General features: G+C 34.0%; 4 protein-coding genes and 1 non-coding gene across 28 annotated transcripts in view; 1 reads left to right on the top strand and 4 right to left on the bottom strand.

Annotated features, from left to right (window-relative positions):
* BETA-VPE (beta vacuolar processing enzyme) overlaps positions 1 to 5,501 on the top strand; it is a 7,474-nt gene extending 1,973 nt beyond the window's left edge. The window contains exons 2-9 of the mRNA XM_086418860.1: positions 244 to 408; positions 1,155 to 1,311; positions 1,935 to 2,020; positions 2,259 to 2,458; positions 4,054 to 4,102; positions 4,231 to 4,440; positions 4,769 to 4,975; positions 5,098 to 5,501. Of these exons, the coding sequence (XP_086274986.1) occupies positions 244 to 408; positions 1,155 to 1,311; positions 1,935 to 2,020; positions 2,259 to 2,458; positions 4,054 to 4,102; positions 4,231 to 4,440; positions 4,769 to 4,975; positions 5,098 to 5,280 (1,257 nt within the window). The 3' untranslated portion in view covers positions 5,281 to 5,501. The remainder of the gene's footprint in view (positions 1 to 243; positions 409 to 1,154; positions 1,312 to 1,934; positions 2,021 to 2,258; positions 2,459 to 4,053; positions 4,103 to 4,230; positions 4,441 to 4,768; positions 4,976 to 5,097) is intronic.
* Positions 5,502 to 8,807: 3,306 nt separating this feature from the next.
* Positions 8,808 to 8,881, bottom strand: TRNAI-AAU (transfer RNA isoleucine (anticodon AAU)). Its single transcript has one exon. It is a non-coding gene; the product is annotated as a tRNA-Ile (tRNA).
* Positions 8,882 to 11,452: 2,571 nt separating this feature from the next.
* Positions 11,453 to 12,471, bottom strand: LOC147389456 (SAUR-like auxin-responsive protein family). Its single transcript, XM_086419313.1, has one exon. The coding sequence runs from the start codon at positions 12,123 to 12,125 to the stop codon at positions 11,634 to 11,636; it is 492 nt and encodes a 163-aa protein (XP_086275439.1). The 5' UTR covers positions 12,126 to 12,471; the 3' UTR covers positions 11,453 to 11,633.
* A 12,178-nt stretch (positions 12,472 to 24,649) lies between these two features.
* On the bottom strand, positions 24,650 to 30,607 carry LOC147389455 (uncharacterized). Of its 11 annotated transcripts, none has more exons than XM_086418538.1 (8): positions 28,334 to 30,607; positions 28,110 to 28,195; positions 26,973 to 27,053; positions 26,807 to 26,873; positions 26,631 to 26,706; positions 26,018 to 26,136; positions 24,839 to 25,937; positions 24,650 to 24,744 (listed from the first exon to the last, which is right to left on the bottom strand). In XM_086418538.1, exon 1 carries the CDS (start codon positions 30,503 to 30,505, stop codon positions 28,394 to 28,396), a length of 2,112 nt encoding a protein of 703 aa, XP_086274664.1. In that variant the 5' UTR covers positions 30,506 to 30,607; the 3' UTR covers positions 24,650 to 24,744; positions 24,839 to 25,937; positions 26,018 to 26,136; positions 26,631 to 26,706; positions 26,807 to 26,873; positions 26,973 to 27,053; positions 28,110 to 28,195; positions 28,334 to 28,393. The 11 variants fall into 11 exon arrangements, with proteins under 11 accessions (XP_086274664.1, XP_086274666.1, XP_086274661.1 ...); XM_086418540.1 differs by having other exon boundaries at positions 26,807 to 26,901; positions 28,110 to 28,184; XM_086418535.1 differs by having other exon boundaries at positions 28,110 to 28,184.
* Positions 30,608 to 32,312: 1,705 nt separating this feature from the next.
* On the bottom strand, positions 32,313 to 50,025 carry LOC147389454 (Tetratricopeptide repeat (TPR)-like superfamily protein). 14 transcript variants are annotated; one of them, XM_086419884.1, is made up of 14 exons: positions 46,709 to 50,024; positions 46,480 to 46,591; positions 45,444 to 45,466; positions 45,085 to 45,224; positions 44,852 to 44,966; positions 44,662 to 44,734; positions 44,357 to 44,569; positions 43,355 to 43,400; positions 40,754 to 41,019; positions 39,463 to 40,681; positions 38,922 to 39,016; positions 36,509 to 36,583; positions 36,355 to 36,418; positions 32,313 to 32,751 (listed from the first exon to the last, which is right to left on the bottom strand). In XM_086419884.1, exon 1 carries the CDS (start codon positions 49,885 to 49,887, stop codon positions 46,771 to 46,773), a length of 3,117 nt encoding a protein of 1,038 aa, XP_086276010.1. In that variant the 5' UTR covers positions 49,888 to 50,024; the 3' UTR covers positions 32,313 to 32,751; positions 36,355 to 36,418; positions 36,509 to 36,583; positions 38,922 to 39,016; positions 39,463 to 40,681; positions 40,754 to 41,019; positions 43,355 to 43,400; positions 44,357 to 44,569; positions 44,662 to 44,734; positions 44,852 to 44,966; positions 45,085 to 45,224; positions 45,444 to 45,466; positions 46,480 to 46,591; positions 46,709 to 46,770. The 14 variants fall into 14 exon arrangements, 12 of the variants coding, with proteins under 12 accessions (XP_086276010.1, XP_086276012.1, XP_086276011.1 ...); XM_086419886.1 differs by having other exon boundaries at positions 44,357 to 44,506; XM_086419885.1 differs by lacking the exon at positions 44,357 to 44,569 and adding an exon at positions 43,554 to 43,593.
* Positions 50,026 to 72,089: the final 22,064 nt, after the last annotated feature.

Below are 72,089 nucleotides of genomic sequence, written 5' to 3'. Positions count from 1 at the left end.
CATATGGTCCCAAAAGTGAGAAAAAACTTCCATAATCAACTTTATCAATTCCGGAACCTCACCTGAACTTGGTCCAAACTCGGTTAGATATTGGCCTGTTTAGGTCTGGCAGGGGTTTAAGCCCAGACTAATGTGCTACCTAACTCTTTAGTGCTGGGGCAGGGTTTACGTCGGCCCTGCCCATTAATATCTCTAGCTAGGTAGTGTAGAAGTATTGAAGAGTTATGGTTGGGTACAATGCAGGCGGATGTTTGTCATGCTTATCAATTGCTGATAAAAGGGGGGTTGAAGGAGGAGAACATCGTGGTATTCATGTACGATGATATTGCGTACAATGAGTTTAATCCAAGGCCCGGAGTTGTAATCAATCATCCACAAGGTGAAGATGTCTACGCTGGAGTTCCTAAGGTATGAGATTAGTTTATAAATCATATGCATAAAACAATAGAGTTTCTATTGCCACACCAATTTTTACTACGCCACACCAACTGTGTGCGATTTTTTGGCAACTTATATAGGCATTGGTGTCACATTAGTAAAAGTTGGTGTGGCAATTTATATATCTATCTTCTTTGCATAGGGCCAAACCATCTGAAATGTATTCCTTTAGTTTCATTCCTATTGGGGCTCCTAAATTTCATTGAAAGATTGCATTTCTTTGACAATGAAAAATTCGATGGCCTTGGGCTGTCAAATATAGGCTTTTTTTCCTAATCTTTATCTCTCATTCACTTCGATATCTTCATTTTCGTTACATGAGTTTTCTTGACTTCCTAACAATCAGTTAAAGTATGTCTGATCTGATTGTTGACTTGTAAATTTTCTGTTCTATTTTAATTGGTACACATGATCACAAAAGCTTCATAAGGACATCTCCACTTTTTCCACCCAACATTAATTCTATGGGTCACACTTCCACCAATCTCACCATTAGTTTGATTAATTGAACATAAATAATGGAAGGGATCTCTTTGTGGTATTTTTAGACCAATCCCTCGATCTTAATAAGCCGGAACCATTTTCTAGCAATTTCATTACATGATTATAACTTAAAATGTCCTCGAGTTGTGTTTTTCATTTTTCAATGACTTGGATTGATTACTTGATGTAGTTCTTATAAAATTTTCATAGTGATTGATGTTCTATCATGATAGGATTACACTGGGGAGCATGTCAATGTTAAGAATTTGTATGCAGTTCTTCTTGGTAATAAGACTGCAGTTCAAGGTGGAAGTGGGAAAGTTGTCGATAGCAAACCCAACGACCGAATCTTTTTATACTATTCTGACCATGGAGGTGCAGGAGTGCTTGGTGAGTATATCCTTTTTCTTTTAATCTTTTGCCTTTTTCAGATTGGACTGAATTTTTGCGAGGATGACCTCCTCACCATAGAGATCATCCTCACAAAAAATCAGCCCATTCCGAAACTTCTAACCGATATAAGACAAACGTGTTGTTTCCCTAACGTTGTCTGTCGAACGGGACCATATATATATATATGATTTCCAAGACCTTATGTTGACATTAGCATTCTTTACCACATTCACTTTCCAATAATACCCCAGCTCATTTTGTCTTTTAGTGAAAAAGACAAGTGTGTATTGGTCTTATATAAAGAGTATTTTCCTTTGGTGATTGAGTTGGGGCTTGGGAGACCCCATTTGAACACTCAACAGGAGAGTCACAAACTTAAATATTTATACCCATTTGCTTTCTCTCTAACAATCTAGGAGAAGGGATCTCTTACAGGAATCATAATAATTACACCATGCAAATAACAAAATTTCGCAAATAAAATTATCAGTTCTTAACTCATATGGAAGTACATGGTGGTATGAGCTGAGCATGCTAATTCTAAAAGGATTATATTGCTAACATAGACGTGTTGTTGTTCCTTGATGTTTAGTGATTGCTTTTCCATTTGATTTTTTAAGGAATGCCCAATATGCCGTACCTCTACGCTGTTGATTTCATGGAGGTCTTGAAGAAGAAACATGCATCTGGTGGCTACAAAGAGATGGTTAGAACTCCCTTTCCCTCTCTGTGCGCCATTTTTCCTTGAAAAAGTTTATATTGAATATGTTTTCATGTGGATGCTAATAAAAAACCTTAAATGCGCTGAAGAAATTCAAGTCCATATAAAGATGATGCAAAAAAATTGTAGTTAAGCAACTACCTCAGAAACACACCCTTTATATATAGATACATTTCTTTTCCACGTCTTATGGCAGCCACACGGTCCCCTCTTGTATGTTTAGGTTCTCTACGTTGAAGCTTGTGAGAGCGGGAGTATGTTTGAAGGTTTGATGCCTGAAAACCTCAACATTTACGTCACAACAGCATCAAATGCCGAGGAGAGCAGTTGGGGGACTTATTGTCCAGGCATGGATCCCCCTCCCCCACCAGAGTACACAACTTGCTTGGGGGACCTGTATAGCATTGCATGGATGGAGGACAGGTTTGTTTTTTTGCCACTTTCGAAATCTATATGAATGGATATTAGCAATTCGTGAGTAACAACTAAATGAAAGGTGTGTTCCCTTAGATTAATTGGACAGCTACTCCCTTATAGACCAACACAAAACAAGAAAAAAAAAATTAAGGAAAAGAAAAGAAAACTAAATAAATATATATTTGTATTTATAAAAAACATAACTAAACTTTGTTATAAGAAAAAAAAAATGATGGGGATCATGGATGCTCAGTTGGCTGGTGCTTGAAGTTGCGTCATTGAGGTCATGACTATAATTGGTCTAGAAACATTGCATCATTGAGCTCATAAGTATAATTGGTCTAGAAACAGAACGCCAATGCTTTTTTTTTTTTTTTTGGGGGGGGGGGGGGGGGGGGGGGGGTGCTTCCATAGTTGCTTGGGGCGTGGTTTGGTGCCTAGGGTCCATGACTAATCGAGGACTGGGCTTCTTTGCATGATAGAGACCTTGCATGAGGTTTCAAATATTTATACAGATGTGCATTTAATGATTTCATGCATGTTATGTAAAGAGAAGCATTCTCTGTTAAAGAAAAGTTATAGAGATCAGATAAACCATCATTGAAATATGCTTCTTCCATTTAGGTTAGTCCAGATTCAACTTTGCCAACAACATTGGGTTGGGTTGAGTTGGGAAATAAAAATCTCACTCAAAGCGGGTTGGGCTTTTGTTGAGAGATCATGCTTGTATACAAAGCCCTACTATGCTATTATTGTGGGAGCACAATATGCACCCCATCAGCACTATGCACATGATGGACTATGTACACACCTCAAGGGATATTGATCAATGGGTCCCACAACAAGCTATCATTGTATTTGAATGCAACTATAGGATAGAGTCCTAATAACAGTTTCGAAATTTGATTAGGAGTGGTTAATGGATGTATATGGGTATGCTAATTGAATAATGATTAGAGAATTAGGGTGATTAATGGGAGGAAATTCTTTATAAAAGGAATTGTCTACTATCGACAGAAAAAAGGAAAAATCTGTACAAAATCAACAATAGCGGAGATTGGCTCTGATCCGAACCTGGGAGTTGATTCAAGGGATAATGATTTCCTCAAGAAAATGATCACAGGAAAATGACCTCCACCATTTTATTGCACCTAGGAAAAAGTAAAAAAAAAAAAAAGGAGTTGGTTTTTAGTTGGGGGTGATCATGAAAGAATTAACATTCGAAGGTGGGAAAAACATTTTCCTGCTGGTGAGGAGGGAAACCATTTTTTGGTGGAAAACTTTGGGCAGGCCGGGTTGGATGGGGAGGGGTCATTCGTTTTCCAGGGAAAATGTACGATCAAACACTTTAAAATTGCATTTATGGGAAACCATTTTCTTGTGTATTTACCATGCACAATCATACAGACAGACACTACATGTTATTTAGTGATTGCAGTACCTCTCTATGATTGAACTTATTGTCTATGTTACATCATGTGTGCATTGGGTGAGGGCTTGCATTGGCCTCAGCAATTTCTCCCTCCCCATTGATCCTTTCCCTAGTCTGAAGTTTCCTTGCTTCAATTTTTCTTACTAGCTATTTACCATCCTTTCTGCAGTGAGACCCACAATATGAAGGAAGAAACATTGAAAGAACAGTATGAGGCGGTAAGTTTTACAAATTCAACACACATTTATGTAGCTTTAGTTCCATATGGATAGGATCTCAATAGTCAAATGGTAATGTCGAAGTTCATCAAGTGTGCTAATGGTGATGGTTCCTTTTGTTTGTGTAGGTAAGATATCGGACATCTAACTACAACACCTACAATACTGGATCTCATGTGATGGAGTATGGAAGCAAAAGCATCAAAGCCGAGACACTGTATCTGTATCAAGGTTCTAATCCTGCTAATGAGAAAAGCACTCCAAACAACCTTCATCGCAATACCAATTTGGAAGTTGTTAACCAAAGAGATGCCGATGTTCTCTTCTTGTGGCAAAGGGTGAGCGCAAATGTCTTAAAATGTTATTTCTACTAAGCTTGCTAACTCCCAAAGTTATATTATTTCAAATTCTTGAAAGAACGGTGTGACCTTTATTGTCACTATTTTCATGGGCTATTATACAAAAGAATGGAATTTAAACTTCCAACATGAGTGACAAATATAAAATGCATTTGTTAGAAACTTGAAACGCAATCTAGAAATGGATCAATACCCATGATCGGTCTATTTTAAGTATTTATTTTTCTTGGTTCGTCTTCTGCCCTTGCATTTTCTTTTCTAAAGGGGTAAGTTGTTCTAACTTCATGTTTACTTTCCTCTCCTTTAGTATAATCAATCAAAGGATGGATCTGACAAGAAGACAGAAATTCTCAAGGAGATCATGGAGACGACAAGGCACAGAACTCATATCGATGGTAGTATCAAGTTGATTGGACAACTTCTTTTTGGTCCACAAAGAGGTCCTTCTACCCTCTCAGCCGTGAGATCTTCCGGTCAACCCTTGGTTGATGACTGGGGTTGCTTGAAAGCGATGGTAAGAAATCTTTCTTTCATAATTTAGTTGCTTAGGAAACAATAAGTATTGATTTTGGGGTCAGTTGGCATATATCCCTCCACTGTTAACTCTAATTAATGGAATTTGTGCTCACATCACAGGTTCGGTTATTTGAATCTGAATGCGGATCACTGACACAATATGGCATGAAACATATGCGAGCATTTGCAAACATTTGCAATAATGGAATATCCGAGGACACAATGAAAGCAGCTTCTGCTGCTATATGCAGCGGACATAACTCAGAGATATATAGCCCTTCAAGCCGAGGTTATAGCGCTTGACAATAGAGGAAAATGTGGAGGCTTTTCATTGTGTCTATTATGTAGTAGAACAGGTCAGACTTCTTATGAATGCTGACTTCTTTAGTAGTTAAACTTCCTCACATGTTTTGTAGTTCTATTTGATTTGATTTGGCCACTAAACTTGATCCCTATTAGGGGTGTAAATGGATCTGGCTTGGATCGGATCAAAGCAAATCCACATGATTCATTATCTATCTTAATTAATTTGCTTGAGAAGAAAGAGAGATCCACCAAAAGTGGGACTGGACCTATCTAAAGACTTTCTCCCTCGCCTTTTTGTCTCAGTTGTTTGGTCTGGAGCAAGACCAACAAGAATCGTACTTTGATGGTACAGTACAGTATGCATAGGGGCATTTGATGGCATGGAATGGAACCATAGAAAATTCCAGGGAAATCTTGATGAAAGATAGTCATTTTGCCACGTGTTAGCCTCTCCATCACCATTTACTTGATGGACCCCACCGAATTTCTTTTTTCAACCCCTTACATTGGCTTGGCTCTCTCAATCACTCCCACAACTCCCCACAATTTGGTTGCTCAGTCATCAAACGAAGGGTTGATACGAGAGGATAGTTCCTAGGGATTTCCAAATGTTTGGAAGCAAGCACCGACGCCTAGGAAATCTGTGTCACGGTAATAAAAGGGGACCATAAGTTTTGATTCGTGATGAAAGCACAGTCTTGGTAGGTGGTTGGTTACGTGGCAAGGGCATAAAATCATTAATCGTTTTCATTGGGATACATAGAAAAAAGACGTGCGGTTCTGTGCCCTTGACATGTCATCTGCAGACCCAACCGTGTACCAAGACCATGTGCATTCATCATTATTCTAATAAATCCTGTGGTTTTCATTCAAGTAAAAACATCAAAACAGGATCTAGAACTCGAAATAACAATCAAATAAAATATGGATCATTGTTAAAACCTTTAAATATAATCGTATATACACGAATATCAAGTGAATCATTCCCAAAGAGATCAATAATTCGTTACAACAATCTAGCGAAACAACCAGGGCTACACAGCCAAATGGTGGGAGACAGTGGAACTACGAGTTGTGCAAATACTAGCTAACGAATCGAAACCCCACCAGATTGTAACGTGTTTCCTCTATATAATAAATAACTTGAATGAAGTCCTTATTGACCGATCGACTAAAAGAAGAGGAATATGCAATTACGATTCAAAATAGTCAAACTTCAATCATTTCGATTTGTTTATTTTAAAAGGATAAAATATATGGGGAATGGTCTGGATTGGAGATGTTCAACATCTCCATCTGAACACAACTTTGAGCCTTTGATTCTAAAGAAGAATGCAAGAAAATGGAGGGATTCCTTCTGAATCATAAGAACAGATAATTCAATTACATCAATCCTTATTTACGGGCAACAGATACCACACACAGTTTCAAAGTGGGAGAGTCCATTGAGCAGTAAATACGATTAGTCATTCGGAATTATGTAAAATCTTGGATTGACTTTTACGACCTTTAGAACCTCACTATAGGTTCTTCATGAAATCTATATAAATTATAATACATCCATTTAAAAGTCATGATTAATGTGTATTTTGATTATAAGACGCATGAGATGGTGAGTCACAAATAGTGTGCCACTTTGTGCCTGTGTGACACCTGTACCTTGATTATAAGATCTGGGCTCACGTGTCACAGAAAAGATTAAGATCCCCTATTCAAAAGTAGACTCGACTGATAGGGGATGGCCAATGTACGATACGCCCATCAATTCTTTCTCATTCTTGTGATATGAAGGGCAGTTTGAAGACGTTTTCCCACCCTTTGCGTAATTATTTGTGGATAGCAAAAACAAGGCGAAATTGAGTTCTTTAGGAAAAATAAGGTTTGGAACTATGTTTCCTAGTTCATCGGTTCGCTTAGTTCGAATTAGGATTCGTGGTTTGCACTCTAGAATGAATCCAATTCATAGTGGTGCGGTGGGTGAGAATTTGTTTCTTGGTTCGCTTTGCATTCCTAGATCAGTTCGAATGCTTAGTTCGTTTGTGCATATATATAATTCAAGTATATAAGTTATACATATAATTATAATGTTAAAAAATATAAGTTAAATAAAAATAAAATATTAAAATAATCCATATTTTAAATGTAAACAATGAAAAAAGATATATAATAAATTGGTTAGATTTGCTAAACCTAATATTTTGGTTAGTTGAACCTGATCAATATTCGATGGATTTGTGGTTTGCTTGATTTTGCTAATCCAGTATGAAACTTATAACAAACTGGTTCGCCTTGTACTGATTTTTGGTTTGGACTAGTGGCAACAAATTAGATAACATAGGTTTGAAAATAGTATTTATTCCCTCTCAAGTCTTAATTCCAGATGCCCTTGGTTGGTCCCACGTTTACCCATAATTGAAGCTTAAAAATAATCTCTAATCCGATTGTTATTGGTTTCAGATCCGGAATGAGACTCTTGGAATCAAAATCGATCCTATAAATAACTTATCGATTAAAAAATAATTTTTTTTAATGCGAAAAAAATAATTATATATTAAAATATAAAATTATTTTTTCTATATTTAAAAAAAAATTCTAATTTGTAATTCCTCAACTAAGAGTTGTTAATAGTAACAATGATCAAGCAAAATTTTGATAAGAAAATCTTAGAAAATTATGGTATGGAGTATTTGTTTGCAAGTAAAATAAGAATGGACGTTTGGTAAAGAGAACAGTAATGGCAAAGACTCCACATTAATAGTTATGAATTTGACCCATTTAAAACATTTTGTAATGTAACAAAAATCAATTATGAATTAAAAAACAAATCTTTCATGTTCTTCTCTTCTCTTAAAATTTCTTAATGCACATTCAATTGAATCCATTATCTCTATGATATTTCAAACTACCTCTTGTTAGTCATAAACACTAAAGATGAAAAAAACAATTCATTGATTTCAAGGAGGAATTATTGAAGATAATAACTAAATATCATCACATAAAGTAGAATGTTTATATAAAGTTCCATCAAAACCTAGAGGGGTTGGCTCAAAGGCAATTTTGAACCAATAAACTGTGGAAGTTTATAGGTTGTGAGTTCGATACCCAATACGAGCACTAATTCCTCGAGGCCTCCAGCGAGGCCACACCCTCACTTACCCAATGCATGTGATGTGCGGGTGTTGCACGTGATTCTAGTCCTATTAGTCGGAAGCAAGTTCGGATATCCCCGTCATAAAAATTAAAAAAAAAGTTCCATCAAATAGTCATTATTTTCTTTTGTGAACTCAAAAGACTATTAGACATCAAACTTACTGTGTTCATGGATACAACAAAGTTGTGCTTCAATTACGCGTCAGCCTGACAAGATTGGGTACCAAATGAGAGGCAATGAAGACTTATCAAGAATGTGGAAGCCGTGCAATAACTCATAACATTCGTGGTCGTTGCGTTACGTAATTTTTGGAAGAGAACTTACGTTACTCGTTTGTAAGTTTGTTTAAAAAAACGTATATAAATATAAAATTTGGCCCATGCAGGTCTCGAACCTGCGACCTTCGCGTTATTAGCACGACGCTCTAACCAACTGAGCTAATAGGCCTGGATATTTGCCTCTCCTCATATTTCATAATACTTAAAAAAGATTATTGTATATAAAATTGTTGGCTATCCTGAGGCATACAGATTTACAGTTCTCAAACTTTTCATGTTAGGAGAATCGATTGAGTGTGCCACCTGGGGTAGTCAGATTATTACGATTCTTAATCATAATTATAGATCTTGTCACATTTCATTACCGAGATATTCTGGGGTTAGGGGAACCAATTTAGCGAGCAAAATGACATTTTCAAATTCCAAGAGGATAAGTAGGGGTATCAATGGGTGGCTTCATAAAGTAACCAGAGCAATCATATTTTTTTTTTTCACTTTGATTCTCATTGGTTCTAATTCCATGATAAGTGGAATCGAAATTGGAGTTGACACCGCTAAGAATTGGGGGTGCCCATTGATTTTTTTTTAATTATTATTTTTAATATAACCCCTATAGCCAGTGGACCAGACCCATATTAAGGCTTTGCCCAGTTCATAAACTATGATTTTATTCAATGACTAATTTCAGGGAACGTGCAATGCGTGCACATCACACGCGAGCACCAGGTAAGTGAGGGTATGCCCTTGCAGGTGGTTCCTAAGAAATTAATGCTCATACTGGGTATTGAACTCACAACCTACAAGCATTAACCGCTTTGAGTTGGCATCCATTGATTTTGATTCTCAAGAAATGAATAAAACAAAATAAAAACAAAAATCTTGAGTCGTGTAGCATTGTATCTTCTTTACATTCTAAGTCATTTGCCATCACAGGCTATGGGAAAATGTTTTCAACAAGTTAATCCAAGGAAAAATAAAAAGATATGCAAAATAAATTAATTCAAATTACGTGTGAGTACTTATAGGAAGGTAAATAGAATTTTATTGATAAATGAGAAACTAAAGATGCTTCGAAATAAAAAATGAAGAAATTTTTACAATACTTGGTTTAGCCAAATACGATTTGAGGGATTTTGTAGATTCATTGATTAGGGTTTTGATCAAATGATATTTATAATCTTTCACAAAAAGAAATAATAATTTAATTATTTATGAAAACATATCAATTGGTACAACCTAATACAGATAAAGAATGCAGCCTAAAGTAATTTGGATTGGTTCTGAATGTAAAGCTCAAGAAAAACATTATCTAGAGTGCTTTGGAGATTAGGTGTTGTTTGTTAAACTGAAAAAAATAAGTGCTGAATAGCATTAAGCGCTGAAACTTATAAGCGCTGAATTTAAGTGCTAAAAAAGTTGTTTGTTTAGATGTTGAATCATGTTTGTTACACATTGCTGAAACTGATAAATTGTCTTTGTTACCCTTACAATCATATTATACATTGTTACATGTTTTAAATGCTTATTTATTATCAAACACAATAAAATATATTATTTCTTATAAAATTAAAATACAATTTATTTTTAAATAATAAATAATACTCAAATCTTCAATTTAGAAATAATAATTTCTATTTATAAAAGCCCACAAATTTCAAATTAAAAATAATAATGTCATACAAGTCACCAAAATTTGAAATCAACTTTAAAAAGAACTTAATTTTTTATGAATAATTTTCGATGGAAATGAAGGATGTGTAATTATAAAAGCACCCTATGAATTAATAAGGGCAACCCACACTATAGCCATTTTTTGTTTTGTTTTATATAGATTAAAATTTTTGGAATGACCAAATTTTTAGTGAGGATAATTTATATGGTCTAGAGATCATTCTCACCAAAAATCAGTTTATTTTGAAACTTCTAACTCGTTAAAAATAGTTTTCAAAAAAAAAAAAATGGACAATTTACTATTCTTGAACTTGTTTTGATAGGGTTAAAAGTTTTAAGATGTGCTGATTTTTTGTGAGAATGATCTCCTCATTGTAGAGATCATCCTCACCAAAAATCAACTCATTCCAAAAATTTTAACTCATATAAGACAAAATAATTTAGCTATGGTGTGGGTTTATTAATTTGTGGGGTGTCTATATACTTATCCATGGGATATAAGAGGTAATATCCTTTTAAGAATAAGGGCATAGTTGTCCATGCTCAAAAAAACAAAGGGCATACTTGTCCGTGTTGAAAAAGCGAAGTGCTTACCGCTTCAGCACTTTTTTTCAGCATCAAAATAGTGCTGAATTTTTTTCACTTATTTTCAGCAATAAGCACGAGTAAACAAACGCGCTATTTTGACAAAAGTGCTGAATTTAATTTTTTTCAGCAATAAGCACTGAAAAATAGCGCAAACAAACACCACCTTAGATTTCTAAAGAAATAGAATGTAAATTTCTACTTTTAGAGAGAATATCGTGGAAGCCTTTTGGATCTGGTGGTCCTGCTTCAAAGAAGAAGCGTCGTTTAGATTCTCCACTCCACTGAGAAAGCGATCCACGATAACGACCCTTATTATGACGCACACAGTGACGTAATCTTTTAATTAATTTTGAGAGCTTCTATTGCCACACCAACTTTTACTAACGCCACTTAATTCTTTGATGATTTATAAATGAATTGGATTGGCGTTAGAAAAAGTTGTTGTGCTTGTAGGAATAGAATCTCTTAATGAAAATTATAGTAGTAAAAAAAATCATTTTCATTAGCTAAATTCTCTATTACACCCAATATATTAACAAAAACTAACATATATAAAAAAATAAAAATAAAAAAAAGGAGTAAAGAGAACCACTATCTAATCAAGTATCTTGATCATGATTATTTACGAAACAAAATCACCATAATCAACGTCATGATCATCATCATAACCTACGCTTGACCGTTGTTTTTCGTCCAGCATCAATCTTCGTCTTCACGCTTTCGAACTCCGAAATCGGGCATGGTATTGTAATTCCACCCGGATGATCAAACCCGTATTCCTTTTCAGCTTCCCTCAGTAACTTTCCAAATAAAGGGTGATTAAAGTAAATAACCGGTACCAAGAACCGGTGCGGGTCGTCATCTTTCTGACCCACGTACACAGCCAAATGTCCTTTTGGCACCTCTACTTGTTTCGGTTCGAACGAGTCCTGATCCACCCGATTGTAATCTGAAGCTGATCTCGTAAAACAGAGCTCTTTTGCTTCTCGCTTCAAACAACTACCCCAGTTGTAAATTTTCGTCATCATCGTCTTGTTTTTATGTTCCGTAGCTCCTAATCGTTGATACCTAGCGGGGTTTTTTTTGGGTCTGAAAACCCATTTGAAGACCCGAACGAGTTTTCGCCCCAATTTGAAACCTCTGGCTTTCCTCATAGCTTTTTTTTTTTTTTCTCAAGAGAGAAGAGAAGAGGAGAGAAGAAAAGATTGTATTTTTTTGGGGGTTTTCGCGATTGTTGTTGTTTAAGGGAAAGGCCAAGGGTCTGCCACCGACATCGTTAGACGAGAGAGACTGAGGCAGATTTCAGAGAGAGAGTTGGGGATATTTGACATAATGGGGATTTGGGAAATTTGAGTTTGAGAAGAAGAATTTCATCCGATTATTTGATGATTCGATTGAGTCGAGCCCAGCTTCGATTGAAACTGGAGAATAGGGTTCTTTGGATCAAGGCTTCCAAAGCGATTTATAAAGGCAGAGTGAGAGAGAGAGAGAGAGAAGGAAGAATGGCAAGGGAGAATAGTTAAATAGAGAGAGAAAGTTGGAGAGGTCAAGGTCGGCTAAGTGGACGGTTGAGATGTATTAGGTGAGATGAAAAAAGTTTCCAAAATAGATGAGAATCCCGATAGAACATTTTTTTTTTTTGAGAAATCAAAGATTAATCAAACATTTATGACCATTAAATGCGGCCTTGCCTAGAAGGTCTAGCCGCCAATTAAGGAAAGAGTATGCTTCAGTAGCCTTGTAGTTGTAAAACATTTGTGTATGATAACCGTTACAACTCGTTGATATAAAGTGGTGCTGCCTCTAGGTGGGTCCTTGTTATATCGATAGAGTTTGACGTGGCATGATTATGGACAGTTAGCATTATGATTATGGTAAGACGATAAACACTATATATTATCTGAATATAAAATATCATGCTTTTGTTCAACATGAGTTGACCGTGCTTGAACGAGTCAAAACCTGGTTTCCGTGCTGCACGGCTCCATTAGATCTCCAGCAATCGTGTAATAAAGGCATTATAGATATTGAATTTAACGCGACGTCTTTGTATAAAGACACGCCGTCTAGTTACAAATTGTATGTATTTTTAAATGGGAAAAGTTTGATGTTAAGTGATTGTTTTTCTGCAATACAGTATAAATTTTCATTATAATTGATTTAGTCTTGCACGTGTTTATTCAAATTGAATATTGATATAAATTATTTTTTATTTTATTTATTAAGAAGACTCGTCCACGGGTAGGTGAGATGGTCGAAACCACACATTAGGTCCCAAGAAGTATAGGTCTTGAGTTCGAATCCCCCTCTGGGGGGGGGGTCACCGAAGGATTTATCCCATAAATTATCTAATGCACGCAGGGGAAGGAGACTTGCCCCCAAGGATTAGTCGTTGGGTGCTTTAAGAAATATGCTTGTTCTTTAGTTGATAAAGCTCATTGTATCTTATCTTCTCGAATGAGATTTGCTTAAATTCTTGATTTTCTTTTAAAAGAAATGTGAAAACTCAAAACGTGATTTGGTTTAATTTATTTTTTCCATCTTTAAAATAATTAGTGATACGAAATTAAGAGATTTTCACAAATGTTTTATAAATCAGACCAATTTACATTTATAAAAATCAAAATACGACTTTATTTATTTAAATTACTGTCATTTACTTCTATAAGAATAAGATCAATAAAAATTGACTTTAAAAAAAAAAAATCTTAAAGTTTGAATATTTTAATAATCTGCTAAATTATGAAAAATACTCATGATAAATTGATTAAAAAAAGACACTCAAATACACTCAATTGATGTGCAATGTGAAGAAATCATAGATTTTTTTCTTGAAAAACACAAGGAAAAAAATTATGGTTCTATGCACATTTCACGCTAGTTGACAGTATTTGAGAATCTTTTTGTCTTTAAAATCAATTTAGTATTATTCGTTGAAAATTTTGATATCCATTATTCCACATTCAAGAAAGTGAAATCCCTAGATTGCCTTGATATTTTTGGGATTTAAAATTCAAAATGATGGATGCACTTACTCCATGTAATGAACGAATGATGATGTAATTAACCAATATACGACCAAACAATTTTGAAGTCACTACGATCAAATAGTGACACATATCAACCTTGGAAGGACAAGTATTGCAGATTTCAATATGATATGGAGGGATTAATGATACAACCAACGATTTTTTAAAATGATAAACATAGTGAAATGCAATTAACTTTAAAATTTTATTACTCTGTCAATATTTTTATTGACTTGAGCTTTAGAATGTAATTGAGAAATATAATCTATCATTAAACATAATACAAAGAGATAAAATTAAAAGAAATTTGACAATCAACCAATAAATTATAAATCGGTCAATTTTATTAAAAAATAGATTAGTGGTCAGGTTTTTAAAACTTGTAGCGTGTTTTCTTATACTCTCTATAACACTTTTTCTACAATCCATATAACATCACACTAAAAAAGGAAAATAACACTCGATCTTTTAGATTCATGGTTTAAATCATATTTTTAAAACGAATCAATTTTTTATATTTGATCAAACATATGAAAATAGACAGTCATTAAACTCCAAATTTAAATGAATGGATGTCGATGACTAGATGATAATGCTTTCTCATCCATTGATAAACCACTACATGGAAAGATAGATAAAAAATCAAGAATCCTCTTCTAATTTGGGTTTTTGAAAGATCTCTATGATAAGTTCTTTTTTTATTTCACGTTCCACAACTTAATTGTAGTTTATGTAAGATTATCGTTCGATACTAATTTAGTTCTGATCATCCCAATGATCATAATTCTGATCATTGGATCAAATCAAATCTAGAATTTACCATATTTTATTAAATTCTATTCAAAATTTAATTAATTAATTTTTTTTTATTTTTATACTATTTGAAAGAAGAGTCGTGTTGCGGGTGACACAAAGGTGACAATATGACGTGGTGTCGTGCATGTTACCGTAAATGCTTTTTTGCAAAATACAAGTAAAAAATATTTATGATTATCTGCGCTTCACCACGTCATTTTTGTCACCCTTGTGTCTCCGTTTGTGTCACTCTGGCATTTTACTTAAGAGATAGACGATATGCCTCTCATTTAGATGTCCCTCTTTAGTGTTAGAAAAGCTACCTACTATTTAAAAACAAAACAAGTGTCAAACAGTCCGTATTGTTCCGTACACGTACCTACTCCTACGACCAGATGAGCTCGTGATTCTAACGGTTTTTCTCTCAGGAATTTGGACAAAAAGGACAACAACCCTATCCCAACGCCTCAAGATTCCAAATTGGCAGCCACAAATAATTGAAGATCCTGTACTCTTGGAAGTTGAGTAACTAACCACTACGGCTTTCATTTGAGTGACATGTGGCACAATCTTCAGCACCACACATAGATCAAATTTGTTTTGAAAAATTCTTTACAAAAAAAAAAAAAAAAAAACTTTTCATGTATGCAGTTAATTGGGAAAATATGGGGAAAGTTTCGTAAAAAAGAAAACATAAATTTTGGGAAAATGTATAAATGATGTTTTTTTGGGTTCTTACTTGAAGCTCATTGTCTTAAATCTCCCCAAAAATGTTAATTATCTTATTTTTGAGATTTGAATGTTGAAGAAAATAAAATTTTGAAGGCAAAGGGCAAAAATATTACCATATTTCATAATTGAATTTTAAATTATTGATTAATCCATTATTTAATTGACGGCTTTCTTATTTTATGAATTTTTATAATATTTGAAAATTTTCTTGACTATGCTCACATCTCACCTATTTTTGAGGTAGACTAATCCATGCATCACTAGAAGACACAAATGGAATGGACATAAGACCATTATGACAAATCAAGAGCATCTTTAATAAGGAGATTGTGACGTGCACGAGACATACACGGGCATACAGAAAAATCTAATAAAGAGCGGACCCCTTCATGGATATTTTACGATAAGTAAGAAAATAAATATCATTCAAGATCAACATAATATTTGAGATATAAATAAAAGTGTACACAATATAACTAATCAAGGAAAAATTGACACTAATAATAAGTTTGAGAGAATTGACAAACACAAGTTCACTAGAAAAGATGTAACATAAAGGTATGCAATTTTTCTAAAATTTTCTTATTACTTTATAAAACTAACTTTATTATTGACGTTGATTGGTATCCAAGAAGAGATTGAATCTTGTTATTATTTTTTATGATGGGGGTGTCTGAATTTACGTTCGGCTAGGGAGATCAGAAGAGCCAGAGCTAGGACCAAGGCATGTGGGTCCCTCCCTTGGGCACATGCAACGTCGGCAAATCACATGCACCAGGTAAGTAAGGGTGTACCCTTGTGGGTGTCCCCAAGGAAATACTACCCATACTGGGTATCGAACTAACAACCTATGAACTCTCACCGCTTATTAGATTCAAAATTGCCATTGAGCCACCCCCTCGGGTTTGATTGGATCTTGTTATTGATAATCACTTCTCTTGAGTAAGCTTAAGAAATTTCCATATAAAAATTATTTTGCAAAAAAGACTTGAAGTTGGATTGCTATCCAACTTGCTTGACTACGGGATCACAAATACATTATGAAAATTCAATCCACATGGACTCTCTCTGTCTCTCTCTCTCTCGTCATGTTTTCCAACTTCTGTTCAAATTTGAGGTCTTATCAAGGAGTCCAAAAAATTTTAGTCACAATTGGAGCTTCTAGACACTTTGAACTGTATAACGGCGACTAAAACAGGGGTGATCCTCCATATTTTGGTTTCTTTACAACTGGTGATATATCCTTTGACCCCGGTCTTCTTTGAAAGACTAATTGAAAATGACCAAAATCTCTTCATTTTCTCAAAAAAACCCCTTGATTTTTCTTCCAAAAATCTTTCTTCTAAGAGCTCTTCCACTTCTGGGGTAAATTATTTCTACCTTATTAATCATCTTCTACAATCCATCACAACCTCATTCTCAACCACCTATTTGTCGAATACCCTTGATTTTTTTTACCCCAACATTCATCATCTTCTACTATTTTTTAAAAGTCCTATCTTGTACTTAAGATCATAATCACAAAATTCTCTGAATTAGGGATTAGTCGATTAATTTGACGAATTAATCGACAATCCCTCAATTATTCATGGAATATGATAGCATTTTTACCCTTCACCTTTAAAATTTTAGTTTTTTTCAACATCTAAACATCAAGAAGAAGATAGGATTTAGATTAAGACTGATGATGATAGGTTTTGGTAAGAAATTCAATAAAATATTTTGTATAATCTTCAAAAATTTTACGAAACTTTCATGAATTTATCCGAATTGAACCTTCATCGAAGAAATACCAAATCCGAAATTTGTTACTATGCTTAAGATTTGAAAACACAAAATGGGAATTCAAAGAAGACCGATAAAGAAATAAGTTCGGACTCTCAAATTGTTACTCTTGTTTTTCCTTTAAATTAGTCATGAATTAGCTTTCGATATACAAAACCAATTATACCTAAAAGACAACATAATTAAGAGAAATGTGTTGGACACATGTCAGTATTATTAGATGTGATTGCGCCCGTCCCATTGTAGACGTGGTTGGCACATATGAGATCTGCCATAGCCCTTGATGTACCACAACTTTATCCAATGTTAATGAAATTGACATATAAGAATCCTATGAAGTATGAACTCTTCTTACTCGAATAATGTGGGATTAGAAAATATGACCAAATAGATGATAAAAAATTAATTTCTTTAAACTATTTTCGAACACTATGTTTCCTTAACAATTTAAATTACATGATTGATTTCAAATTTGCAATCCTAAGATCACATGAGGGAGAAGAAGTATAAAAAAAGGCCCCACATTCTATCAAAAGTAGGCGCAAACATGCTCAAAAAGAACAATTTTTTTTTCGAAAAACGTTGATATATCTAATAAAATCAAGGGTTCTTGGCTAGAGGTTGAAGATGAGGGTATTTAGGTCATTTTCAAATCGATATATCATAGAAGCCAAGGTCAAGGGGGCATATCATCAATTTGAAAACACATGGGGTTTGTCAAATATTCACTAAAACGAATGGATATGTCTGAATAAATCAACCTTAAATTATTAACTTTATGATTAAAATTTTATTATAATGTTTTGTCTCACACAATCTACTTCCAAATAAGTAAAGTTATTGCCAGCCGACGACAAATTAGTATTCTTGATTTTTCATACTTTGTCGTTCTTCCACGGTGCATGAACCACAATATTTTTATAAAATTATAAAATTTCATATTTTGCACCCCACAAACATATAATTGGAGGAAAATAATTATATTTTATCATCGTATTTGCATGTCATGACATTAATTCAAAATTTTTTTTTTTTTTCTAGAATCATACTTACCTTTGAAAATAATATCAAAACCTTTTGAAAAAAGGTCATGGTTTTTCATAGAGTTTCCCTCAATTTTTAAATCTTGAGGTCTCTTTCTTCTCTCAATAAGTAAATTTTCTTATTATTTAATTTGTTTGGAGAGGAAGAATGATGAGGTTTTGTACAAATTAGCAGAAGATGACATGTATAATGGGAATTATGAGTTTTGTTGAATCTCAGTAAACTTTTATAGGATGACATCAATTGTATCTTAAAAAAGTGACATTTGTAACGTACAACTCAGCCTTGGACCATATTAAATTGAGAGATAACCCCTTACTTTATTAAATTCACATGTATTATCAAAGTATAATCCAATGAAACTTAATTGTATATTTCATGAAAAACTCAAATTAAAAAAAAAAAAAAAACTTTTTGAGCATGCTCGTATGTGTTGAAAATAGATGGCCTTCGAACTTCTAAATTTAAAATTAAAATTTAATGGTGAAAGTTAAAAAATAAATTTTAAATAAATCTTAGAATTTTATCTTTTTTAACCCTGTAGTATTAGATCATGTTTTCGGATGCCACAAACTGATGCGGTCATATAATCTCCACTCCATATGTTAAGTAACAAATTAACAGCATAAATTTGAATTTTATGACGTGGTTGCCCACGCTAGGTTTGTTCAGTGGGATTTATTGGGTAACAAACTTGATAAAGTAAGATTCCCTTGGAGTTGTCAGAGTTCTAAGGGAGTTTTTGTAATAAAAATACAACAATTGAATTTGTCAGATAAATCTCTCTATTAAATTGAGAAATTTACAAGGCAAACCTAATTGTTGCATTTTATCAAGTTTGTTCTCAACAAACCTAGTTTTATCGTTTGTTACCCACCAAACCTTAGAATGGATATTAACCACATCAATTTGTGGCATCCAAACACATGATCTAATGTCACATGGTTATAAAGGATAAAATTCTAAGAATTTTGAAAAAATAATTTAAAAATAAAAATTAATTTTCACAGTTGAATTTTAATTTTAAATTTGAGTCATTGATAGACATCTATTTTCAACACCTAGTACTTAGGATCTTAAAGATCAGCAGAGGTTAACAACCCCGATTCCCTTCTTACGACCCCAGAACTTGAACAAAGTGTCAAATCAAGCTCAAAAGGGAACTCTTATTATTATTATTATTTTGAATATGAATTTTTTTATCAAATCTAAAAAAATGTACTGTTGGATTATCAATTTGATTATCCATGTGGGCCCAATGACCGTTAGTAAAATTTGTCATGCTAGCCTGATTTTATATAGTAAGGTTTGTCCACCAACAAAATTGATAAAGTAAGGGAGTTTTGTAATAAAATTGTTCTAATTTTCATATTTTGACCACTAATTTTGTATCCTTCTAGATAGTTTTATGAAACAAATCATTAATAATTACTTAAAGATCAATGGTCAAGTCAACATCAGTATGAGACCCTTGTGAATTGTGTGTGGACTTGGACAATTTCTGTTCCACAGGGTATGTTGTGTACCATATTTATGGTCTCAAGATACATACAGTTCAGATGTACCTTCATCAAGAAAAATGGGAACAAAAATCTATATTCCTTTTGAGTTGGGAAATAAATAGTCAAGTTGGGTTTATGTGGTGAAGGTTTGTTCTAATTATAATTATTTCATTTTGATTAGTTCACATTCGCATGAAGACCAGAAGACACAAAAATGTTAAATCATATATAAGGTATTTCTACTGTATATTACGACCTGGCACCTCTATTTGACACGCATTTAAAAACAAAGACTTCATTTACAAAAACATGTACTCCATGGTAAGTCACACATCCCTAGGAGAAATAGTGATCGATGATTATTATTATTATTTTTTTTATCGAATTTTTTTTTTTTTCATGAGTCAATTTTCATAGAAAAACAAGAAATCACGATTGATAATCAGGATTCGTGTTTTTTTTTTTTCTTTTCCATGAGTCACCAAATCCCGATCCTTTCATCCCTATGATAATTCGATGGCTAGATTTCATGTTTTACCGATTAGGATTTCGTGTTTTTTTTTTTATAAATAAATCCTTTTCATGAATCTCAACTTTTATAAAGGATCGGTCTCGGTGACTCTCAGAAAAACATGAAATATGGAACTATCAAACGATTGGGATAATACGTGCATCTTGAGGATATATTATGACGTGTCATGCTGAGGATAATATCAAATAGAGTTGAATTGTAAAAAATAAGGATGATGATGATGATGATGATGATAGAGATCTAAAATTATGTATTTGATAACAAAAGTCAAGAATATCCACTAATAACTACATTTAGTTTCTAGTTTCCATCAATCAAAATCTTACGATTTATAATTTTGGTTTGACAAATTAAGCTTTATTTAGACAAGTTGTTCGGGAAATGATAGGGTTATCGTGACCAAACAACAAATCTAAAACCTTTCGATTTCGCCAATTTGTCATTCTTATCCTAAGCATGAATCTTAATTTGTGGTATACATTACATAGAGTTATAATAATTTTAGCGTGATTCTATTGCCGCACCAACTTTTGCTAACACCACCCCAAGTAATTAGCACACATCTTGGGGGCATTAATTAAAGTTGGTGTGATCGACAATAGAAGCTCTCTTATTTACTATAACGTGATTGGCGATTAAACAAAAAAAAGTCAGCTTAGGATTTTATTAATAAAAGAGGATCTTGAAATGGCAGTTAAAGACAAAGTACACAAAGACAATCTAGAAACTAAGAAAAGTATGTAAAACTATATATACGATTTGATATTTAGTGAGGATCTTTCTATTCTACCCATAAGTTTGAATATTTTTGTAGCTGTTGTGTTGCTTTCAATGGTACTTGCACTTGTGTACCCTCATGGAATGGAACGGCTCTTGCGTTAGGTGGGGAATTTTTTTTATAGTTTTATAGGTCAAAAAGCATTTCTGTGACTCTGGTAGCAATTTCTTTGTAGAATCCCTAGGATTTGTCAATGGGCTGGATCAGAGGGTCTAGATTGGAGATTTGGGATCCAATAAGGATCTGGTCCGATCAAATGTATGATGCATATCGATATTTTTATGTATAATTGTTCTCCGAATTTTAGCGGATATGATATGTACATGATCCAATGGCTATTGGATCATTTTTTTATATCCAAATATTGAGATCCGGATGAGAAACCTATCCAATAAATAATCAAATCAGACTTGGATCTAATTCGACCATCTTTTAGAATGATCGGTCACTGGGATTTGAGACATGGTATAGCTTGTACCGTGTGCAATTGGTGAACGACTTTGGTCCATGGGTCCCCTCTATATTGTCCTTGAATTTGTAGGAGAAATCCCCATACCCGTCTTGAACAATCGTTTCGATGGATCACAACATTCATATTGAAATAATAAAAAATATTCAAATAATTGATATCCAATTATTTCATATTTTTCAGAATCAATAATTAATTTAAATAGCTAAAGCGAAGAAATAGGATTCGAGTTCTATTTAACAGATCAGAATTAAGATTATCGTGCACAATGTTGCTAAACATATTTATAAAACATTGAATTGGTATCAACCAATTCAATTCCCTTAAAATGAGCTAAACATGATCTTAACCACTCCAAATATTTCTAACATAGAGCTCACTAATCCCTAATATGCATGGTCATTGTAAGATTTGAATTAAATATTTGGACATAAATTGTTGCCATAATTTTCAAAAGTAGTGAACTAAAAAAATTGTTCTTTTTATTTTATATGTGGGCAATTGAGACATCTTTGAAGAATGGATTTTTGAAACTACGAATGCTCCGCATTGTATTTCCTTCGGATCCATTCCGATAATCCAAACCTAATAACATTTCAATGGATGTGATCTAAACCCTAATTTCTATCATGTTGGAGATGTTAAGCATGCATGTTTGATCTTGAATATCTCCAGATGATGAGGGTCATGTACTGCTAGGTCCAAAATACAAATAGTTCAAATTCATACCATATGATCATCGTTGTCGTCTACATCTTATTCCATTTGCTCGGCTTCGAACCATGAATCATTTAATTCTATATATCATATTATAAACCATATTGTTCTATGGATAATTTTTTTATCTATAAAAACCAATGTTACATTTTGAAGCCCGTGGTTTTAAAGGATCATTTGTAATGGTTTAACAGAAGAGTTACCATATCATATTGCTGTTATAACAACCTCTGTGACTCTGCAACAGTGCTGGAACCATAGAAGATTGTCTTGAGCTCCACCAGAAAAATGGGGTCTCTGTCAGATGAGGCCACACGTTTATCAGTCAAAATATATATATTCTTTGTGAATTCACTTGGAATGAAATATCTGTATTGATAGACCATTAAACATACCCTGATTCTGCTAGTAGTCCAACCATCGAGGACGTTCCCACTCCCACAATCAATGGGTTAGTCTCAGTGCGGATATTTGGATTTAAATCCTTTGACATTGGGTATTACGATATTAGGGTTAAGGCTTAGATGACGAAAAATGGGTAGTTGCGGAAGGTATCCAAATTAACTAATCTCTATCAAGATTCATGGAGATAGCAATAGAATTTGGATGACCAGTGGTTTGGGCATCTTGGAAGGTGCAGCAATTTCAGCGTAGCCCGAATTGCATTTCCCACGAAAAAGAGTATTTTCAGAAGATGGTTTCTCTGCAACACTGCAACAGTCTCCTTTTGAGTTCCTTGAATTTCCTAAAAAGAATGAAAAGAAATCCCAAATCCATCAAACAGTGGAAACAAACCAACCCAACTTTAAGTGAAATGAAATACCAAAAAGCTGAAATGAATTGTATTAAACTAATTAAATCCAAATCAGAAGCCCTTTGAGATAGATGTTGACATATAGCACAGATCACTTCTAATCTTCCAAAACTTTTTTCTAGGAAGATTTTAGTAGGATAAATATTGAAGGTTATAATTTTTCCATTGATTTGAAGGTTGTAATATTGAAAAGATTTTTTTTTTTATTCTACTAGGGTAATGCAAGACTCCAAGCATTTATTTATTTGCTAGGAAAGTTATTTGCTAGGAAAGTGAGACTAGTGGTCGGTAATTACTGGATGAAGGTGGGTTTTGAACCCGGGTCATGATATCAACACTCACAGATTTTAGCCAACTTAGCAAGCTGGCACCTTTCACCACACTCCAAGCTAGCCCATCAAGAAAAAAATTAAATAGATGGTTCACAGAGATGAGTCAATGGGTCGTGCATACAAAATCAAATGAAAAGCACAAAAGTTGTCTGTTACAATGAGGGAAGAATGATAACTCAAGAAGAAAAAGAGCAGAAATTAGGAAACACCTAATAAAAGCTCATATCTTCATCAAAGGATTCATTATTTAGTGTGCAAGTAACAAGTTCAATATACCTATAAAAAAATGTTGCTAGTCGAACTAAAGAAATTCCATGAAAAAATGAAATCAAAAGGCCAACGCCTAAGCCTAATCAATGTTCATGCAACAAATTAAAAGGTTGTAGTTTTCTGTTGATATTATTTTCTGGTATGGCTCCTGAGCAACTCCACGTCATCTTTTGCAAAGAGCAGCTAAGCTCAATTCTCAGTTGGGTGGGGCAGTGGAGACGCTTGATATGTATCAGCAACTATTCTTACTAATCTCATTTCCATTACCGATTGGTGAAGTTTTTATGACTCAGTTTGAATGAAGAAAGAAATGTTCACAAAAAGTCGAGTGAAGAAATCTTGAAGATAAAGAGCAAGAACCAAGAAACACTAGGTGAAAAAAGCCCATATTTGATGGCCTCAGCCTGTCAAATATTTTCTTGTCTAATTTTTTTTTTGACGACCCTGAACTGTCAAATTATTGGAGGATGAGCTTCAAAAAAACAAAAAAAAAATTTCCATAGTCTATGGCCCTCAAATATGGAGGCTTAACAAACAATAGGACGGCCGTCTAATTCACCAATCACAACAAATGAAAGAGTAATAAAAAATTCAGAAAAAAAAATAAAAATCATAAAACAAAGATCACTCATAGAAACCAAATCTTGACCACCCAAGAGACTTAATTCATATCAAATCCAATTAGAAACAGAACACAAAATGTATCATTTAAGACTCGGAGACTCAGCCCTACCCGGATTAGCGATTACTGATGCTTGAAAGAGGGGTTCATTAGGCGCCAGTTAATGAGCTCGAGAGCCAGAGCTTTCCCCCTCCTGAAGCCAGCCCAGCTTGTTCCCTTGGCCCTATCGGTTGGAGTCAGCCAGCTTTTCTAACCCCAGCAAAAAAACTACGGCTTTTTGGCCCAGCAAGAAAATGGATGCGCTACCGTGCAATGGCTTTCACACCAAATAAAGTATTCATTGCAATACCAACTAATTCACAAACAACATGGTTAAATAAATTGTTCAACTAAAATTAAAAATGGGAAACAAAACAGCAGGTTTCAAATTCAAAACTACTTCTCACCGAAGATGCAGAGATGCCAATTGTTGATGCGCCCTCCGAAACCCATTCATCTTATTGTCAACCTTGGACCTGCTTTGCTGGGTTTTAAATTTCACATTTCATCATATCGTCATGCCATATCAGAAATATTGGATCCACAAGATTATAGATAAATCACTTTATTGTAGAACCGAAGAAACATTTAGAGGAATGGAAGCAAAAAAAAAATAGAAAAACAAATTCATGGGGTTTGTTAGTGACCCGTAAACAGGAAATTGAAAGCTTTATTGCCCAAAATCATATGCAGGTGAAACAAAAAAATGTCAGAAAAAAAAAGGTAACTAAATGAGACCAGAAATCAGAAATCAGAAAAGAACACAAGCAATCAAACCAATGTACCATTAAAACCTTAACAAAATCAACGTAAGATGTAAATTTGGTTGCTTATCATATTAACCAAAGCTTGATTATATCAAATAAAAAAATAATAGAATCCCATTATAACACTAACAAAAACAATACCATAGGTAAATTGGGGCACCGAAATACTATTAAAACAATGAAAAAAATTAAAAATATCCTGAAATCTGGAACACCATAAATTTGATATTTGAAAATGATAAAAGACTAATTTATGTAATGTTGAGAAAATATAAACCACAATCTAAAAATAAGTAACAGAAGATATCTTATAGTTGGTTTCATCTCTAGTATGTATTTGGATCTCTTCTGCAAAATAAATAAACGGAAAAAAAATCAGTTAGTAGTTGTTTTATTTTCTTTGTATAGGAGTTTGTGAGAGAAGTTGTTATGCTGAAAATTGAGCAACAAGAGTTAGAATATTGAGAGGCTATATATACCTTACTACAAACTCAATTCACATTTACAATCACAACTATTATCTGTTATCCCATAATAATTCAGACCACAAAGAAACTCTATTCTTCTTTTATGGTTGATCTCAAAAAAAAATTGATACAGAAGATTATCAATCAAAATGGAAGTAAAATTCTATAGATGGTACTAATAAAATGCAGATCAAGGTAGGTAGAAGAAAAATTACCAATCTATAGGTGCCAGGCTTAACCCCTCTACCCACATCTATGCAGTCAAAAAGAGACTGCAATGCAAGACACAATGAGATTAAGTAGATAAAGTATGTAAATATACATAGAAGGATGTACTGTTCAGAAGAAAAACCTGGAGTTTGTCAGACTTCAGAAAGCGGCGGCCACAGTGGCTGCCATCTGGCATCCGAACAAGAAGAGTTACGACATTCTCAAAGGTTCTCCTCCCACCAAGCAATTCAAAGTCAGTCCCTACCAAAAATTAAATTCGGAGATAAGCATAAAAAGAAACATCCAGAACACCGCCAGAGACCATAAAGGGTAAAAACATCATCAATATCAATATTTTCAAACGAAACCCATGCCAACTTCTAACAATTTTCAATTAGAGGAGTTTAAAAGCATATATAAAACACATACTAGAATCAATGAAATCTAGATCAGTATAGCAAACAAAGATCGAACAAAAAGATCAAAATGCAACATAATGTATCAAAATGTAACAGAGAACATAAATATTTCCTACGACTATGATCGGTTTTTAGTAATCTTAGGTAGATCATATTATTATAGGGATCATATACAGTTAAGGAGATAACACCAGCCCCTTTATTGACCTTTCCCCATAATGAAATGAAGGCTGCAACCTTGAAAAATTAAATTTGAATCATCTCCATGCACGTATACTGAAATCAGTCTGTTTCCACAAAGACCAAAAGACGACATTGATGGTGTAGGCTACATACCTCAAAGCAGAAACTTCCTCTCTCATCTATTTCTTTCACTTGAGATTTAACTTGCTGGTCCATGTGTCAATGCTACCTGAAACCAAACAATAATCAGGTAGTTGTTGGTGCAGTACTTAAATAGGTGAGCTCCAAAATTATCAAATATAAAGCATCTGTCAATTAAAAATGATGACCTTTGCCTTATAACTTGCATTGACTATCCAAGCAACACCATAATATCGTATTAGATGGCTTTAATATCTGCAATAGAAGCCATGTTTGACATAACCTAACATTTAATTAGGAAGACGTCATTCATCATTTGTTGGGGAAACAAAACTAGGAGATCACATGTCTTACCTTATGATCAAAAGGCTTCAATCAACTCAATAAACAATTGGAAGAGGTCCAAATACCCAAAATGAACAAAAATTCAAAGATCTAAACACAATAGATAAACATCAGAAGAGTTAAGAACAAAATACACCAAATACTAATAAGATATATATATCATCACGTAGCAAATGTAACAAAAATCATGAATCACAAAAGCCCTACATTGACACCAATGTTGTGAAGGCATTTGTCCTTGTTAAGGTTTACCTCATTGTTACCAAGTTTTCTAAAAAACCTGACAAATCCTGAACTGGTTAACTGTATTATCAAGAGAATTACACCATTTCCATAAGTGAGTGATGATACAACATCAACAAAGAAATCCTATTCAAGAATTGTCCGTATCTTTGTTTACTTGTTCACTTTCTATGTTTTTTTTTTTTTTTTTTTGATAAGCAAATTTTTTAGAAATGAAAGAAATTTCTTCTAATCCTTTTCTTTCTCTCTTTGATAGTTTGGAGGATATAAGCCCTGCCAACTGATGGTGCTTCCCCCCCCCCCCCCCCTTTTGTGTGAACGTGCACACGTGACATGTCTTTTTACGCGGAAGAAAGTTTTGATTTCCAACATGCTTTTGTGCTTAGATTTTAACAACAGATGCTCAAAGCTTTGTTTCAAGAATTGGTCTTTCACTGCCACGCTTCTCTCTATATCAAAAACTTATGAGAACTCAATTGTGATAAAAGAAAGGTATGTGCGTGTAAGATGCTTAATAGATTCAATAAAAAATACATATTATATAGAATTAGTATACCGGATAGCATTGACAGAGTTGTTGTCTTCCCTCCCCCATTTGTTCCTAGAAACCCAAAACATTCTCCCTCTTGAACATAAAATGTTAAGGAATGAACAGCTACTTTTGGGTTTTTGTTTCTTTCAGTAGGATACACCAGAAATTGGAGAGAGAGATTGGCTATAACTTGAGAAGAAATGACACTCATTAGCATGAAGAAGCTCAAAATTTTCAAATAAAAAATAAAAAATTGCTACTCACAACAAAATTCTGTACACATAGACATTACAACTTAAAGTACAAATAAATATTACATTACGATTGGAAGCGATCAAAAAATAAATAAATACATTATGATTGGAAAATACCCAATGATCGTCAGCTGGAAGTGATGTACTTCTTTGGAGGATCACGCTAAAAGGGGAATACGCTTGATTGAATCTCTGAGAAAAAACTAAAAAACCGATAATAAAACTAAAATTTCAAAATCAAAACCATTAACTAGACAGCACAAGCAAACATAAACAATTATCACCTAAGCCTTATACCAAAATTTGGGTCATTTTAACTAATTAAGAGTTGAAAATTTTACCTAGATGGAATTCTGGTGACACCAGTTTTTGAGAAATCTTTCCACCATATTTATGATAAACTATCCATCCTTATAAACAAGAATGTTCTCTTCAAGCATAAAAGCCAACTCAAATTCTCTTTGTTTATAACATGCTTCCACCAGCAATCTCTTTATCTTTTCATCTGGAGCTTTTCCTCTCTTGAGCATCATATCAAACAATTTGTGGGCCATGCATAATTTGTTTGCTTTGTAAAGAATGCAAAGCAACTGATTATAATTATAACGGCAGGGTACATAACCATGAAAAATCATCTCCTCAAATAACTTAAAGGTGTAATCACTCGAACAACTGTCACAAAGGGATTTGAGTAATCTTTCATAAGAAGCCTTACTAGGGAACAATCCCCTCTTGTTCATTGTAAATACAAGCGACAAAGCATCTACTACTCTTCTAGCGCTACAAAGACCTCTTATGAGCACATTGTATGCGACCTTATCTGGAACACAACCATTTGAATTCATCTCATTGAATAGATGTACTGCTCTATTTATTTCACCAAATCTAATGCATCCCTCAATGAGAATAGTATATGTCACTTGATTGGGACCCAACCCATTTTTTTGCATCAATTCAAGATGGTCGTATGCATCTTGCATCCTATGCATCCTACAATATCCATTGATCATGGCATTATGGATATGTAAATCTAACACTAACCCATTTTCTTTGATAACTTGCACTAGCTTCAATCCGAGATTAAACATTTCTTTGGAAGATTTGCACGGAATTATCTGATTCCGCTCCATTGGCATCATAGTTTTCTGATGGAGCAGACTAAAAAGCTTCTCTCTTGTTTTATCCAACTTTCTATCGACATGAGATTTTCTACCAGTAAACGAGACATTCCTAAAAACACCACTAACCAATGACCCAAGTGTGACCACATTAGGCTTAATTTGGGTTTTATCCATTAAATCGGCTAACTTAAAGGCGAAGCTGAGCTCTCCATTCTTGCAGGACTGATTGATTAGGACCGTATAAAAAACAGTATCCGGCACAAAACCATCGTCCAACATTCTAACAAGATATTGGCATCCCTTCTCGGTCATGTTTTTCTTGACGAGTACATTTATAAGTGCAGTGTAAGCATGAAAACTCGGCCGTATCCCATTGTCTAACATCTTATCAAACATCATAAGAGCATCAATAGCTCTTCCATTGTTCGAGTAACCATTGATCAGTGTAGCATATACAACTCCATCAGGAGCCACACCAGCCTCAATCATCCTCTTAAACATATTCTCCGCCTCAACCAATCTTTTCTCCCTGCACAAAGCGCCTATAATCGAATCATAAATAGCAACACTAGGTTTCATTCCCTTCACATCCATTTCATCCAACACGTCAAAGGCTGACAATGTATCCCCACGCTTACAATGTTCATACACCATTATCAAATAAGTCGCTAAGTTCGGACCCACCAAGCACTGATGCTTCATAAGACTAGTAACCCACTTGGCATCCTCAACACGGCCATCCTTGCAAAGACACTTAATCAATGAGTTATAATTCGTAACAGAAGGCTTGCATTCATGATGACCAATCATTTTATCCATGAATTGCAAACAAAGTTCGGTTTTTTCGCCTTCTTTTTCCCTATTTGTACACAACCCACGAAGCAACGCATCGTATACATACTTAGAAGGTAAAACCCCAGTTTTAACGAGTTGGTCGAAATGGGCTGTGGCGACACTTAATTTTCCTAATCGAGAGTAACATATAATCATAGATTGTAAAATCGAAGGCGAGGGAACGACACCTCTTCCAATGATGAAATTTGAGTAAATCTCTTGAGCTAATTGTGGTTGACCTGAATTGACGAGTTTTCGGATGAGGAAGCTGTAGGTTTCAGAATTGAGGGGTAGTTCGCGTTGGGTGGCGAAATTGATTGTGGAGAAGATGTCTGGGATTGAAGAAGAAAGTTTGGTAATGATAAGTTTGGTAATGATGCGGTGGAGAACACCTTGTGCGGAGGAAATTAAGCCTCGTTTGATGAACTTGTCTGCTAATGAGAAACAGAGGGTTTTGTGGTCAGTAATAGTGGTGGTAGATACAGAGGGTTTAGAGGATTCGAGTGGGAGAGACTGAGTGAAGAAACGAAGGCAAGAACAAGGTTTCTTAGCTATCATATGTACTCCGCATACACAGAGGGCGATGCCCTGTTTTCCGTAACTCAGTATCCAAAACCAATGCGAGAGAGAGAACTGCGCGGGCGTGTGTAGGTCTGTAAGGATGATTTGAATGGGCCAATGGGTTTAAGCCCAGAGTGACATGAGATTGGGCATGGGTTGGCAGACACTACTTTACTTATAATTAACACCCCTCTTTTTCAAATTAGATGGTTTTTTATGATGTAGATAACAGTTTTTTATCTTTTATTATGTCACTCCTTTTTTTTTTTTTTTTTTTCCTTCTAGAAAATCACCTAACCATTTTTTTTTATATGTAAAGATGGTTTGAGAAAGAGATTTAAACCCATCTCTCTTCTCCATCATATGTTTTCTTCAAAAAGAGAAGTAAATAAGTTTTTTTTTTTTAATATAGAAAAAATTGAGTTTCATTCATTTAGAGAGAGATCAAACTCATTTCTTGGTTTCCAATTGCTCTCCAAAGAAAGAGACAAATTGCATCAGATATTTTTGAAAAATTTTCAATAAGGATTTTTGAAATCTATGTATAAAATATTGAAATTTAAAGTTCTAATAGCCTTTTGAAATCTAAGTCATTCTTTTAATTTTTTTCTAAGAAGCCATTGGAAGAAATATTAGAAGACTTTGATGTCTCTTTAATAGGAGTGTCAACAGGTACCCAATTACCTGGTTACCCGATGTACCCGAAATCAATTAATCGATTTTGGATCCACTATTAGAGACCCCGAATATTTTTCTGGTCGGTTATGGGTAGTCATTTTAAGAATCCATTAAGAATCAGGTCTCCATCGGGCACCTGTCAGATAAACGAGTAAATAGAATATTTTTTTAATTATTTAAGATGATATTCATATTTATTATTTAGTAGTACAATTAATTAAGATGATGTTTATATGAGTTTTTGAATGAAATTTAGAGGGTTGTGGCTTTGGATTGCTAATGTGATAAAACTCCCATTTTAACAAAACAACCCTTAGTAATTAAGTCAAATTATTTTTATTTTTATCTTAACGGTACCCAATGGGGTATCAAGTATTTGTTGGGTCGGTTCTGGTTGCAAGGGTCTCATACCCAAAACCGAAATCGATACTTAAGCTCAGGTCCAATTTTGGGTATACATGGAGCCGACCTAAATCAGACCCATTAATAGTACTACTCTTTAATCTAATTTTAGGTACTAGGAAAGTGCACGTGGTTTGCACTTGGTCACATGTTTAGATAAAGAAGTTATTCACTATTTTAAACAATAATTTTAAAATTCTAACAAAGAACCACATTTTCTTATATTTATTCAACTCTAATGATTATAAAGGGTTTTCTAACTCATAATGCACCAAGTACCACAATAATTTCATTAAAACTGTTAATTTTTTTATTAGAAAAGAACATCTCTTTTATAAAAAAATTCCATTGAAAATAATTTTAAGAAAAAATAGTTTCTAGATTATATTGTTTAGAAGAACCAAGGACCATGCCCATGATTTGGAACTATTTCACATGTTACAAGTTAGGAAATGTAAATTGGAAGTTAAATATTTTTTAGAAATATATTGTTTAGAATAACCAAGGACCAAGCCCAAGTTCGGAGGTATTTTATATTTCACGTGTTAGGAAAATGAATTAAAGTTAGAAGTCTGGGCTCTGGTGACCCATGGAAAATGTGTTTTTTAAAGTCATTTTCTCTGAGTCACAGAACCTGTAAAGGCAAATTATAAGAGGGCAAAGACCAAAACAGTTCAAGAGGCATTAAAAGGGTGAAACTTATCATATGGAACGCTATAAAATATGACACATGAAGCTACTAATATTAGAAATTAAATGAGAATAAATGCTCAAGTTCATATCTTCTTACAAAAGTTATAGAACTAAGTCCAATAGAAATGTTAAAATTGTGAAGAAGATAATGGGCCTAAGTCCATAGCTTTATCTTTCTATATGTTGCAATGGTGCTCCTTCAACCTGCAACTTGTGCCTTTTCTCCGGGATCAGGTAATCCTCTGCTACGGTAGGGCCATAGGCAAATTTTTCGAACCAAAATATGATCACATCTACTGAACTCTTCTTAACGTCACCCTAATGACCATCATTGCTCCAGCATCTATAATCGAAGATGGATTGCTATAGGGAATTGACCAATATCACCACATTAGGATCCACAAACCCGATGCCCAAGAAACTTTAGTCTCCCTTCATTTCTGTTCCTCACCATCATAAACTTCTCTCTCCTACATCAACTTATCAAAGTTATCTTTCTTTTTAAGAATTATCTCAATCTAATCAAAAGAACACCCACAAAGTTAGTATGCTTGCAAAGCAATTTGAAAAATCAGAGCACAACTCTGACCAAGTCAAACATGAGAATACTGAGGCACTCATATGAAAAGCATAATCAACATCGAATAAAAGAAGTTGAAAAGCATTCTACACATAAAAAGGTTCAATGTACAATGAACAATGTTTTTCTAATAGTCTAATGATCCAGTAGTATTAATAATAATGCATATTTAACAGTCTAATAATCAATATCAAAACGTATTGCTAAGGTGTTTTTTACCTATTTAAGTGCATTATTGAATAATAATGTTGGGAATAATATTTAACAAACTAATGCATATTCATGATGAAGCTTCTACTAAGCCCTTTCACAATCAAAGTTTCCTAGTAAGACTAATTTTCTTCTTTTTCGACGTATCTTTTATTTTTTACTTTTTGGGTATTGGTTTTTCTTTTTCTTTTTTGTGGTAATTGAATATTGCTTCCAACTTCTTTTGCTCCATATTTAAAGATTTTTGGCTTCACTTGTGATATACTTAATAGATCATATGAGCTTGTAATTATGCTCAATGTGGTATTTCATAATTTTTTCTTCCTTTTAATATTGATATTGAGACTTTAAAAATGAAAATAGTAGTAGATATAAATCTTGGGATTATAAACCTCTGTGATGAAAAAATCAGTCATTTTTGTTTTTATTTTTCAGTAAATAAATTTGTTCAACTGACTTATTCGATCACTGAATCCTTGTTGAGGCTGAATTGAGTTTTAATCTAAATACAACATGGTGTTCGCAAAATCAACAATTTGATTGCCTACCCATATGGAGAACTGAATGATGCATATTTTCTATTGCAAGAAAATGCAATAAAGGCTATTGCTGCTTCAGTTCGTAAATGGACAAGATCATAATTAATTTGCTTATACAAAATAAAGAGTTCAGAGATTAAAACTACTATCTAAGTATATCTAGGCCTTACCGATGCCTAACGTGAGAAACAAAATACAAGATAGAAGATTCTAATTTTAGAATTGAGAAAATTATACATACAACCCTGTGAATGTTTAAATTAGTAATTTTATAATTAAGAAAATTCTAATCATTTAAAACATTTCCTATTGGGAAAATACCAGACAGAAGATTCTTAAATGGAACATTTTACTTGAGGTTATCCCTACTAAATAGAACTTCCATAACTTGAAACTTTCTTCTATCATCAGACAAATAATTAAACAATCCACCCCATCCTTCCTAGTGTTGAGGGAATGGTGGATCAGTCAACTTGGTGATCCTAACAAATAATTCTACCCTTTTCTAGACCATGATTTTCCACTTTCTGGAAAAGTACCAAAGAGAGATTATTGTTAGTGTTTTTAGTGGAATTTCCTCTTCAATCTGATAGTTGTAATGAATAGAGGAGGATTTGATGCATCATTTGTTTAACATATGCAAATTCACCATGCAAATAGGTAATCCAGGACTGGGAGGAGTATGAGGTTCAATTAATCTTGAATCACAACTTGGTTATCTTGGTCAACTATTTCTTCCGCGACACTTCAAATAATTAAATCTTAATTTATGTGAATGTCTCAAGGTAATCCAACTGATGTGGAAATATTACCATCGAGGTCAACTCCAAGATCTTAGTATCAGCATTACAAGGTTCAGCTTTTTCTAGGGAGACAGAAAATTGAATGAAGGTGACTGAAAAATTAAAGCATCTGCTTTTGCTTTGGCATGTAAGCCACCCTTTTAGATGAGGATGCTGCATTCAGAATGAGCTAGATTCATATGCGATCAGATCGAAGCACGATACCCTGTTCATATCTGAGGGAAAGCTCTATTTTATTGTGAAAAAGTTATATTTGAGGTTCAACATTTTTCTTTGTGTGGTAGGCTTATCTTAGGTTCAACATTTTTCTTTATGTGGTAGGCTTAAGAACCAATAATTTACTTAATTAATTGGTCATCAATGTCAATGATTGTTTGAAACATTTAATACTAACGGTTAAAGAAATCCAAATCAAGATGCTTAATCATTAACATTAAATATTTTTCCACATCCACATTAACGTCAGCTGCCATGCAGTTTGGTGGAACAGGGTGTCCCAATTCCCCACCTCCTATATCTCTTTCCATGTCAATCAATATTATCCCAAGATCCTTAAAGGATGTATCATCCCATGTTTATCAAATGCAAATTTATCTTATCTAAATCTTTATGAACCTTCTTTTGTAACAACTTCAATGTGTCTCTTGGTCAATAATATTGGGAGAGTTTGCCCATCAGGAGTATGGTCTAAAGACGGTTAATGTTTAGTAAACAGACTCAATTTAATGTTTTTGAAGCAATTGTGCCATGATGATATGTTAGGAAATCTTGCTTCTAAGGTATGCATGTGTCTTAGAAGAGGATTGCAGAAGACCAAATGATGCTATGAACAGAATTATTTTATGATTGAAGGAGATAAATGACACTATTTAGTATTTACCCTATGTTTCTTATGGAATATAGTGGACATTTTTACCGAATTTTTCCAACAAGTGGAATATAGAGGTCTGGTACTTACCCTTAATATTTCTGTGAGAGCAATAAGGGCGAAACCTTTATGGATTCATACATGGCAAAAACCAATGGGAGATTGCCCAAAAATTAATACAGATGGGGCATGTATAGGTAATCTAGACCTGGAAGGTGCATGAGGTTTGATTCAGAGGCTTGAATGGTAACTTGGTGGTTGTGTTCAATTATTTCTTCAAGGACACTTCAAATATAAAGCTGAATTCAGATTTTTTATGTGAATGTCTCAAGCTAATCCTAGACTGGTGTGGCAATATTACCATCGAGGTCAACTCCAAGATCTTAATATCAGGTTTTCAAGGATCTGTTTTTTTTTTCTTGGGACACAACACTGACTGAAGGAGTAGGTGTTTGCCAAGTTGAAGCATCTGAATTGGAATGTCAGCAATTCTTTTAGAGAAGGAAAATCTGCATTCCAAATGTACTAGTTTCCTATGCGGTTGGATTGCTCAAGTACGACGGCAAGCACCCTTCTTATTGTGAAAAGGTTATATTTGGGAGGATAAATCAAGATTACCTTAGGTTCATAATTAATCTTTGTGTGTTGAGGATATGTCCCAAAAACTATATACATCACTTCTATTCCTTTTTTAGTGTCACCCCTGTGATTAAGACACATACACAAGAATATGATATTTGGATTTCTCTAACCATTAATATTAAATGTTTCAAACTAACATTAACATTGATGGCTAATTTAGTGCATTACTGATTCTTATTGTTGGGGCTAATATTTAACAATCTAACGAATATTTTTCATGAACCTCTGGAATACTTTAGATCCTCTGGATAGCCAAAGGATACCCACAAGTACAGGAAATGGTAAGCGTAAGATACTTGGAACACACAACTTGGATCGTTCTGTGGCACACAAGATATTCTTGTGGGTTTCACTCTTACATGTAATGTGTACCAGACAGACCATCCAACATGTGCATTAGGATTCATCTATCACATAACTAATTAACTTACCTTTTATTTTGGTTGGGCCACCCTCTTGATTTGTCCTTCAAATCAACTGTAGACAGCATGGTCACTGCATTTTCAATTTCACACAAATCAAGTTCAAAGAATGTCCTGGATCTGTTAAAGTAAATATAAACCAAATAAAGGGTAAGAACCTCACTTCTCTCAACAGCCAATCCCTTGATTTTCAGTACCTCTTCAACGCTAACAACTGCGACAACTGTTATATATTTACCTGAACAAACAGAAATGTATTACTGAAGCTTTTCATGCTGGGAAACATAGAAACTAAAGAAGCCCACTGGCTCCTAAAAATAGACCAAAATCATAAAAAATATATATAAAAATAAGCCAATAACAACAGAATCCAGAGAGTAGAAATCATGATCTATGAATATTTTAAAAATGCTTTACAAAGATTTAGAAGAGGGTATAATAGTATACCAAGGAAAAACAAAAATATGGACCTTTGGCTGTTTTCATGAGCTTCAAGCCATTGGTTTTGGTATTTTTCCATTGAATTGTCTTAATATCCAATGCAACTGGCTGCACTATTGCTTTTCACTTGTTGAGGTATACGTGAAGCTTCCTTTGATGCTAAGAAGCAAATAAGATTAATCAACCACATAAGATTTATGAAAGCAAACACAGTAGAGGTGGTTAAATTCAAAGTTTAAAATTGACAAAACTTATTTACCTAGGTCACGTGAATAACAATAGTGCAGATCTATGATACCTGGTTCGCTCTAAACATGCCAAAATCCGAACCAGTACAAAGCGAACCGTTTCACAGTTCAATTCGCTCGTAGTTCATGAAGGCAGGGAACCACTGTACCCCTTGCCCCTCCCTTGTTTTGTCACTATTAGAACCCATTAGAGATACCTTTTTTGGAAAATAACAATTCCCTCCACCTTTTGCCACATATAGAGAAACCCTTTGACCTAGGTCATCTTCTCTAAGTAAAGTAAATGACAAAAATACCCTTTATGAAACTACCCTACAAACCGGGTTCATTCTAGAATGGCAAACCACGAACCCGAATTTGAATTGATAAAGAACCAAGTAACATAGGTGCATATAATAATTTATTGATAAGATTTGTCAATAAAAATGTTATCCATTCCAGCACTTCGTTGAAGAGCTCGGTAATGCCGTCCATTCTAGTAAAACCATTGATTAGAGAAAGCAAAATAATCCAGAAAAATTATATTTGTGACATGTACACAAATATTATTGAAGCCTTTTAACTATTGTGTTTCACTTTCCCAATTCACATTGCACTTTTTGTTCTTTCTTTTTTTTTCCCTTGTTTTGTTTAAAAAATCCTTAGATAGGAACTACTCAATAAATTAAGCACTAATTTTTGTTAACTAAGGAGTTCTCACCTACACAAAAGAACTTCTTAGACCATATTAATTAGGTCTCAAACTTATAAACCTAAACCCTATACCCCAATCAAAATCTGAAATTATACAATGCAAAACCTATCAGTGAATGAAAAATCAATACCATTGAAATCTTCAACTATCGTGTTCCACTTCACCAATTAATGCATACTGCACCTAGAGGAATTTTTTTATTTTTCTACTTTTCTTTTCTTTTTGTCTTCAGTCAGGAACTTTTAAGCAACTGAAGCTATTTGAGTGCAAGGAATTCCTTTTCAAGGGAATTCAAAATCATAGGTAAATTGATCATGGAAAATGGATACCATGGGACTTCGTTTTCCCACCATTTGATTGCACCTAGGAATATATTAAAAAAAAAACGATAGTTGGTTTTTAGCATGGTTTTAAAACTCGCCAAGGAAAAACGACTCAATTGGATTTTAAGGTGGGTCAGCCCCAAAATTCAGTAGAATCAACTTGTCAAGTTATTCGCAAATCATCGAGTCATCTTGAAAATGCACCAACTCAAGTCACATAATCAACCATATATAAACATCAGTGTTGAGTAAAGTTTTTGAGTTTTAAAACTTTGATTTTTAGTTTTGGGGATGGAGGTAATCAATAGAGAACAATAACGTGAGGAGGAAAAAACTCTTTCCTAGGGTCAGGATAGTTTTCCATCTCGGTGTGCAAAATCACATTGTGCTGGATTTTGAATTCCATGGAGTGCTCATCTACTCAAATTCGAAAATTTCTTGGACAAATTTAGTTAAATCTGAACAATATCTGTCAGGCCTCTTATAAATGGACTATCAAGCTACCACCCAAAAGTTAGGGACTATTTAGAAAGAAACCTCCCACAATGTCTATTAAGTAATTTTCTACAGAAACACAAACACAGACCAAATGAACAAAATGAGAAATTCTAATATTGAACTAAATCAATCAAAGTGAAACTAAATTATGAATAAAAAACAAGTAAGATTGCCCTAAAAATGCAAAAAATATAAGACAAACTACTAAACATGAAACAAAATAGAGGGAAAAGAAATAGATAATTTAAGAGCAGATAGAGAGAAGCAGAGAAAGAAATGGAAATTGGAGTAATATAAGTTAAACAAACTGCATCACATTAAAAGTAAGAAAGAAAGAAGGAAAATGAAGAAGTTGATTGAACAGTAGAGTACCCTCAAGTCCCTCAATCTGGCTTTCAGAGGAATGAAAGGGAAAGTGGCCCAAGTCTTCTTCCATTTCACGGCACTTGTCTGCTTTCTACCAGTAGCTAGCAAGGAGCAAAAGAAGGCAGAGATTCAATAGAATCAAAGAAATGCAAAATATGGTATAAAATAAAGATCACCAATAACATTCAATGATCCATATAAGCTTTCTTGAGAGAAAGATTGTTATCTGAAAAACAGAGCATAAAATAAAGATTAAAAAGATAACATCCAAAGATTGTTTTAATAGAACGAAATAAAAAATATACTACTTTCTGCAAGTAATCAAGGTTGAACAGAGGAAAATAGTAGGAAATCAGAATTTTACAGAGAGAAATGGTAGAAAATTGTTTATGCAAACCAAAAATTCACAGGAAAACAAGTAAATCAGGAAGAACTGAAATTGTTAGATCAAGAACAAAATGAGTAAAATCAAGACGAACAGCTCAAACTCCTAACTGAATCAACAAAATCATTAAAGAAAAACAAACATTAAAGAAGAAAATCGTACCTGGAATCAAGATTTGAACATTATGGTAGTAGATCTGAGAGATTTCGGCTCTAAAACCTGAAGAAATCAGTATTGAGCATTGTGAAGACGATAAATTGAGATTAGATGAACCTTGGTGAAGACGAATGATCGATTTCTCTAATTATAGGAAATAGATAGATAAAGATTTTTTAATGAGTAGGGTACGAGAGAAGCTATAACAATGGTTTGCACAGAAGCTCTAGAGTTCGAAGAGAACATAGTTTTTTTTTTTTATATAGAAAAGGAATATATAATAAGGTGGGGGTATTTTGGTCAAGTGAAAAAGTCGTACCAAGTAATCAACTTTTTATATAGGTAGATAATGCATCTCAATTAATTAGTGTGTTAAAAGTAAAAGTTATTTGTGCCAATAAAAGCTCTCTTTAAATATTGTCTGACGGAGATGACTCGCGTCATCTCCACATCGTTCATTAACAAGCGGGATTATCAACATCGGAGATTCAATATGACTCATCCTCTGTAGAGTCAACTAGTTTTTTTGTATTTTTTTTAATACAACTAATTAGTTTTGCAATGGATGTGATCCAGAACCACATGGATTATGGATGCCAGTTCAGTTCGGAGCAACTCAGAAATCAGCCCGTGCAATCTGCAAAACCCTGTAAATTAGATATAGAGAAAACAAAACCCATCAAATTTTCAAGAATTGTGGACATTTTCATATTCACATCAAATATACAGAGGACCAGGGTGTCAATATGGAACCAATTTTATTGGACTATACTTCCGAGATCCAGCCCTGATCGAATACTCTGATCAATCCAAAACATTAAAAAGCCTGCTCATGTAATGGAAGGTCTAAAACCAGATAACTCAAATTCATATCATATAATCATCCTCTACACCTTATTCTACTTGGGACCAAATCATGAATCATATTTTTCTATTTAATTATATCGTAAACCATACTGACGGATCAATAATAACCTTTATCTATGGCATTGATAACAATCCAAGATCAATGCTATATTTCCAAGGCCATGGTTTAAAAAGTGATATTTGTACTGGCTTAACAAACCAGTGCTACCATCAAGTGTTGTTATAACAGCCACTATACCTCAGCAAACCACATAATCACTTGAAGAGAAGGCAAACAATCAACAATGCTGGAATACAGAAGGCCTGTCTTGAGCTCCGCCAGAAAAATGGGGTCTGTTAGATGAGGCAACACATATATCTGCCAAAAAAAAAAAACTTTGTGAGCGCAGTTGGGAATGAAATATCTGAATTTATAGACCATTTAACTTACCCTGGGATTTGCAAGTAGTCCAACCATTGAGGACGTTCCCACTCCACAGTGTTAATGGGTTATTCCGCAGCAATTTCAGTGTAACACAAATTGCATTTCCACAAATCAGTTATTAGGCTAACATAGGTGAGAACTAGGTATATTTTCAGAAGATGGTTTCTCTGCAACACTGCAATTGTCTCCTTTTTCTTTGCCTCCTGTCTTCTTCAATGCCTCCAACTAGACAATGTAGTTGTTCCCATCAAGGTTCAAGTTCCTTGAATTCCCTAAAAAGAATGAAAAAGAAATCTCAAATCCATCATGATCAAACAGTAGAAAACAAACCAACCCAACTTTAGTGAAATGAAATGCCAAAACGCTTAAACAAATCCCCATTAAACAAATTAAGTCTACATCTGAAGCCCTCTGAGAGAGAGGTCAACATATAGCACAGATCACTTCTTAGCTTCCAATTTTTTTTTCTGGAAAGATTTTAGTAGGACAAATATCGAAGGTTGTAACTTCTCTGTTTATTTGATTTTTCTGCTGGGGTAATGCAAGACTCCAAGCTAGGAAAGTGAGACTGAAGGTGAGTGATTAGTAGTTGAAGGTGGGTTTTGAACCCAGGTCGTGGTATTCGTGGTTTAAAATTTCAGTTCTTGCAGAACTGATTGATTAGGACCGTATAAAACATTGATAAGGAAGGCCGAAAGAAATATATAGCTAATGAAGCTAAAGAGCAGAAACCAAGAAACACATATAATAGAAGATCTATGATTATTGTTATATAAAACATTTAATGTACAGTAACTAACTGGTTGAAGTCGAGAAAGTTCATAAGAAATGTGATAATATCTCGGCCACAAGCCCATATGATTATTGTTATAAGATTATATAAAAGATTTAGGTATAGTAAATTCCAAAGTAATTATTATTATTTACTGTTTGATGATTAGACGAAAATGCTAATTGAAATTTTGTAAATTACATAGTTAATACACTTTCCTTACTCACATAATAAGATTTTAAGCCTTACTAAGGGTTGTTTTACTCAAAATGGATTACAACATCAGCAATCTAACACCACAACCCTCTTTATCTTTTACCAAAAAACTTGGATCCAAACAAAAAAAAATTCAAAAAACAATATATTTTGAGGTTATACATTTTCATACTTGTCCTTCCAAGCCCCTAGATGACATAAATAAGAACCAACACCAGATTTATTAATGATTTTTACGACTACCACCTCAACTTGAGTTTAAGTTCATTCAATTAATAGATGGATAAAACTGCCTACACTTTCCCTTGGATGAGATCCAATTTTCAGAATTTTAAAACTATTTAAGAGCTTTTTTAGGTCAACGATGGGTTCTACGGATATACAAAAGTGGCCTTTAAGAAAATCATGGGAAAAAGAATATAGATAGCCAGAGATTTTATCCTTTCCAACAGTTTCTCCTATTTATACAGAGGTTACTGGTCCTGGTCAGAGAGATTTTTCAACCTATACTGAGGGGTGGAAAAATAAAATAAGCAAATGAAATTCCACCAACTTCTTATGAAGAAGTGGAGTTCGCTGAAACATACAAAGAAGCATTCAAACCAACAGTTCCAGTTTCTCCCGCATCTGAATCTGCAGAAAATATAGGGTATCTTGTAAGTCTAGACTCAATTACATTGACCCTTCGTTCCTTAGAACTCAGCTACTCTCAATTACATTGACCCTCTCAGTATAGTCTTTCAGTGATAGGGGTGATACGCTTGAGTACTATAAGCCTTAACTTAAGGGGTGCCATTAGAAAACGACTGGTAAGCCTTCCCTACATTCGAACCAACAGGCACTCTGACAGGTGATTAAGGGGAGTGGAGCGAGTGGCTTTAAGACCGATACTTGATTGGGACTCTCCTTTTTTACTATCCGGTTTCTCTTTCAGATCCTTTAGTTTTGGACTATTGGCATTAGTCTTCCCTTAGTCTGCCTATACTATAAGAAGTTTCTTACAGTTGGCTCTATGAGTCAAACCAAAAGTATGGCCTTTTTTATGTTCTCCAATGTGTCTATAAGGTTCAACACCTTGGATGACTAGAATGTTGATCGTTAGACCTACTCGGACCGACCGTGAGTGTGAGTCTCACAGCCCTAAAACTATAGAGAACTAAAGGGAAAAAAAAAATTATATTACCCTGGATACGATAGAGAGTAACATAATAGGTCTAAAACAGTGTATGTTTAAAAAAGAAAAATAACAATTTTGCTTAATTATTAGTCATTTATGTATTTACAACCAAATATAATTTAGCTCCTTCTTACTTACTTTATGGTTATCCATTTGGCAATACACTACTAAAGAAGTAGAAAAATTCAAATCAACTGGAAAACAATATAAAGAAAATAATTTGAGATGGGAGACAATACGTCTTTCTTCTTCAAATCTTCTAAGAATAGCTGTAGTAGCCTATGATAATTTATAAATTCACAAATCAAAGAAAAATCTCTTTGACCCATTCCATGCTCTTGGGCTGCTTGAATTGGAAGAAGACTAAAAAGATCTAGAAGGAATACAATTAGTTGATATATAATACAAAATCAAATCAAAATATGCAAACCATCAAACACACCTTTACAACAGCCTTTTGAACTGCTGGATGCTCAAGCAATCATTTCCTAGAACACAAAAGTAACTTGCATAAATTTATTTTAGATTTTATATTAGAATTTTTTAAATCATACTTAAAATAAAATTATTTGATGCACAAAAGGATATAAAAAGCAAACCAACAATACAAACACACACAAATTAAAAAGGTGCAAACTTACCATTTATACCATGATAGTGTGCATATATGAGGTTTATCTTCTGGATATAAGAACATACATAAATCAGTTTTGGGCCAACTTATGAAAATGCAAATTGGTGGGTGAATATGAAACAGTTGGCGGAATTAAACAGGCCTCTGACATAGACAATATTGGATTTCTCTGGTGAAACAGTGGGCAAAAAAAAAGTTTTTTTTTTTTTTTTGATAAATATAAATTATATTAATGAAGAAAAGAAGAATGGGAGGCTGAGGTAGCCCCCTAACAAAAAGAAAGAAAAGCAACAAGGAAAACAGAAAAAAGTAAGCAAAAACACGCTCGGGCAGATGACATAGACAAGATTGGATTTTTCATTTTTTTCTTTTAGATATATTGTAGATAACTTGTAACATTGCAACGATGTGCAAGGCCGGATGCAGATGAAGTAATGCTTCTTGTATTAAGGAAAATAAAGAGAAATTAAAAATAATTATTATTATTACAAAGAGATTTCAAGACACTTACTCTGAGAAGGGGAGATATTTTCCTCTCTAATTCAAGGAAAAGAGATCTTATCTGAACTAAAAATCTAAGGTAAGAGTTATGACATCAAAGTAAATCCAAAAATTTGAAGTTGGTTGAAAAAATCTTGTTCCTCCATTCAATTATATTCAAGTTATAGAGGGATCTAATGAAAAGCAGGTATTCTTATTTTCAGAAAATTCTCTCAAATAATTCAAGTCAAACACAAATTATTAATAATGTAAGTACCACAGAAAATAAATTACAAGAGCATCAATTGGAAATGCTTCTTTAATGCTTACACTGGCATTTATCCGAAACTTCTTTGCCAATAAGAATGATCTGTTTAAGCTTCTAATGTTTGATCAACTTTTACAAGCAATCTAATTAACCCTAGCACATCTAACTTCCTCAAAGTTTCAATATCACTTCAATTCCACGAAGTCAGATATCTGAAAAGGGGGATACTAAATGAGAAAACGAAGATAGAAATGTGTGTTCATTACCCGCATTTCCTGCAAAATATAGTTAAACATCTCTCTATTCTTTACTAACAGTCAACAAATTGGAACATATAATTGAAGAATTTAGTTAACATCTCTGTTACCTTGAAGGTTTCCCATGAAGAAGGTATGTCTCTGTCTACGCTTACACCTAGACAGCTAGACCTCCCTCATTCTCTGCACATACGTGTTTATACAGCATCAACAATAGCCAACACAATTATAAGAGACTTAGAAAGAATTCCATCTCTTGTAAAGAAAAGATTAAAAGAAAAGTAAACATGCAAAGCTTACAAGCATATTTCCATTGGGAATGCCACCAAAAGAGAAAATTTAATCCATCCTTCCACAACAAACCATCCTCCCAAGTTCACACCTCTAACTTTATTGGCTCCATTCAAGCACTCCACTAAATTGAAGAAGTTGAAGAAATAATCACAAAAAATTGATTTTTCTCCCTCAAAACAAAGACCAGATTCTCAAAATGAAGGAAAGATGAAGAGGAAGCTATGGGTTTTGAAGATTACCTGAGTATGTTACAGAAAAGAGAAGCCAAAAACAGAGTGGCAATGCATGTACCCTTTTACAGGAAACAATTCCCATGTGAAAATGTTGAATGCAATTGTCACCAACACAAACTTCTACATCAATGTAAACCTGAAATCAACTGGAACAAAATGAAATCCAATAAAAGGGACTAATCAGAATTTCCCAGCCTTCACAATCACAACCCCACTCCTCCACAGAATCTAAGTAATCCTTCCTTATTATTACCAAAACAAAACTTAGTAACAAAGCATGAATCAAGATTTAAGCCATAAATCGAGAAGAAAATAACAGATCTAACCAGAAGGGATTCAATTATATCATACAAACAACATATCACCTTCGAAGCTCAAAAAAAAAATCCTGCAAAAATGAGAACAAGAAAAAAGGTAGATTAGAATACTACTAGAACAGAATAATCTAATAAAACTAACCAAGAAAGCTACAAAGAACCAATAATTAAGACATTAATTATCAACAAGACAAAAACTCTTTGAGAAATATGCAGAGATTCAAATATATATATATATATGGGAAATGTTTAACACCCTAAGCTTTACCCTACACTTTAACAAACGTGTTTTGTCCTACATGGGTTAGAAGTTTTGGAATGGGCTGATTTTTGGTGAGGATGGTCTTCTAGATCATCCTCACCAAAAATCAGCCCATTCCGAAATTTTTAGCCCCATGTTTACAAGTTGAAAAATCGTGGACCGTCGATTTTTTGTAAACCATTTTTGATGGGGTTAGAAGTTTTGGAATGAGCTGATTTTTTGTGAGGATGATCTCTTCACCATAGAGATCATCCTCACCAAAAATCAGCCCATTCCAAAGATCATCCTCACCAAAAATCAGCCCATTCCAAAACTTCTAACCCATGTAGGACAAAACACGTTTGTTAAAGTGTAGGGTAAAGCTTAGGGTGGGGAACAGGACACTATATATATATATGGGTCGGGATCCACATACACATAAAGCTACTCATAAAACTACAACATGTTTTGTCTTATATGGGCAAAAAGGTTTGGAATGGGCTGATTTTTTGTGAGGATGATCTCTATGGTGAGGAGATCATCCTAACCGAAGATCAGCCCATTCTGAAACGTCTAGCCCCATGTTTACAAGTTGAAGAATTCTAGATCGTCCATTTTTTGTAAACCACTTTTGATGGGGTTAGAAGTTTTGGAATGGGCTGATTTTTTGCAAGGATGATCCCTTCACCATAGAGATCATCCTTACAAAAAATCAGCTCATTCCAAACCTTTTTGCCCATATAAGACAAAACACGTTGTAGCTTTATGAGTAGCTTTGTGTGTCTGCCGATCCTGTATATATATATATATATAGAGAGAGAGAGAGAGAGAGAACTCGCGAACCTCTGCGAAGAAGCCTTGCGACTTGGCGAGGTACTGAGTTGTAGAGTTAAAGGGGTTGAGGTAAGAGTTATCAAGAGGGTAACGTGAGGTTCAAACATGGTACCAATTCAATCTACAAAGTACCATCGGATTCAGATGTTATATGTTAGAAAAAAGAACACCTGGTAATTAAGAACTGATAAACAAGAATATTCTTTCCGGTTAACAAATCAAGAGTTGACAATTTTACCTTGACAGCATTCCTATAACACCAGTTTTTGAGAAAATCTTTCCACCATGTGTACGATAAAACTATTCATCCTTATAAACAAGAATTCTCTCCTCGAGCATAAAAGCCAACTCAAATTCTCTTCGCTTATAACATGCTTCCACCAACAGCCTCTTTGTCGTTTCATCTGGAGCTTTTCCTTTCTTGAGCATCATATCAAACGATTTGTGAGCCATGCATAATTTGTTTGCTTTACAAAGAAAGCAAACCAACTGTTTATAATTATAATGGCAAGGTACATAACCATGAAGTAGCATTTCCTCAAATAACTTGAAGGCATAATCACTCGAATAACTGTCACAAAGGGATTTGAGTAGTATCTCATAAGAAAACTTATTAGGGAATAAGCCCCTCTTTTTCATCGTAAATGCAAGCGATAAAGCATCCACTACTCTTCTAGTGCTACAAAGACCTCTTATGAGCACGTTGTATGCAATCTTATCCGGTACACAGCCATTTGGATACATCTCATTGAATAGATGTACTGCTTGATTGATTTCACCAAGTCTGATATGTCCATCGATGAGAATAGTGTATGTCACTTGATTGGGAACCAAACCATATTCTTGCATCAATTTAAGAAGCTCATGTGCATCTCGCATCCTATGCATCCTACAACATCCATTAATCACCGCATTATAGAGATGTAAATCTAACTCTAGCCCATTTTCTATTATACCTTGCACTAGACTCAATCCAAGATCAAACATTTTTTCAGAAGATCTGCAAGAAATTCCATGATTTCGTTCCATTGGCACTAGTGTTATCTGATGAAGCAAAAGGAAAAGCCTGTATCGTGCTTTCTTTAACTTTCTATTAACATGGCATCTCGTACCAGTAAATGAGATGTTCCCGAAAACACCACTAACCAATGACCCATAAGTGATCAAATCAGGTTCGATTCGGATTTTATCCATTAGAACAGCTAACCTAAAAGCAAAGTCAAGCTCACCTTTCTTGCAGAACTGATTGATTAGAATCGTATAAAACACAATATCTAGCACAAAACCATCATCCAACATTCTAACAAGATATTGGCACCCCTTATCGGTCATGTTCTTCTTGATTAGTCCACTTATAAGTGCCATGTAAGCCTGAGAACTTGGTTGTATCCCATAGTCTGTCATCTTATCAAACAACCTAAGAGCATCGACGGCTCTTCCATTGTTAGAGTAACCATTGATCAATGTGGCATAGACAACTCCATCAGGAGGCACACCATCCACAATCATCCTCTTAAACATATTCTCTGCCTCAACCAATCTTTTTTCCCTGCACAAAGCACCTATAATCGAATCATAAATAGCAACACTAGGTTTCAAGCCCTTCTCATCCATTTCTTCCAAGATGTCAAAGGCCAATGATATCTCCCCTCGTTTGCAATGTTCATAAACCATTATCAAATAGGTCGCTAAGCTCGGAACCATTCCTTGATCTTGCATAAGACCTACATAAGACTTGGCATCCTCAACACGGCCATCTTGGCAAAGACACTTGATCAAGGAGTTGTAAGATGAAAGTAAAAGCTTGCGTCCATGACCAATCATATTATCCATTAATAGCAAAGCAAGATCGCTGTTGCCTCGCCGTCCTGCACACAAGGCAGTTATCAGAATTCCGAAAGCTTCATTGGCAGGAAAAGCTTCATATCTCAAAATTTTGCTGAAGAGAAACTCAACATATTTCTCCTGATCCTTGCTTTGATCCAAAGTATCAAAACTAGAGAACAATGACGCGTCTATATTGCACCGACGCAAAGCTATTTCCTTCAAGACCATGAGAGCAAAATGGAGCTCTTGGCCCTTCGGAAACATTTCAATTAAAACCAAATACATTACATGGTCAGGAAGCACACCATTGTTCAACATATTACCGAACAATGCATCTGCTTCGTCTACCCTCTTTTCCTCATAAAGAGCAGAGATCAAGACCGTGTAACAGTGCACAGTGGGAACTAGATTACAATCAAACATCTTATTGAGAAGCGCCAAAGCATAATTTAACTTCCGAACCTTGCAATAGTTACTAATAGCAATGTTGTAAGTTACCACATTAGGTTGGTACCCTTTCTCCAACATTAATTTATATATTTCTTGCCCTTTATCAACATTTCCCGACTTGAAAAATCCGTTGATCAACGTGTTGTAACAATAAGTGTCAGCCTCACAACCTGTCTCTCGCATTCTTCGAAAAACATCCATCCCCATATTCGTGTTCCCTTCCTTACAATACCCATAAATTAGTGAAGTATACATTTTCAGATCAAGATAGAAACCATAAGACTCCATCTCTCTGCACAACGAATTTGCTACCGCCACTTTCCCTCTCTTAATAAAACTAAACACTAGTGATTTATACAAATGCGAGGTGGGCTTAATACCTGATTGGGTCATTTCATCAAACACATGGAGAGCCTCATCTAACTTCCCTTTAAAGCACAACCCATCAACCAACAAATTATAACCACCAAAATCCGGATAAACTCCTGCGTATATCATTCTATTAAAAAGACCGAAAGCATCCATGACTCTTTCTTCTGTACATAAACCATGGAGCAACCAATTATAGGCAGAGTTACTGGGGAGAGACCCGATTTTAAGGAGATTTTCAAAATGGGTTGTGGCCACTTGTAATTTGCCTAACTTACAGAAACAAATTGTCATAGATTGTAGAATTAAAGGTGAAGGAACGATACCTCTTCTGATGATGTTTGAGTAAAGCTGTTGAGCTAAATGTGGGTGACCTGAAGTCGCGAATTTGTGGATGAGAAAGGTGTAGGTTTCGGAATTGAGGCGTAGTTCACGTTGGGTGGCGAAATTGAGTGTGGAGAAGATGTCGGGGATTGAAGAAGAAAGTTTGGTGATGACGCGGTGGAGAACACCTTGAGCGGAGGAAATTAAGCCTCGTTTGATGTAGTTTTCTGCTAAGGAGAAGCAGAAGGTTTTGTGGTCGGTAATGGTGGTGGCGGTGATGGTAGAGAGAGAAGGTTTTGAGGAGTCGAGTGGGAGAGACTGAGCAAAGAAACGAAGGGTTTTGTGGTCGAAAATGGTGGCTGTAGTGAGAGAGGGAGAGGGTTTTAGGGTTTTGTTGAAGGAGAAGAGGAGGCATGAACATGGTTTCTTACTTATCGTGGCTGTCATCCGTACTCCGCATTCGCGCGCACATACAGAGACACACACACGGATATAGGGAGAGAGAGGGAGAGATGCCCTGTTTTCTGTAGCACAGTTAAAATTCGGTTTTGCGTCTCGTCACGACCATGCCAGATACCGAATTGACTCGGACGACACGACTTGGACATCATTTTGACAGTTTATGTGAATCATTTTGACAGTTTATGTGATTACATGGATTATACCTATTTGCACAAATCCCTCGAAGATTCCTGATCATTAATACATAAAGTCCTATAAGCAGATTTTGAGCTGGTATGAAAATGGGATCTCCAATAATTGATGGACAAAAGCGAATTGAAAGCTAAGGGCCTGTGTGGATACACCTCTCCGTGCAAGAGCAAAAGCTCAATCACTCCCCGCAAGAGCAAAAAATCTCTCCGCGGAAGAGCAGGTCTTTGAAGCTTCTCCACAAAGAGCAAAAAACATCTCCCCACAAGAGCAAAAACCTCTCCACGCCAAAGCAAAAATCTATTCAAATGTTTGCTAGCTCCCCGCAAGAGCAGAAGTCGTCAAGAAGCTCTATCCAAACGCAGTGTAAGTAATGGTAATTCTACCTTCCGAAAAAAAATAGAGATGTCTCCTACGTTATCTGTGATATGTGAAAGTATTGACATCATTTTGAAGTCATTCGATTTAAATGCTACATGAAGAACATATGCCAAATGACGAAATGGGCACCTAGCAGAGTCCTGTGTTTTTAATAAACAGTCGCTACCCCCTGGTATGTGCCGCTTTCCTAATCAAAAGATAGGAGAGCACCCCTTCTCCCGAAGTTACGGGGTCATTTTGCCGAGTTCCTTCGACATGGTTCTCTCAAGCGCCCTAGTATACTCTACTTGTTCACCTGTGTCGGTTTGGGGTACGGTCAGTTCACCGGGAGGATCGCCCTCCCAATTCGAAGTTTTTTCCTGGAAGTTTCAACCTTGTTGACTATGACAACAGTCGCGACTATAAACAGACTCGCGACTATGGCTTTGCGTCTTGTCCATGCCAGTTACTGAGTTGTCTTAGATGATATGTCTCGTTTGAGTCGTCTCTTTTTGAGATTAAGACAATGATTTATAACCATTTAAAAAACCTGATGAAGAAGATGAAGTTTTTCACCCAAATTTTATGATTTTTTTGGTTCACTTGGTTGAGAAAAAGAAACAAAACAAAACTCAATTTGGGAGTGCAAATGATAAGATTTCAATCATGAAAATTGGTGAAATTCGTTCGTCTTGAATATCTCGGATGAAATACGTATCGTTTATTTTATAAGATTTTACAAAATCAAAAAACCTTGTTCGTTCGTCAGTCTCGTTCATACCTGATACTGAGATGACTCAGGCGATACGTCTCGATCTCGAACAAGTTTTGAAACCATGAACCAAAACCATATATATATATATAGGGGGCGGTTCGTGGGACGTCTTCGAAACCAGTTGAAAAACTGATGAAAGTCAACCGTTGGATTTTTGGCTTTTAACGGTTAGATCTCATTTGAAAGCAGAACATGCAGCCAGCTGGAAACACAGTTTCTTTTAAACTTTTTGAATTATTTTCAAAAACCTCCCTCCATCATTTAGTTTATTAAAATTAAAACCATCTCTCTTCTTTCTCAAAACTAACATACGGACTCTATCTTCTCTCTCAAGTCTCTTCTCTACAAAAATCACAGATTCAAACCCTTCTCTCTCACGAGAACCATCTCTTTATCATATATATAATTAAGAATTAAATGTTGTTTCTTGTGAAAGGATGGAGACAACAGGAACATGGGCGGATGCAGAGGGAGAAGGGTCGTTCTCGTCTGAGTCATTACCTCATCATCTCAGTAAAAATCGTGGGGACCACCTACCATCCATTGCCCCGATAATAGCAATAGCAATGAAGGAAGCCTTTGAATCCCCATGAACCCGGGAACTTGAAAGTAAAACCATTTAAAAAAGGTTAGACAATCTTACTAATTCCCCTTTAAAATTTCAATTTTTTGATGGATTGAACATATATTTTTTTCGTCTTAAACAGTAAATGTTCCCCAAAAGCAAAGGATAAGTTCTAGTAGGCGCGTCTCTTTAGCTACAATGTTTCCCGTTGCAAGACTTCATAGCACTATCAATCCAGAATTTACAGAAATATGGGAGGAACAAATCCAAGTTTGTGAAAGACTTAGGGAGGCACATTCTCCTTCACTTTATGAGAAGGTCTGTTTGCTTGGCAATTACATTTTCTCATATATCCATTTAAATTTTTTTACTGATACCTGGTTGTGATTGCAGCTACTACAATCTCTTGTTGATGGGGGAAATGAATCATACCCTGAGAATGAAAATGAAGACAATGGATATGACGTCCCTGATTTTTAATTTTAATAAACTAAATGATGGAGGGAGGTCTTTGAAAATAATTCAAAAAGTTAAAAAGAAACTGTGTTTCCAGCTGACCGCATGTTCTGCTTTCAAACGAGATCTAACCGTTGAAAGCTAAAAATCCAACGGTTGACTTTCATCAGTTTTTCAACTGGTTTCGAAGACGTCCCACGAACTGCCCCCACATATATATATATGGGAAGTGTTCGGAGGCCCTAAAGAGAGCCAAATATTATGCTAAACATTTTTTTAAATAGGGGTTACACGTTTCAAAATGGGGTGATTTTTTGTGACGATGATCTCTATGGAGAAGATATCATCGTCACCAGAAATCAGCTCGTTCTGAAACTTCTAACCCTAATTTACAAGTAAAACAACCATGAACCGTTTATTTTTAATAAATCACTTTTGATGGGGTTTGAAATTTCAGATCTCCTCATCATAGAGATCACCCTCACAAAAATTAGCATGTTCCAAACCTTTTAACCCATACATTGAAAAATGTTTGGCTCCCTTTAGGTCCTCTCAACACTACCCTATATGCATATATGGGAAATGTTTAGCAATACACATTTTGGCAAAACATTTTTTAAAACATGGGTTAGAGGTTTTGGAGTGAACTGATTTTTGATGAGGATGATCTCTACGGTGAGGAGATCATCATCACAAAAAATCAGCCCATTCCAAAACCTCTAACCCATGTTTTGAAAAATGTTTTGCTAAAATGTTTGTCAAAATGTTTGTTGCTGAACGGGACCCATATATATATATATGGGTCCCGTTCCCCACCCTAAGCTTTACCCTACACTTTAACAAACGTGTTTTGTCCTACGTGGGTTAGAAGTTTTGGAATAGGCTGATTTTTGGTTATGATGATCTCTATGGTGAGGAAATCATCCTCACCAAAAATCAGCTCATTCCAAAACTTCTAACCCCATCAAAAATGGTTTACAAAAAATGGACGGTCCACGATTTTTCAACTTGTAAACATGGGGCTAAAAATTTCGGAATGGGCTGATTTTTGGTGAGGATGATCTTCTAATCATAGTATATATAGGGAAATGTTCAACACCCTAAGCTTTACCCTACATTTTAACAAACGTGTTTTGTCCTACATGGGTTAGAAGTTTTGGAATAGGCTGATTTTTGGTGAGAATGATCTCTATGGTGAGGAGATCATTCTCACCAAAAATCAGCCCATTCCAAAACTTCTAACCCCATCAAAAATGGTTTACAAAAAATGGATGGTCCATGATTTTTCAATTTGTAAACATGGGGTTAGAAATTTCAGAATGAGCTGATTTTTGGTGAGGAAGATCTTCTAACAGTAGAGATCATCCTCACAAAAAAATCAGCCCGTTCCAAAACTTCTAACCCATGTAGGACTAAACATGTTGGGTAAATGGTAGGGTATATATATATATATATATATATATATATATATATATATATATATATATATATATAGAGAGAGAGAGAGAGAGAGAGAGAGAGATGTATGAGCTTTGTTAGTAATTTAGAATATGACAAAATTTTGATTCGTGAAAATTTTGAGTTCTATTCGATCTGAATAATTATAAAAGCACCCCACGAATTAATAAGGGAAACCCACACCATAACTGAATTATTTTGTCTTATATAGGTTAAAAGTTTTGGAATGAGCTAATTTTTGACAATGACGATCTCATCGTCAATAAAGATCATCCTCACCAAAAATCAATTCATTCAAAAATATTTAACCTATATAAGACAACAAATTTGGTTATGTTGTGGGTTGCTATTATTAATTCACGTGTGCTTTTATAATTACCCACTCAATTTCGATTGCAAAAATTGGCATATGATTCATACATGTATTATCCGTTCATTTAAAAAATTTGGTAATATGACAGTGATATTAATAGTGATGGTGATGATGATGGCATATTGGTGATGATAATAATGATGGTAGTGATAATAAGGGCATTGGGATTATTGTTTCATGGGTTTATAAAAGAAGACCAAAGTCAAGACAAATAATCAAATTTTAAAATAAAGGTGTAATTTCGAATAAATGTAAAGAGCCATATTATTATTATTTTTTAAGATAGAAGGGACATTTGTCATGTAAAAATGATGGTTTCATCCAAAATTTTGAAACATGACTGCTTCAAAGTCGACTTGTGCTACACGTAACAACTTTGCAACATACAAAAAGTTAAAGTAGCATTTTTTTTTTCCATTGAGTTTTATAAAAATTCGTAAAACTCATAAAAATACGTGTTTTATTCTTTTGAAATTTAAAATGTGTGAATTATTCAGAATGGTTCGATAATTCGGAGAATAATACGTTCATTGGAAAAAAATGGAAAATTCGTTAATTTTTCAAGAATTAAACAGGAGATTGGTAACAATCTCATAATTTTGAGTAGGATGATTTGAACGGGCTGATGGGCTAAAGCCCAAAGTGATATGAGATTTGGGCTTGGGTTATATGTACAGAGGTCCAATCTCGAATCATTATATTTTTCATCAATGTAGAGATTTGATGACTTAATCTTAATCCTCGACTTTGTGGTGTCAACTATACAAACGCATGTTTATCTAAATGGTTTATTTGTAATTTAAAATTTAATTAAAGGGTGATTTTGAAATTTACATGAATATTTTTGTATTTCGAATACTATCAAACGTGATGTATGTGTGATTGTAATTTTCTAGCCTTTTTTTTATATACTAAAATGACCTCAATTATATTAAGTTTAAATCTTAAGGTGGGGGAAATTTTGAAATATGAATTTTTGTGTGAAGGACTTTCTACGCTGCCTTCTCTCGCTATAATAGTAAATATAATTAATTATTTATCACTTAAGGAGTGGGCAAACAATCAAAATTAATGATTTTTTAACTCAACCTGATAGTCGGACTAAAAAACTCACTGACTTGTTATGCACAAAGAACCGTAGATTCTTTTGCTCGGGATACACAATTGTACCCTCAAGATACACAACTGCAGATGGCAGATCGGTTGTGTACCCCGAGGGACAGGATCTACGTTTTTTTGCCCATGCCACGTATGTGAGTTTTTTAGTCCCCAGTCAGGTTGAGTTAAAGAATCATCACTCAACAATCAACAATGTTGGAACCCAGGAGGTTGTAAATCCTTCGATAGGATGTATTACCATAATCGGGATAAGGCTAATTACATGATGAAAACGAGTAGAAGCAGTGGCATTAACAACAAATTAACACACATCTTGAAGTGGCATTAGCAAAAGTTGGTGTGGCAATAGAAACTATCTTACTTAAACCAAGGTATTCAATTTTGATTTTGATGTCTATTTCAATTAGTCTGAAAATGAAAATATTTCGCTTAATGTGAAAATTAATACAAAATTTTGAATGATAAAAATGATAAAAATATTGAAGAAATATTCATTGACCCTATAGAAAATGATAAAATAGACATTAAAACACACCCATGAAGTCATCAAGATATAATAAAAAACCATATGGAGTGTGAAATTGAAGAACAATAACATTTTGCTACATGAAAATAATAATGATAAGTTGCATTAACTACATACAACTTAATATGTAAAACATTGAAACGTAGAAACTATTAAATTGCATTCACGTGTTATTATATTTCTTATTTTTGAATAAGTATGAATAAATTGCTAATGTATCCAACTAAATTAAAACATGGCTAATTGTGTACATGCTTATATAGACGAACTAATACGCTTAGAATACATTAAAATAAGATACAATGGATAAGATAACTAATTAATCATAATTCATTTATACTAACGGATGAATGTTATATACAGTATTTTATTAGTAAATAAAATGTGTCATTTAAATGTTCTTTCCAAAAGCAATTATAATTTTTTTTTTTTTTCAAAAAATAACATTTTGGTCAAAGTTTACTATTCCTCGAACATCGAAATATTTTGCGAAATGAATAGTGATTTTCCCAAAATATATACACAACAAAATTGTCAGTTTGCGTAACCCCGTAATTTAGGCTCATTAATTGTGCGTATAATCAAACTAGGCCGAATCTAACGTGAAAGCCCTTGCGCAACATCCGTTTTCTTGTTTGTTGATAGGGGAAGTCTATTTACATAAAGGAATTACATTGAATAAAATTTTGTGTTGAAACTTAGGGAAATGAAAATATTTTGATATATTTCGTGAAAATATGTTGAAATTTAGTACTATGCTTAAACCAATGCTTTTAACACATGAGATTATTATTAGCCCACGATTAAAAAAAATACTCAACCTAAAGTAAATAGCATTTCCACCTTATTTTCCAGTGTACCTTTGTTTACGGCTCAACCGAACATTATTTGGTGTGACAAGCACGCAGGCTAATATTTGTGATCAACACCTCAAGTTTCCTATTTATCACTTGAAACTGTCCATTAATTAAACACTTTTGTTATTATATTTACTTGTGGGTGGCATGCACATTTGCGAGTGAGTTATTTATGTAAGTTTCGAATTGTATTTATAATTAATTTAAGAGATTTTTTTTTTTAAAATTTTCAAATAAACATTCACGTTTCTACAATGTGTTGTATCATTTTACGTAATTTAATTGAGGGTATTTTCATAATTCTAAAAAATTAACAAATTTAGATTTGCATTAACAAAATTTTCCTTCTCTCCTTGTAATAGTGAAGATACTTAGGATATGTTTAATTGCACATGGAAAATAGGGTGGAAAATCAATTTCCATGGAAAATGACATTTTTCAAGTGTTTGATTGCATATGGAAATGGAAATTCATTTTCCACCCCAATAAAAAAGTCCACCAAAACATGGATTTCACTTTCCCAGGATTTTACTTTCCCACTTATATGGGTGGGAAAGTGAAATCCACCCATAATTTCCATCCCCAATTCTTCCCCACTCATATCTTCTTCTTCCCTACCACCACCATCATTACACTAACCTCATCGTTGCTGTCGTTACCATCATTGTCACCGTCGCCATCGTCGTCTCCGTCTCCATCATCATCATCTCTGACCACCTTCTTTCTTTCTCTCTCTCATCTCCTTCGCCACCATCACTACCAGCACGTTCTCCCCCCCATCTTCCTCATCATCTTCTTCCTCACTTACCTCTGTCATCGCCACTGTCACCACCACGTTCTCCCATCTTCTTCCTCACTTACCTCCACCGCCGCCATTGTCGCCACCGTAGCCGCCGCCACCACCGTCTCCGTCGCCGCCACCCCCATCGTCGCTACTGCCACTACCGCCACATCCTCTCCTATCCCTCTTCCTCCTCATCTTCTTCTTCCTCTCCCCCTCCTCCTCTTTTTCTTTTTCTCATATTTTTTCCATGATTTTATCCAAGTAAAATCAAATAATGGAATTTGATTTTCCATACCTATTAACCACTACTATTTTTCCATGGATTTCAAATTCCATGGAAAGTTACTTTCCATGCAATCAAACATACCCTTAAGGTCAAGTTTCATGATGGAAAAATAGGTTTTTGTAATGGGAAATTATGGAAAAACAATAGTAGAAGTGGGGGAGTTATAATGGACCTTAAATTGGTGATCAACCAATCCTAAATATAGATATTATTGCTGGCCGAAAGCTAATTACGACAAGACGGGCTCAAGACTAGCACAATTAGTTATTGGGCCTATTTATGCCCAGCCCCAGCCAGCCCCAGTTTACTGAGTATTGTCATATAAATCAAGCCCAAATCAGTCCTACAAGTCCATTGGGCCTAACTGGTCCATTATACCTCTATAGTTTTATGCTGGTGGAAAAATCCAAATGATGTAGTAGTTATATGTTTTGTAATTGAACCTTGAAAGCTATAAAGAAATTTTCAGTTGTTAAAAATACTTAAAATTTGTTGCTAGTTAAAAAATGGGTAAATTCTCAAATAATTACAAAAGTTTTTGGTATTTTTCAAATGCTGCTAATGTTGACAAAGTCATTGTGTAGTGATGAGAATTTAATAATATTTTGTCAACATTACGTAGTAGTTATGTCAACACATGTAACACTTTCGATATTTTTGAAAACTTCGATAATTATTTGGGAATTTACCCTTAATATATCAATAAATAGTTGCTTGTAACGACGCATAGGAGAAGGAAAAAAAAAAAGGAAAAAAAAAAAAAAAAAAAAACAAAAGAAAAAGAAATCATTAGGTGTAAGTGAAGGCTCGAAAAGGAGAAAGATATTTTCAAATGAAATGGACTGAGATAATAAGAAAATATATGAAGTCACATGCATTGACAGAAGGAATAACACTGAATATGTTGCTGACCCAATAATTTGAGATTAGATGCCTATAATGATGTAAAAAATACATAAAATTAGTTATTTCAGTAAATAATATTTAAAGATTAAGGCAAATTGGGTATAAGAAATATAAGCAGGTGTGCATTAATTAAAATTATAATAATTAAAGGCTACATATATGATTCCTTACTAATGGTGAAGCCATCATTCAGCCGAAGCCCACTACCAAAACATTGATTGTAGCTCTTATGTCTTACTCTAAATCTATGATGGCATTAACATCATTCCTTTGGTTAGTTAGTCATAAACTTCACAATCTTCCCTTGTCCATGGATAAGGGCAAGCTCCTTCTGACCAATGTGTGCTACAATTGAGTATTATTCAAGCTTCTAATGTCCATCGATCCTATATCCCTAGATCTACCAACTTGTCATGTTTGCTTTCACGAGACACGTCACGCCTTCCTTTAGAATTTCCTTCATCTTTCGTTGGATTAGCGAATTTGCGAGTTGTCGGCTTCCAATGATTTGTCTCAAGATCAAGCCATTAGGGCTATCGATTTTGCTTAAAAATAATCTCCCTCTAAATCAAATTGATTTGAATCTTTGTTCTGATATTACTTGTCATTGACCCAACCTCTCTATATATAGGTTCATGTGGCATTTGAGCTACTCTTATAGCCAAATCACCCCTTCAAAGTGATCTTACTAGGAGTTCCCTCAACTTATTAAGACACTCCTTCACTTATGAAAATACTCAAGTCCAATACAAATGACTTGAAAACATATTATTTACTGAAATAAAAAAAGAGTTTTCTCACTCTTTTGAGTTTGGTTACAAACGAGGGCTTTCCCCATTAAATAGACTCGAGCAATGATATAGAATAGATGACACGTTATTGGACCATGTCGTGATCCTTTGATTCTATAAGACCTAGGTTGTCAATATTAGAGCAGCTAACCACTGGTTTGGCGTACTATTATATTGTATATATGTATATCATATAGGGAATGGATCAAGGGACATATGTAAAAACAATGTAACATTAATAAATTTTCAAAATATGGGTTAGAAGTTTGGGGTTGAGTTGATTTTTTTGTGAGGATGATCTCTATGATGGGAAGATCATCCAAAAAAAAAAAATCGGTCAAATATGAAACATCTAACCCCATTAAAAGTGATTTAGAATGTGAACCGTCGATTTTTTGCCACTAATTTGTAAATCACTTTTGATGGATTTAGCAGTTTCAGATTGAGCTGATTTTTTGTGAGGATGATCTTCTCATCATAGTGATCATCCTCGCAAAAAATCAGCTCAATCTAAAACCTCTAACCCATATTTTGAAAAACCATTGTTTTTACATATGGTCGAACCAATATATGATTTTATATAAAAATAATTAAAATATATTATTAAATAACAAATTTTCCTTAATCTGTAATTGGTTTTCAATTAGAATGGATATTGGACCTCTTATTTTAATGAAAAATAAAATCAAACAGTTTCAAACAACTTTGAAAAGTGCATGGATTTAATATTTTAATAGTGCCCGAGCATCAGTCCGAACTTAATCTGGCTAAATCCTGAGCATAATCAAGTAAGGTCCAATAGGGATTTATGACTTGTATAAGGTACTAACCTACATCTTTAAGACTAAGTTTGGGCTCAACCAAACCCACCCATCACAACTCCTAAGTCGAGCTCTCCAAAGAAGAAAAAAATCTCCTAATCTCTACAACTCTCTATCTTTTTAAGAGCTCGTGCATTAGAAAATTCTAGCACTTTCCAGAGACTCATGAGGTTCAATGCTTTGTGGGACAAATGAAGATATTGGTGTTTGAGATAGATTTTGATAAAGAGCAGCTGTTTTTAGTATCTCTCCTTTACCCAGTAGAGTTCACATTTGGCATATAGGACCAGCCTTGTAAACCTACTACCTAAAGATCTTTGGATAAAAGCAACAAACATGGCAACCTGGCCTTTCCAGACACTTTTATCTCTTTGCATGCTTTAGAGTTGGACCACCCCAGCAACCCCTTTTCTTCTAGACACAAATAAGTATAGATCTCTAACTTCTTCTCTACGTATTAAATACATTCTTTCCTTGCACACGTGTGGCTGTTGAGATGTTCCATCTTTGCCCACCCATCAAATTGATAGGTTCTTCTTCAATGGTCCATTGGTAGTTATAATTATGGGTACGTGACACAACAAAGTGGTCTCTGATTTATTGGACGGTCTCGATCGATGGAGATGAAGTTACGTTTTAAGTGAAGATGAGTTGCTGTACTACCATAGTAACTCTCAACATTCTATGTGTTATGAAGACAAGTGTCCCAATGTTATGATGGGAACTCCATCACAGTTGACTTCATATGGTTCTGTCCCACCCCACTAACCTCTTCAATCCTGATTCAAAGTTCAATTTCTCGTTTAATTTTTTCGATAAATTAAATTCTCATCAAATAGTAGTTTCAGATAATGCTTTTTTTTTTTCTTTTAAAGAAAAACTTAAAACTTACATTATGCTTTTTGAGAAAATTAAAAGAAAAAACTTTAGATTATGTTGGAAAGCTTAGAAACAATTACTTCTAACTAAATTTTCAAGGAAAGAGAAAAAATATTCTTTAGATATCACATATAGTCTTGAATTGATTGGTGGAAGTGATTTTGATCATATTAACCAAGTTCGGATTCAACAATTATTCAGCGAGATCAGTTCATTTAATTTAAATATATCCAGAGAAATTTTTTTGGATGGAGGGATAGGCCCAAAAAAGTTGAGTGGAAGGATAGAGTACCAATAGGAATAATGCTGAAGTGATCTCAAGATTGGATCTCACATCACACACCCTAACGTGAAAGTGTATGGAAACCGTAGATTCTTTAATAATCAGTAGATTACTAGTTAATACAAAATCTTCACACTATTATAGTGAGAAAATAAGTGCAGAGTAGAAGTGCTTCAACACCAAAACATGAATGATAAAAAATGCCCACACTTTCACATTTAAACCTAATATTATGATAGTCATTTTGGTAAAAAAATAGTGAAAATTGTAATCTCTCGTCCTGAATCATGTTAATTTGTTTTCAAAATTATAAAAATATCCTTCTTACTATATCATCTTTAAAATCCCTTAGTCAAATTTTAAATTACAAATAAGCACTTTTGATACATGTGAGTTTGCACATACCTTTTGGTAGTGTATATAGAAGGACTACAGCATACCCTAGAAAGAAAAGGAAAATCTTAAATTTGAAAATCCCATCATGTTCCATACAATGCCGACAAAGAATGGATAGGAACAAAAGAAATAAAGTTTAAGTTATTCGTGCATCCTCGATCAAACTGCCTAATTAGCCAATGAATCAACTGTTGGAAAATTGGACATAATATTTCATCCAAAATAGAGATGAATGATAATAATTTTCTATAGACTAATTGCAATTTTTGACAAAGATTTTGACGAGATGAATCAAACAAATATTTAATAGGGAAATCTAATAATAGAAGATTAAGAATCACTCTTAACAAATTTTGGATACGAAGTTAAAGAGAGAAGACAAGATTTATCTTTAGAGTCATGCTGGTACCTCAATATTGACCTCATTTCACACTTTTCTGACATGGAAATAAGGTCAATCACTTCAGCATTATTCTTATATCTAGCTAGGCTCATGATCTACACATCCCCCCCCTCCTCTTTTTTATTTTTGTTAGAAAGCAAACTAGTGATGAGATCTGAATTTTTTTTATCACAAAATTTTCTCCATTTTTTTGTTAGAAAGTAAACTAGCAAGATCCACTTTTAAACGAACAAAATAAAATTTGTAGTCGGTGTCTTCATGTGAGACATGTACTTAACAAGTGAATTAAGCGAGCCTCCCCTCAAGAATATCTCTAAGAGTTGTGCTAGAGTGACTATGCAAAATATCGTGATAGACATTGTATTGATGTAGAGGTGTGCACATAACCATAAATGCTTTTCACTTGTATCTTGAGGAAATACATCTACGATTTTGTGCACACTTTCACATATGTCAGCACAATGTCTGACGCGGTGCTCCTCAATCACTTCAACATTTTCCTATCTCTAAATATGAACATTAGAAAATAACTTTCTAACCTTACTAATATTCCACTACTTTGAACTTTTAAACATTTTATTTTTAAGTCAAAATACTAACAATCCTCCCTATGAATGAAAATTTTAAAAATAAAATAAAATAAAATAGGAATACAACAGAGAAATTCTCTGTGTAAGGGGCAATAATGATTTTTGCTCTAAAACCGTTATTTAGTGTAAATTCATCCGGATACTAATTGTTAAATAGATTTACACTTTAGAGCATTAGGCCCTGTTCTTTTAAGTTTCAAGAACCAATTTTTTTTTTGTTTTTAAGCTAAAAAAGTCAAATAAATGATGTTCGTTTGGACTTTTTGGGCTCTTGTGGATTTCAATTGAAGCCCAAAAGTAATTCATAAAAGAAGTCGTCCAAGAGGGGTTTTTTCAAATGGCTTTTGTGGAAAGCCAAAAACATAAAACAGTTCAAGTGTAGTTACCAAAATACCCTTCATCTTTAATCAAATTTTCAACCAAACTTAACTTTAAAAAATGAAATGAGATTACTAAAATACCCTTTATCTTTACCAAAATACCTTTTATTTTTCAAAATATCATTCATTTTTATCAAAATACCCTTTATCTTTAATCAAATTTTCAACTAAACTTAATCTTAAAAAATAAAAAGAAACTACCAAAATATCATTCATCTTTATCAAAATACCTTTCATCTTTATCAAAATAATATTTATCTTTAATCAAATTTTCAATCAAACTTAACCTTAAAAAATAAAATGGAATAACCAAAATACCCTTTATTTTTTTCAATTATCAAAATACCCTTCATCTTTAATCAAATTTCCAACCAAACTTAACCTTAAAAAATAAAAAATTACCAAAATACCCTTCATCTTTAATCAAAATTTCAACCAAACTTAACATTAAAAAATATAAAGAAATTACCAAAATACCTTTATCTTTAATCAAAATTTCAATCAAACTTAACCTTAAAAAATAAAAGAAAATTATCAAAATATCCTTCATCTTTAATCAAATTTTCAACCAAATTTAACCTTAAAAAATAAAAAAATTATCAAAATACCCTTTATCTTTACTACCAAGATCAAAAGTCATACATCATCACTACTTTATTATTAGAATACCCTTTATCATTATGTAGATGTGGGATTGTGTATTATGCAGGTATTTTCTTTATCATATGTTCATTTTTAAGAGAAGATGCCGAAATTTCAATAGAATTATAAAATTTATAAACTTATTTAAATTGAAAATAATTATTTTTATAATTTTTTAATACAAATTTATTATTATTATTATTATTATTATTATATTATATATATAGTGTAATTATATATTTATTAAGGTATTCTGCTTATTTTTGTGTGTATTCTAGATGCATTATCAACATAAAGGGTATTCTGATCATTTTATCAGAATCCAGTAATAAAAAATTGTCAAACGAACACCAATTTCTGGCTCATGTGCTTCTGTAACGAATAAACTTCTACTAGATATTGGTTTTTAGACTTTAAACTTTTACTTCTTCCAAATGTCGACTTCTGTAAAAAATAGACCATTAGTTTCTAAACTTACTTACAAAAATGAAACTGGGGAATTCTGTCAAAGTACATATGGATCCTCCTTTTCTAAGATGTGTAGGTCTCAAATTTGTTGATAGGCATGCTACTAACATTATCAGTGACATTGACTACTAACTCGGAGTCATTTGCTAATTATATACCATACAACATTGGCAGAGAAGGAATCATTTTATATACTTATTTATTTATTTTGTTTTCATTCTTTTTTACTTGATTTTCCCTTGCTCTAATTTGCTAATATTGAATTTTTCAAGTCCTTTTAGAGGACATAAGTTCAAATCCCCTCATTTTCCACCCACATGGATTTATCTCGACGTACCTGGTATATGTGATTTGTGGGGTATTACATATACAAAGGTGATTTGGGTGAGATGTCGAGCTCTAAGAGGTCTGTTGCCTCGCCCTTGTTAGTCGGGCTAACGGGTCCAGACACCCCATCATAAAAAAATAAAAATAAAAATTCTTATAAATCATAAATTCTACATTATTGACCCTTTAATGTGAAAACTTTTCATTTAGACTTGCTTGACATTACCACCAATTATCCAAAAACAAAAATTTACCGGCATTAGGTACTTGGTTGTATCTTTGTAAATCATCATCACACACTTAGTCCCTTGTTGATGATCCCAAAGTACTACTTCTTTTCATGTGTCCACGAAAATTCCCCAAAGAAATGGTGTAAAACTTTATTGTTCAAAAAATTACAACAAAGAACCATAAATGGTTTGCAGTCCAAATTTTAAGAATTAACGTTGGTAATGATGTACCAAACAAGACATTAGTGTTAATATTAGGATTACTACTTAATTATATACATGTATTACTTGATTTACTAAATCTATCCTCATATGCATCAAACACATTTTTGTAAAAAATTATATTTTCTCAACCACTTCTTTGCCATATAAAATCTTTAAAACCTATTTTCTTTTAGACCAAAATCATATAGCCAATTAATTTTCACACGAGCACTTCATACACTTGTATACATATCAAGCTAGAATTTTACTTTTACTCATATGTATACCAGAAAACATTACTTCATTTTTATATTCTATGGTTAGATCTACTATTTCTAGGGTAGCTCTTGAATCATTCCATGTTGCACTCTCTTACTCTTTATTTGCTCTCATTTCTTAATCTTATTATTATTGTAATAATTGGCATTATTATTTCGAAGGGGACAGATAAACCAAAAAGCAATTATAATCCCTCCATCTTCATATATTTTATCTTTAGGTGAGATTTCATTTATATTTCCTCCTCATCTATAAGAATTGCACTCCTTATATAGACTGTGTGACAGAACCTTGAGGTGACACTACAAATGTAATTATTAGGGTCATTAAGCCCCACGCAACACTAGAGCAATGACATGTGCTTTAGAGTCACAGAGTTGACAAAAATATTGAGAGTCAAAGCATGGATGACCCTTTATAAAGTAGCCTTCAATTAGGCAAGCTAGTATTTATTAGCTAGCATAACTGCAATGTTCTTCTAGAAGACTATATAATATAAAATATGTTAATCAACACAAGGACTCCAAAATTACCATAATGTCCTTGAATATGAAGAAAACTTTTTGTTCTCTCTTGAAAAAGAACAAACATGATCTCTTGGGCTTTAGGAGTCGTGATTACATGGAAGGAAATATTTTCGGTCAAATGCAAGGGGGGTCATTTAGTCCAAGTAGGAACTATGTAAATGACATGTACCCAAACGATCCACATATTAAATTTATGGTACAAAGAAATTATAAGTTTCATAGTCACGTGCCTAATTTCTATTTCTCAAAGAAGAGGTTTGGTTATAAATTATAAATAGAACTCATTTATTTTTAGTGTCCTAATAATATGACCCATCAAGTGGCATACTCAATTGACTCTATGACGTGGATAAGTTCAGGAATCGTAGATTTGTACGTCTTGGGTCCAAGGTTCTAGAACTTGTCATGTCAAGGACTTGATTGAGTATGTCACCCGACGAGTCATATTATCATGACTCTTATTTTTATTAATACCCCTATGTTCGCTAAGTTAACTATTGTTGATCAAAGCATCTAAATGTTTACAGTATGAGTGCATTGTAATTCAATAGAGTTGACATCATTTAATTAAGGTTATATGGATTTTATACCGACCTAGGGGTGGAGGATTGGGAACTTACTATGTTCAAGAATTCCACTAAGGGCCAACCATGATTAATAAAAGTTATTAGTTGATTGATAGAGGGCCAAAAATAAAAAAGAACAAATCTATATTGTATTTTGCTCAATTTGTACAGCGGAGTAAAAGAAGTACTTGGAAAGTGAATTACATAATCTTTTGCTTGCTTTTGTGATAAGTTATTCTCTCTAATTCTTTACATTATGGTGTTATATATTATTCATGTGGTTTCTTCTTATTAGCTACATTAACACTTCTTTCAAACAATGGGAATTGGATAGCTGGTGAAGTTGATCTTGGAGGGCTTGTACCCATAGCTCACTTGGTTGGTTTTTTGCAGTGCAACTTTGAGGTTGTGGGTTCAAGTCCAGCTTCCTCATCACATCAAAATAAAAAATAAAATACAAGAAAAAAAACCCAAGGGATCTTAGTTCTAACATCCACTCTTTTTTAATAAACTTAAAATATTGAATTCAAATGTGCAATATGTTCTATATATATATTTTTTGATGTAATTCATCTATAAAAATCCTATAATTACACAAATATTTCTCATCTAAATTTATAGAAGCAATTTTCTTTCGCATATGCCAAATAGAAACTCAATTCAAATGTCCATCGAGCCGAGTCACAATGATGCAGGGAGTTGAATTGGGTTTGTAAATAAAATATATTAAATTATTAATATATAAAAATATTTAAAACATGTGTTCTCTATATATTTTGTGAAAGATTGGTTCCAACCTGATTTAATGAATTTTTTAGTTGACTCTTTAAATCCACTTTTTCTGAGTTTGAATATTGAGTCGCCTCAAAATTCCATTGCTTTGAGTCGACCTGGCCAAGTTTTAAGGTGACTTTCCATATGATACTCCGGTACAATGAAAATCAGTCCTTTTATTGAAGGAGAGATTTAATTCATACTTTTTGTCAAAGGGTTTGCATATCATTAGGAAAGATGTCAACAATGTATATGATAAGCAAATGTCAATTAGCTTAGTCAGTAAAATTTTTGGGTGATGATATTAGAGATCTGTGTTCGAATCCTGCCAACACCGTATTGCTGAATGTTTGAACTCAAAGAACAAGTTTACCTAAAAAAATGTACATGACACTAGTTGAGCTAATTAATGATTTTGAACAGAGACATGATTATTCAATTGAGGTAAAACCATCAAATAGTGGTCCTACGTATCACTTATACCAACACAAAATATATTACTTGTTGGTTTGATTGGGGCATTCATGTGGGCCTCATTCTTATCACACAATCTAACAATTAAGAATTAGAGATATACGAAGTTATTGCTTTATTGGGAGTATGCTACAACCAATTTGACCTTTATAAAAAAATATTGATGATATATGAGAGAGAAATTGAAAATTCTCTTGAGGCTACTCTTTCCAATCTCCTTCTAAATATCTTCAGGTTTCTATCTATTACCCTAGAGGTCTAAGACATGAATATCATTGTAATTGCTCTAGTACATCGATGAAGGTAAATTTCAGGCCTTTTCGTTCTCTAATGACCAACATCTACACAACTTTGGTTTGACTATTGTGCGATATTTGCTTACTTACCCTACATTATGAAAAATGATATACATATATGCATGTATTTATACTCTTCTTAAATTCCTCAATAATAGGGACACGAATAATGTTGAAGTGACCTCAAGCTGGAACCTCATGTCGCATTTCTTGACGTGAAAGTATATGGGAACTATAAATGTTTTTCATCGAGATATGAGTGAAAAAGCATATATGGTTCTTATCTCTTTCACGTCAAGATGTGCGATATGAGATTCCAGCTTGAGGCCACTCCAGCATGACTCTAGGGACAATCAAATTGGCATCATAAAAAATCAATTACATCATCAACCATTTAGTATTGTCCCAACCAAAAAAGCAAGCAAGGATTAGTAGTATGTAGAGGTCAACGAATTTTAAACTTAGGTCATGTTATCAACACTTTGCAAGCGTTATGAACTTAGAGAAGTTGGTATGCTCCAACTAGAACAAATATGCTATCAAGATGAAGGTTCTTGTTGTATAGGGTAAATAGAGAATTATATCCTAACCCTACACATTTCATCATCTGGTGAGGACTTGATGAACAAATTGAGCATAGTGAATTATATCCTGATCGTGGTACTTCAGGTTTGCAATAGTCCTAATGATAAGTTATGTGAACTCGAGTAATGCCTATTTTCCAGAATGGGAGGAGCTAGTTCAGAGCATTGAGCTAATTATCTTGTAATTCCTATATAAATTGACTTATTCCAAGAGTCTTTTTTTTCATTTGATTACGTTTCTTCTGAGGATGCGCTTCCATAAGTGACTTCGTGGATCATGGGAAATGATATTTCCATATCTAATGAATTAAAGAGGAAAGATTATGTGTCAAAGAGCGATTATGGAACGAAGGAAACCTATAAATAATGAAGAGGATCATTAAAGAAGAGACTTTTGGATGTTATATGAAGGAGGGGTTTAATAATTTAATCCATGTACTAACTTGGACGTCGAAAGACTTTTAATAATAATTCGGAGAAAACAAGAGGAATCACCATTAAAACTCTCATATGAGAGTTTGATAAAAAAAAGGATATCTTTATACAGTAAGATAAATATTCAAAAAATATTGAGAACTAATAGGCATTTACAATAAACAAAGGTTATAACTATAAACATAATTAAATGAAGGAATATGATTCGAATTACAGTTGTTTATGGATATTTATATCTAAGAAAAGCTCCTGGGATTGAGTTCTATGTTCTCATATACTTTAAAACTCTCTAATGGTATTTCAATAGTCACGCTTATGACACACATAGTAGTTAATCCTATTTGTGTCCATTAAGCTCTCTTACAATGTGGTAGGTGACCAATAGGAACTAACCACGTGGGCCCTTTTCTAGTATTAAAGAGTAGAAAATTCTGTCCGCGTCTGAAGTAGAAGACATGATGGTAGAATAAGGTGTATGGTGGGACCCAAGGTGCATTATACAAGCAGCATGAGTACTGTTGCGGTAGAATACAGCCATCCAAACGGTGCCACATATGCCCTAACGGAGTTCATCGGGTCCCCTCTAAACGTGGCGAACGGAAACAATGATGGTTTTTACATCATTATGATTAAATGTGGGACCACTTGATCAAACCTTATATCTCTATTACTTTTTTATTTCTTTTGTATTGAGCGTGATACGATACTTCGTCGCCGTACCGGCCGATTTCTGACTGAACGTATCGGTGTTGAGAACTAAAGGTTTTAGCACGTGTGAGTAAAGTTTACGCAAAGATAGGGGAATTTGAACTCGTGTGAGAAAAAGAGAGGTCAGAATGACTGGGGGATCACGTGTGAAACTTTTGCTTCACTTTACTACTTGATGAGGAACTATAAATAAATCAATTTGTATGATTGTGTAAGTTTTCACTCCGTTACCATAGGCTACGAACCGGCCCGATATGTAGGCAAAAATGAAGGGAAAATTACTTAAAAAACCTTTGGAGGCATCTCTTTCTAAATAGTCCCCAAGTTTTTTGATGTAGCTTAGCAGACATTTAGTAAAATTTTCTATTCTAAAAAGTCCTTGGATCTTATCTCGTCTATATAAGGTTTTTGAAATACACAAACTACCATTTTTCACATCTTCTTCACATAGTTTGATTTTCTAACAACAATTGCGATCATTTTTTTACGGTCTTTGACTGTGAAAGACGAATGAAGAATGATATTCTATTAATTTTAAACATTATATGTATTTTTTTTTTATTTCGATGATTTATATTAAAAAAAATTTTGAAGAACGAAGTTGAAATTCAATTTTTTTCAATGATTACATCGTACCTTTTGATTTGCAACTATAATTTATGCATTTTTGGATATTTTGAGGAGATTAACCAAGTATCAAAATTGGAAAAACAAAAAAAAAATATATGAAAAAATCGGATTTGCATTACATCGTCGAGTTCACCATTTTTTATTTAATTACCATTGAGTTCGATTGTAATTACATAAAAAGTTGTGAACTTGACATTAAATGGTAAGTTCACCATTTTTTAACTTAGTGTCGAGTTCACCACTTTTTATTTAATTACTCTCGAGTTCTTTAATTACTGTCAAGTTCGACGGTAATAAATAAAAAATGGTGGACTCGACAATATAATGCAAATTTGATTTTTTTATTTTTATTTTTTCCATTTTTTCAATTTGGATACTTGGTTAATCTCTTCAAAATACCCAAAAAAGGATTCGATCATTGTTGCAAATCAAAAGTTACGATGTAATTATAAATAACATTTGAATCTCAACTTCTTTCTTCAATTTTTTTATTATAAATCATTGAAATAAAAAAAATACACCTAGATGTTCAAAATTAAGAAAATCTCATTTTTCATTCATCAATTATGATCAAAGATCGTTGGAAATAATCACAATCGCTGTTGGAAAATCTAACTATGTGAAGAAGATGAGAAAGAGTAGTTTGGGCATTTCAAATACCTTATATAGGTGAAATGAGGTCCAAGGGCCATTTAGAAAGGAAAAGTTTACTAAATGTCTTGCCAAGCTATAATCAAAAACTTAGGGACTATTTAGAAATAAGCCCCTCAGTGAGGGTCCTTTAAGTAATTTTCCCAAAAATGAATGAAGGGACGATCTAAATCATTGGTTCAAACTCTTTGAGTGGACTCCAAACTCGATTGACTTGATTCAATTAGATTTTGAGGTGACTCAGCCCAAAGATTCAATTATATGAGTCAAATAAAAAAATGTTGAGTCAATTTAACAACTTAGTCTGAGTTACTTGAAAACACACCAAGTTGAATTAGCAACATAGGCTTAGTTATAGTATGAGGTAATCCTTTTTGTGGAAGTATTTTTGCTGATTTACCTCGAACAACTCAAGCTACTTCGATGATAGGATCTCTTTCTCCACGAACATGATGAGTCATAGGTGTGGTACCTACCATACACCATCTAACGCTCAAGTTAGTATTGAAGATGCAAAAAATAATAGCTAATAATTTAAACCACCTTCCAAAAGTCCTTTCTCTTAAGATATCTTTTCCTATTTATAGGTTAACCCCTTTCCTTAATTATCTATTTTACCATGTACCCCTTTTCCTTATTCAATGGGATTCGATCTTGTTATGGAATTATCCTCTTTCTAAATCCTTAGGCTTGTTAACGGAAAGTTCCTCTACAATAGGAAGTGATTCCTTTACGAAATAACGTGATTGATACAATCAATCCCTCTAAGATTCTTGGGATACCTTCCCCATTTGAACTCAAAGATAATAAAACAACTCATCCCATCACTCTACCCTGGTCTACCCCTCCTTGCTTGGGATGGGAAGACACCCAACTCACTTCAACTACTCCATGCTGAGTAGAGCCTATGAATTCCTTAGGTATCGCACATCTGGGCAACGGTGGATCTTTCCTTACTTGGCTAGCAAACCATCTCAGGTTTAGATGAGTGTAGGGCTGCCAAACCACTCTCGGATCTTCCATCCCTACTTGGGATGGGGAGACACTCAGTTTAGCTACTCCATGCTGAGTAGAGCTAATGAATTCCTTAAGTACCGCACATTTTGGCAACATCGGATCTTTCCTTACTTGGTCTCCAAACCACTCTAAGATTTTGTCAAACTTAATACTAACGATAGTTTAAATATTTTCAAGA

This window comes from Akebia trifoliata, chromosome 12 (genome assembly GCF_017979445.1).
Source record: "Akebia trifoliata isolate Shusen 1 chromosome 12, ASM1797944v1, whole genome shotgun sequence".
Taxonomy (NCBI): Eukaryota; Viridiplantae; Streptophyta; class Magnoliopsida; order Ranunculales; family Lardizabalaceae; genus Akebia; species Akebia trifoliata.
Note: the sequence above shows the minus strand (reverse complement) of the source record. Positions and strands in the feature narration are given on the sequence as shown.

Excerpts from the sequence above, each read along its gene's own strand:
- LOC147389456 (XM_086419313.1), bottom strand. The coding sequence starts at position 12,125 with ATGAGGAAAGCCAGAGGTTTCAAATTGGGGCGAAAACTCGTTCGGGTC.
- LOC147389455 (XM_086418538.1), bottom strand. The coding sequence starts at position 30,505 with ATGATAGCTAAGAAACCTTGTTCTTGCCTTCGTTTCTTCACTCAGTCT.
- LOC147389454 (XM_086419880.1), bottom strand. The coding sequence starts at position 49,887 with ATGACAGCCACGATAAGTAAGAAACCATGTTCATGCCTCCTCTTCTCC.